The 71,183-nt window shown below is 35.6% G+C and overlaps 5 protein-coding genes and 2 pseudogenes across 6 annotated transcripts; 5 read left to right on the forward strand and 2 right to left on the reverse strand.

Annotated features, from left to right (window-relative positions):
• The first annotated feature begins 4,161 nt into the window (after positions 1-4,161).
• Positions 4,162-6,210, forward strand: LOC114714495 (short-chain dehydrogenase RED1-like). The gene is made up of 3 exons (XM_028899233.1): positions 4,162-4,642; positions 5,015-5,174; positions 5,716-6,210. The coding sequence occupies exons 1-3, from the start codon at positions 4,288-4,290 to the stop codon at positions 6,050-6,052; spliced, it is 852 nt and encodes a 283-aa protein (XP_028755066.1). The 5' UTR covers positions 4,162-4,287; the 3' UTR covers positions 6,053-6,210.
• A 932-nt stretch (positions 6,211-7,142) lies between these two features.
• On the reverse strand, positions 7,143-13,061 carry LOC114714561 (regulation of nuclear pre-mRNA domain-containing protein 1B-like; annotated as a pseudogene).
• Positions 13,062-14,297: 1,236 nt separating this feature from the next.
• LOC114714530 (apoptotic chromatin condensation inducer in the nucleus-like) lies at positions 14,298-18,994 on the reverse strand. 2 transcript variants are annotated; one of them, XM_028899274.1, is made up of 6 exons: positions 18,548-18,994; positions 16,958-17,749; positions 16,396-16,765; positions 15,723-15,917; positions 15,241-15,392; positions 14,298-15,125 (listed from the first exon to the last, which is right to left on the reverse strand). In XM_028899274.1, the coding sequence occupies exons 2-6, from the start codon at positions 17,717-17,719 to the stop codon at positions 14,664-14,666; spliced, it is 1,941 nt and encodes a 646-aa protein (XP_028755107.1). In that variant the 5' UTR covers positions 17,720-17,749; positions 18,548-18,994; the 3' UTR covers positions 14,298-14,663. The 2 variants fall into 2 exon arrangements, with proteins under 2 accessions (XP_028755107.1, XP_028755106.1); XM_028899273.1 differs by having other exon boundaries at positions 16,396-17,749.
• A 9,376-nt stretch (positions 18,995-28,370) lies between these two features.
• On the forward strand, positions 28,371-38,977 carry LOC114714536 (protein CELLULOSE SYNTHASE INTERACTIVE 1-like). The gene is made up of 8 exons (XM_028899279.1): positions 28,371-28,515; positions 29,172-29,331; positions 30,219-30,292; positions 30,576-33,630; positions 33,911-36,455; positions 36,968-37,422; positions 38,260-38,376; positions 38,493-38,977. The coding sequence occupies exons 2-8, from the start codon at positions 29,266-29,268 to the stop codon at positions 38,631-38,633; spliced, it is 6,453 nt and encodes a 2,150-aa protein (XP_028755112.1). The 5' UTR covers positions 28,371-28,515; positions 29,172-29,265; the 3' UTR covers positions 38,634-38,977.
• A 5,127-nt stretch (positions 38,978-44,104) lies between these two features.
• LOC114714535 (protein CELLULOSE SYNTHASE INTERACTIVE 1-like) lies at positions 44,105-54,595 on the forward strand (annotated as a pseudogene).
• A 1,809-nt stretch (positions 54,596-56,404) lies between these two features.
• On the forward strand, positions 56,405-61,195 carry LOC114714515 (aspartic proteinase-like protein 1). The gene is made up of 10 exons (XM_028899256.1): positions 56,405-56,931; positions 57,807-57,945; positions 58,758-58,999; positions 59,158-59,385; positions 59,486-59,624; positions 59,699-59,769; positions 59,895-59,994; positions 60,586-60,646; positions 60,746-60,817; positions 60,960-61,195. The coding sequence occupies exons 1-10, from the start codon at positions 56,630-56,632 to the stop codon at positions 61,193-61,195; spliced, it is 1,590 nt and encodes a 529-aa protein (XP_028755089.1). The 5' UTR covers positions 56,405-56,629.
• A 7,845-nt stretch (positions 61,196-69,040) lies between these two features.
• Positions 69,041-70,184, forward strand: LOC114714555 (heavy metal-associated isoprenylated plant protein 23-like). Its single transcript, XM_028899306.1, has 3 exons — positions 69,041-69,095; positions 69,303-69,452; positions 69,676-70,184. Exons 2-3 carry the CDS (start codon positions 69,305-69,307, stop codon positions 69,990-69,992), a joined length of 465 nt encoding a protein of 154 aa, XP_028755139.1. The 5' UTR covers positions 69,041-69,095; positions 69,303-69,304; the 3' UTR covers positions 69,993-70,184.
• The last annotated feature ends 999 nt before the right edge of the window (positions 70,185-71,183 follow it).

The following is a 71,183-nucleotide window of genomic DNA, read 5'->3' on the forward strand; positions in this document are numbered from 1 at the left end:
TCGTCTGCACTACAAGTTTGATATGAAACTGCCCAAGCCCGAGCAACCTCACGGTCTTTGCATCATCATAGTCTAGCAACATCACGGCGGCCGTCGGGAAATGGAAAAGCTCTGATATGCTGCCGTTCGAAATCCGTTGAGGACTTGCAGAAGAGCTCGCCATGCCTGCACTCACTGTATGTAACTGACTAGGGCTTAGATTATACTAATTACCATAACAAATAGAAAAATGAAACGAAAAGGCGATTACAAACAACAACAATGGATGATCAAAGAGTCTTGAAACAAAGCGTGAAATAATATAGAGAGAGGAAACCTGAAAGCTTACTACAGAATTGGGTTTGTGAGTTGGTGAGGGGATCGATGGGGAAGAAGGAAGGGAGAGAGAAGCGTTATATAAAAGAGCGAAGGAAGAAGGGGTTAAAGGAGGTTCATGATGAACCTGTTTTTGTATTTTATCACTTACCATAACAGTAACTGACTTTGCTTACTAATCTTTTTTTCCTTTGTTTTCAGAATATCGAGCCAAACTACTATTGTACGCATTAATTAAGGTTCATTGGATCGGAGGAGAATTCTGATTTCAAATTAACGGCACTTATTTTACTTTTTAAAACTTTAGACCAGATCATTGGTAAAAATATTTTTATTTTTTTAAATGAAAAAATACTTTCTAAAGAAGAAGGAGGAGATCATGTATGTAACTGCTGTTGGTTTTGAACTGGATAATATTCGTGAAGACAAGGGACAAGTTTCTCCGAGGTTCTTCGGCATGGGAACTACGTCCTGATATCAAACTGGTCGTCCGGTAGGATGGCTACTTGTCTGTTTGTTTTGAAAGTCATCAGATGGATACGGCTTATTGGCCAAAATATAATTAAACTAGTCAATGAGTTTTCATTTGGAACCATTTGCTCTTATCTATCTCGGTTATTTTCTCAGCTGTGGAGCTTGGGAAGTGAGATTTACTTTCTGTAGTTAGCTAAGATCCATTGTCCACCGTTGCAACCTATAAGAAGAATTTCTTTTTTTTAAAAAAAAAAAAATCGTAACAGCTCATCATATAAATTATAAACTTAATTATCAATTTGGAATTATAGAGAGAGAGATTCTTTGGAAGGCTTTTTACATGATGTAAATAGCTTATTTCTCTCTTTTTAGTTTTTACAGCATCTCCTTTATTGGCATGTGTTTACTATAAGCTACTCATAGTTTGTTGGTTTAGGAAATTGTGGCATTAGATGTGTGTGAATGAATTTGCATTTTAATGACATGAAAACTCTTTTATAGATTAGAGTTTTGGCCGATTTCACTTATAATTTTCTCAAGTTATTAGTGTTAACCACTTTAAAAAATTTTTAAAAAAAAATGCCCCTAGATTGTTGCTAGTATGCCATGTTACGTTGCAGCTTCTTGCATCACTCATATTCATTAACTGCTTGAAATTGTACATTAGTCATTAATTCGAAGGGTATTTTGTTTCAATTGATTTTTGTAACCTTTTTAATATTGGGTAAAAGTTAGTTTTACCCTGAAAATATTCCTGAAGGAATTATGGGCATCCTAAAAAAATTGCCAAGCAACCTAACACATACATTTTTGCAAAAACTAATACTACCTCTGGTCCTTAATCAATTTAAGTAAATTAAAAAATTAGTTAAATTAACTATTTATAATAAATAAGTGTTTCTTTCCTAAAATACCGTTGCTACTCATATGTATTAACTAGAATTATAATTTAATAAAATATTTATCATGTATAACTATTACAAGGACTATCATGAGAAAAGTAGATAAATATGAGAGATAAAATGAACTGATATCTTATCTTTAGAATGAAATTAAATGTCAAACTAATTTTTATATCAAGAATAAGAGGAGGTATAATTTTACTATTTTTAACCGTTGATGTTAACTAAAAATAATTTGTGCTCGCATGCACGGACATATTTATGTTTAGAAACAAATTCCTATGCCAGATTAAAATATTATCTTTAATGAATTCTGATCATGAAAGATTTAATTAATTAGCTTTATATTGATATTGCATTAATACATAGTAGTAAAACAATAATTACACATGAATTTAATTTTATTTTAGATAATACATTGATTGATTGCATTTAATTTGACAAGCCCTCTAGCACTAGCATTTAATTAATATTTCTCTAGTCCTAAAAATAAGTCTTATATTTAGGACTGAAAGACTATCATGAGATTTTTAATTAGTGATAAATGAGAGCAGATGAATAACTGATTTATACATGAATTAAATTTCAACATTAAATTGTGGAATAGTAAGTAAGCAGCTTAATATTGTTATGGTCTGCTGGACTAAAACAACACTAAAGCTAATTAGTTACTATTTCCAATCTTAAATATAAGATTTAGTTTATAACGTAACTAATACTACAAATTAAATCTTATATTTAAGACTAGAAATAATAAGTAAACCAAATAACATGAGTAGAGGACCATATAGTATACACATTAGTACTTGGCCCTGTATGAGATTTGGACCCAATAATCTACATTCAATCCTATCAAGAGATTTCAATAGATCTTTTCCACTAACTCACAAAAAAAAAAAATACAAGTTTTCATATTACTTCAAACTATAGGGTTAATTTCCTAGGCTCACTGAAAACTTGCTAGTCAGGTTTCAACACAAGTCTCTGTTTTTACTACTACTACTACTCTTTTTTGCTTTGCTTTTATGTATTTATATTAAATTATTAATTTTGATTTGGTGTTAAAGACCGTACATGAATTGCTAAATTCCTTAAATCTAGCTAGGTTTATTATCAAGTCACTTGTGGTTTTATGCTTAGTTAGTATTCCCTTTAGTCCTATTTATAAGCTTTAAATATAAAAAGTGATGTGGTCTATTTTATAAGTTTTAATTTAGATTTGTCTCAACATTTAATTTTTTTTTTAATTTTACCCTTAATTATTTATTCTCTCATTTGCCACACCCTGTCATCAGATTTTCTTTCATCCTTTTTCTTATTTATTATAATGACATATTTAAAAACAAAAGTATATTTTACCTAGTTATTGCTCTTAACTAATTTTATCTAATTTTTGTTATGTCCAAATTAGTTATTTCAAGTTTATAATAGAGAGCAGAGGGAGTAATTGCTTAACGTTTGACTATATTTGGAGCTTTAATTTGGTTTATTATTCCATTTAAGCTTTATATTTTTCTACGCAAAACATCAAAGATGTCGACATATGAGCGCGTACACACACACACACATATATATATCTATTATTAGTACGATATGTCAAGTTTGAAAAATTTTGCGTTGGCAAAAAAAAAAGAAAAGAAATATGCGAATATAATATAGATTCAACATATCTCTTCGGTCACTTCCTAAAGATAAAACAACCTTAATCTATTTTGATCTCATATTTATTATTATTATTTAAATTAATTTGCTTACCCTGTAAAATAATATAATATAATAAGGCGTTATGTAGGAGTATTTTAGAGAGTTATAATTTACTTATTTATTTAAATTTCTTAATTAATTCATATTATTTAAGTAAGTTTTATATTAAGGATTAAAAGAGTAGTAATGACGGCAATAATTCATACTGGTACTTAAGTTGTTAGGATTTTGCAGTCCAATGACACTAAACGTCTCCTTTAACTTTTTTTTTTTTTTGGGAAGTATAGGTTTGTGAATTTTTATAAAAGGTATATTAAGTTGTTTTAGTATTCTTTATTAGAGATAATTTTATTTAATATATTGTCATATTTTTTTTTTTGATACAATTATATTGTCAGATACTAATAAGACCCATTTGAGTCTTGTATCTAAAACCGGAGAGAGTACTAAGTGACGATTCGAACATCTAATTTTTGATGGTACATAAGTTTTTGGGGGGCCAAGGAAATGATATTATGGTAGGCTTTACAAGCTCGAGAAAACGGGCTTTCAGTTGGCCCAGACATATCAGCTTCAAAGAGTTAGTCCATGACACAAGGCCTGTTCTCGTCTAGGCCCATCCGGGATTAGCGCCATCTCTACTCTAAACCACGTGGCATTTGTTGGTACAACGACAGTCGACAGAGCAGACATCTTGTATCCTCTTTCGTTTCTTATCAATCAATAAATTTCAGGCCGTAATTGATTTTTAAAAAACAAAAAATTTCTTGCCACCAATAGAGCGCCAGGAATTGGATGATTAGCGATGAAGTGTGGGTCTGCAGAGTGCAATTTCTCCTTTTGTTGGTTTTCTGGTTAAAGGACGAACGTATCAGTTTAGAGCTCTAAAATCATGGAGAATTCTGAAGAATTGGGACTCCAAGAGCAACCGGTGGTTCTCATCACCGGCTGTTCTCAAGGAGGAATTGGACACGCGCTGGCACGCGCATTCGCCGCCAACAAGTGTACGGTGGTTGCCGCAAGCAGGTCACGGTCATCCATGGCCGACCTGGAGCAAGATCCCAGGTTCTTCTTGCAGGAGCTCGATGTTCAGTCAGATCAGAGCGTCCAACGAGCGGTGAAGAATGTTCTGGACAAGTATGGCCGTGTCGATGTTTTGGTGAATAATGCCGGAATTCAGTGCGTTGGTCCACTTGCCGAGGTTCCTCTCTCCGCCGTCCAGCAAACTTTCGATACCAATGTGTATGGTTCGTGTCAATTTCACGAGCTTTTTCTATTTCAATCGTCGTTTGGTTTTGTGGATCCGGAATTTCGATATTATATTATCATCGAGTTCACGGTGACAATGACAAATGAACTGACCAAATTCTATCATTTTCTTCCTTTAATCTGAATTAGGGATTTGACTTTGGTAATCGTTGTTAGTGTTTCTTTTTTTCTTTCTTTTTTTTTTTGGCGCGGGATAAGACAACTAAAGAAGGAAGCTATTATAAGATGAATCTTATGGTTTTCCGTGCGAACACCTCAATGTAATGCTGAAATAGGAGTATCAATTGGTTATTCTTACCCTTAATTTCATACAGTTACCAAGTTTTTGTATATTTTACGAACAAATGCAGGTTCATTGAGAATGGTTCAAGCTGTTGTTCCACACATGGCGAATAGGAAAAAGGGGAAGATCGTAAACGTTGGTAGTGTTGCTGCTATGGCCGCTGGACCATGGTCAGGCACTTACACTGCTTCCAAAGCTGCTCTTCATGCTTTGACTGATACTCTCAGGTTTGCATATGCTTCAAATCTGCAGTCTTAGCTTGCTCTGAGAATTGATCTTTCTTGCATAAAATTAGTGGCAAGAGAATTGGTGACAGAAAACAACCGTTCATGCAGTTATGTGCATGCTTTGAGTTGTTCATAAAGTTGTTCCTAGACTTCGTCAGGGTTCAAAGAAGCTGCAATCTTTGCTAAAACTTAGTATATGTTTGGTCGCATATCAGAAATAATCGATTCAATTGTGGAAGCAAGTAGTTAGAAAAACAATAGTTTTGATCGTCTCGAACGAAACATAACTAGAATATTTGTGATGGAAAATCATTGTTCATGTAGTCTTGTACACGCTTTAAGTCGTTAGGCTTCAAGGAAAATGCAAATTTATTCAAGAAAAGCTGTACTTTGTTGGATGGAATTTGAAGGACTATGATGTTATATCATCTGCTCACCCATTGAACTTTTTTCTTTGATCCACATATTAAATTGAATTGTTCCTTGACTTTTGTGTGTTTGGTATTTTATATTTGCCGTTGTTTATTCAAAACATGCACAGATTGGAACTGAGTCATTTTGGAATTGATGTTGTGAACGTTGTGCCCGGAGCTATCAAGTCAAATATTGGGAATTCTGCAGTAGCCAGCTACAACCGAATGCCTGAATGGAAGTTGTTTAAGCCATTTGAAGCAGCGATTCGAGAGAGAGCTCATTTTCCACAAAGATCCAAGTCCACCCCTACGGATGAGTTTGCTAAAAACACTGTGGCCACTATCCTCAAGAAGAACCCACCTGCATGGTTCTCTTCTGGTCACTACTCAACCATCATGGCTATTATGTACCATATGCCAATCTGTGTTAAGGATTTTCTTTTGAGGAAAGCAATGAATTGTTGAGCTTCATGTTGGTTTTGATGAGAAGAACATTACCCAAAAAAGAGACAAATTATGCAGAAAATAATTATATTGGATTGAGGATTAGAAAGGATAATATAGACTGCTTTAAATGGCATTGCCTTTCATTAATAATACAGGCCGCATTTGTACCTCTTAAACTCGATCAGCTCTAGTTTTTCATATTTAGAAAAATATCATCATTTTGAATTTTACGGTTTTTCTAGTCTTTAATTTTAGTTTTTTTTTAAGTAAATCATACGTGTCTTTTAAGCTGTTGGGAATCACATTACTTAATAATTTTGAAAAGTGGTTAATAAGAAATTTTGGAGCTTAAGGGAGTAGTTCTCCTTGCATTATTTTTTAATATTCTTTTCCACTTGTAAGATTTGAATTCTAATTTTGTTTTTAAAAAAGTCAAGTCTCATGATTTGATGTAACTCCCGTTTGGATGCATCTGTCGAATTACGTAATATTAAATTAATTACAAGTTATATTCATTTTTCTAATGTAATTAATAAAATTAACTGATGACAAGACATTAATTTTTTGGCCGTCATGCAACAGTAATTCAACTATTATACTTGTGTATTATTTTTTGGCCTGCACGTACCTGCATATTGTATTGTCTACAAATATATTACATTAAGATTATTCACCCCAACAATTGTAATTTTTCTGCCTTAACAAAACTTAGGATTTGTTTAGACTAAAGGTTTAACTTTTACTCCAATTATATTTTACAATATGAAATTGAAATAAAAATCAATTATTATAACGTGACTTGTATTTAGACATGTTCTTGTCCAAAAAAGTCAGTTTGAATGAACATTGAACTTTTATAACCCTTAGAAGCCTTTAAATACCACTTTAAGTCTAACTCGACTTTTAGAGGGGATTAATTAAAAAAAAAAAAGAAGTTCATCTGACTCTGAAATTAGCACGGGTACTACGAAGCCGCATCGTCAGCGTCCATCATGCAGGTTTTTCTCACCTGAAGATGACATGATATCCTTACCATTTAAGTTCCCCTTGAAACTGAAATTTTTTTATAAACATGTATATGATGAAATTTATACAAAATAAATATTTCAAACAAAATTGAAACTCATCCCAATCTTTTGATACAAAAATCCTTCTCTTGTTTTGTTTTTCCTAGTTTGGGAGACTAGCACTCTGGTTTTGTGAACCCTCCTCACTCGCCCAACCAAATTCATGTATTTAGAATCGTGTAATGGGTTAGCTCCTTTTTCGGTCTATCCCATAAAAGCTCAATCGCAGGTACGACCATTGGCATACATAAAATTCCAAAATCTCCAGAGATTGCTCTTAATTTAAACAAGGTCATTTTAATTAGTCTACCCACCGTAAGCCTCATAAAGAATGGTGGTGATTACCATAATATACCATTCCTGGCGGCTGGAGAGGCCGGAAACTAGGAGGCACTGGGGCTTGCTGCGACATTGTTATTGGTTGATGCTGGTTTACAGGCGCAGGTTGATGCTGGCTCATTTGCAGTGTCTGATGTGCTATAGGCATTACTGGCCCCACCATGTGTGGGGGAGGTGGGGGTGGGGGTGGTCTGGGTGCTAAGGGAGGGACGCTTCCATACCCATAACCAGGGATTACTGCTGTTGATTGCATATACTGCTGCGACGTGGGATTACCAAGTAAATGATATTGACCTTGTGATGCAGGGGCTTGATTTTGCATTGTTGGTTGGGCCACCATAACTGAAGTAAATGAATGACTAGGTGCAGGCACCATCTTCTGTGTAGACCTAAAAGCATTGGGATCTGACTCAGGTGTCGACTTATCAGGGTTTGAGGAGGACGCAGAAGAGAGACCAGCATTTTTTGCCTCTTCAGCTGCAAATGTTGAGAGAACAGAAGTCATGATCAATTGGGAAGAGGAAGAAGCCGCAAGCTTATCTGCAACCTCTCGGCAGCAATTGCTGCAGCCGACTTCTTATTTGGTGCTTCAGATTTCGTATTTGCATCGGTTGCCAAAGAAGATGCTTTCTGCACAAAGTTGTCATCGTCTAGTCGTTTCCTCATGTTGTTAGCCTCCTCAACTTGTGCTTCTGCTACCTTCATATTAGTTGAATTGTATCAGTGCACAGTGAACAATGTATATGTTAGCATCAATAGCAACAAAAGCATCTCAAATTGCAGTAGCAATGAAAGCAATATCAACAAGTTATAGATGGCATCAAATGCTATTAGAACAGAATAATTTCAAACTCGGATCCACAAAAGACTGATGTTTGTCAAGCATTCAGCCTCGTAGGTAAAACCCTACATGTACCATGGACATGTGCAGTTGTACTGCAGGCAAGGATCTCCACAATCAATATCAAAATGAAAGGCAAGCAATTATCTAGTTTTCTTTAGACAATCAAAATCTAATCAGCCGTGCTTATCAACTAACTCAAGATACAAAATCTATGGAGATAGGAACTCAATGTTCATAATTCTGAATACCACTGCATAATTATCTATAGCCAGCTGCCAATTCTATACAACAATGATTTCAGAGCATCTTCAACCAAAACTAAATTTTTTAATAATTTTACTATTTTCTGTTATCTTGATTATGAGACCTTCACCAAGGTAGCTCTTAAAATTCAACTACTGTTGGCCAGAAGAGGAATTTAGTGAAGCAATCAAATGGTGCCAAACCGAAATACATGTTCAATGCGTATCAAACCCAACAAGAGACTGATCAAAACAGGACAGCCTTCTGTAAGAAGGAATACTATGTTACGCACCTGCACTTGAGTACGAATATTCTCCAATTCAGATTCCTGAGACAAAAATCCACAAAGGATTGCAAGAAATTGACGTTTAGAGCTTGGTGCCAACCAGAAGCCAGGTGAGTGCGGATCACATAAAGGAGTTTAAGCAGAAGGACATGATAACAAACCTGCTCATGCAAAGCTTCTTTTAACTGCAATACAAGCGCTACTCTACTGGCTTCAACTAATTTAAGTTTTTCAATGCATTGTCTCAAGAGAGTTTCTTCCTCCTCTAGTCCCTTTGCCAAAGTTTTTCGCTTTGGATCGTTTGCTGATAAAGAAAGGAAGATTAGAATCATAAATTTCACAACGTTGATTTACCATAATACCCTCTGAACTTACCAACAGAGCATGCAATATCAACATCTTTCTCCATCTTTCTTACACGCTGAACGGTAGACTTGCATTTTTTCATCTCTGCATCTTCACTCATTTGTTCACTGAGCACCAAATGAAATGCAGAGACTATTTTTTCTGCTGCACCTCCAATGGACAATTTCTGGCTTCCCAAAAAAAAAAAGTGAGCTATGGAAAAATAATGGCAGTCGAATGACACAATAAAATATTTAAACAGATATAGAAACTGGAGGAAAAAGAAGTCAGAAAGGTCCAAAATCTAACCGTTCTAATGTAGCGAGAATCCCTTTTCATAATTCTTACAGAACGAGATCGCTTTTTGTTGAGTTCCAATGGTGGCGGTGCTTCTCCTCCAAGCATTACATCTTTAAGATTCCGTGCCCGAGATCCAAACACCCTCCTTTGCTCCCATATATCAACCTAAATGTTGAATGAGCATCCAAATTAACCAATCAAACAGCCTGACTCAGGATAATGGTGTTCAAATCACTTTGTCACCATTCATAAGACATATCTGAGGGTATAGCCCATGCATAAGTAAAAGTCCACAAACACTTTAGACTCAAATCTTCCACCCACACATTCCCTTTTGACTGGCTGTGACTGTCGTATGGGCTCAATAATTACTTCAAACCATGGAAAATAGACTTACCAATCTAGATACCACGTTCTTTCCATGATCATCACCTTTCTCAATAACATCTTTAAGTGCGGCAGGAAGAACCTTCCAAAACTCAGTCACAAATTCATTTCCTTTCCGCTTGCTGTTCTGCAAAATATCATTTGCAAGGTATAGAAGGGGCACCCTCTGAACCATCTCTGAATTGTGGAATTGTTTATTCCATGTTTCAACAACCAATTCTGCTTTACTCCGGTGAAATATACACAATGTGATAAAGCTAAACCAAAAAGTTAAGGATAACAAACTATGCAACATCAACAACCAATAAAAATGCACCTATTTGCATTTCAACAAGCAATTATAACAACAAAATTTGATGCTCAAAAGATCTTCAATCTATCAAGTAATTCAAGCACTATGGATAATACTTCCAGTCTCCATGAACTAGGACTGCACTAGCAAAACGCTCTCTTCCCATTGGACAATATTATTAAATCTGATCAACAGTGGAATCCATAGAAGGTATTAATTGTGTATATTAAAGAAAACAGAGAGCAATATACAAAAAGCACGTACAAGAATAAATGCCACTAGAAAGATGACAAAAAACTACTTTTTAAAAGGTCAAGGCGAGGGAAATATTCCATTGAACTTCACACTGAAACAATCCTACATGCTCATAGATGAATAGACATGATTATCCTAATCACACAAAACATTATGAAATTGTCATCAACTTATCAAAGCTCCTTTGAATATGGATCATTGATCATCACAAGTGTTATTTAAGTCTGCAATTTAGATAATATTATAAAAGTTTCTGCCACAAGTCTCTAACTAGAGCAACACCCATTATATTCGTTCATTTGTATTATATATGACACAAACGTATGGCTCCTACTATAGTGGCATTGCCATTTCTGTACAAGAATTCTTCTGGTGGTTTTATGCCTAATGTAAGTTCGTCTTTATTCTCTTGAAGATTTTTTTAAAAAATGACACCCAGAAATCACACCAAGGTATGATCCATCAGGTAGAAAGGAGATTAGGAGATCAGGTACACCCCAGATCATTGCTCCATTCCATTGAAAACTAAATTAGGCAGGCGTAGTCGTTAAGATTTACCTTGTGGCATTTTACTATGGAAACCATAACCCTTACCTTAGAATGGTTCTGGCAGCTTTTAATTGGAAGAGATCTTAGTCTAGAGGCTACTTAGTCAAGCATAACAAGCATCAAGTTGACAGGAAAAGCATTGACCATCATTACTACTAAAACTACTAAGGCTCCGTTGCGGAGTACGGACAAGTGGAATGAGGGAATGTTGCTCAACTGACCAAAAAAGAAGTGTAGCACTCTCGTTGTGACACCAACTTGTGGGTAAAAACAAATGAGTTTCAGAGAAGAACTAGCTGAATTAGCAATGAGAAGTGATACTTTTATAGCACAGAACAATTCATGGTAATGCAGAGTGATAATGGCAATTCCAACACTTCCTGCTCCGCCTCTCCCTCCAAAAATATGAAAAAATTCCTCGGCAGCTACCATGGCAGCATTGGCCATCACCTGCAGTCTTTTTCCGGCTTGCCACTCTATGCCATTGACGAAAATGATTTAAATCAAACTTGTTTACCAAAGTAATCTACCAGCATGACAGGACTACATCACACTTTTAGACTCATGATTGCAATTTTGAACTGCCAACCTAGCGTATTTATAAATTCCACGTGGTTGCGCAAACAATTTCAATATGTATAAGCAATTAATTAAACCACATAATACTCCCTCCGTTCCTTATTATAAGAGACATTTGATGCTTATGACATGTTCCTATATATAAGAGACACTTAAAAGTTGTCTCTACTTTTTTGTATTAATTTCCTATTTTACCCATATTTATTGTCTCCAATTCACACTCTCTCTCCCTCCCACTTCTCTTTCTTTCAATAATTTAATTGTTCTCTCTCATGCTCTCTCTCCTTATTAATGAGGGTATTTTTGGAAAAAAAGATTATATTTTTTACACATTGATTGTTCTTAACTAATTTTAACTGCTTTTTTGATCAACGTAATTCGGTTATTCGTCTCTTATAATAAGGAACGGAGGGAGTACTGAACAAGATAATAATTCCTACAAAACAACAAGATGTCCATACACAAGATCCATATGAATGCAATATGATTGAAGAAATGATATTTAAACTAACGCTGTCGACTCAATGGAGCTGAAATGGCAGAATGACATGGCTGTTCTGGTGGTTCCTGCTATAAGAGCCCCCCCCCCCCAACCCACAAAAAAAAAAAAAGGAACTTTTCCCCAAAAACAGCAAAAAGACAAAAGGATAGGCACCACAGCCTCTTTTACTGCTATGGTGACCATTAAGCGTGCCAGGATGCAAATTTGAACTGCCAACCTAGCGCAATTATAAATGTCACATGATTCTATTAACAATTTTTATACATATAGATAAACTAATTAACCCATAAGATATCCGAAACACCTCCAAATCCCAAGATTATATGAGCCAGATGGGCGAGTCGATTAACAGAACCATAAAAGCAGTTTATCAAAGAGGAGGAGGAAGAGAAAAGAAGATTATCAAGCACAAGGAACCCAATGAATGGATACTTTCAATACACTGCTGGGTGCTGTTAAGCCTCGACAGCTTGTCCGCAAGAATCTGTTCACTAAACACGCTATTCATCTCAACTCTAGAAGGCTCCCAATCTACCTGCCAGCCAGTCCCTGCCAGAAACAGTATAAGCCAAACCCTACGGAAACTAGCATAAATTATGGGAAAAGAGAAGAGAACAAATTCTGATTTTGGGACCCAACAACCCTAGAACAGAATTGAAACGAAGCCAAAAATTGCCAAGTTACTCGAAGCATACCTTAGTGAGCTTCCAAGACCAAGCCAAGAGAAACTTCGGCACAAAGCCAACGAATCTCAAAAACTGAGCAAATGCAGAGCATGGATGACTAATTGGGCAGAAATACAAAACTTCAACGATGCTAGAAAATTAGCGCGGATAGAAGCTACCACATTTTTGACAAATCACAGAAACTCTAAGACGAAACAGAGGGAAAAAGCTGTTCTGGTGAGTTCTAGTTGATTTAGACGAAAGGAGGTCGACTTCGGAAAACCCTACAGAAAAAATAATTAATTTACACGATAAAAATAGGATAGATGCGTCTCACAACGTAAAGAAGAGATTGACGGAGAACGAGCTCCCAGAGAAAAAGAGAAGGAACAAGAAGCCGAAGGAAGTGCGAGGTTTGAGTTTTCTCCCATTTGGCGCAAACTATGCAAGGTGTCTAAACGGCGCAGGATAGATGCATGCTTGCACAGTACCGACACTGCGCTACAGTCTACCAAGGAGTATTTTTCCCTTCCTTTCTTTCTCAAATAAAAATAGTTTGATGATTTATGGAAGAAAAATTGGAGACCAAATAAAAACAACACGTATTGAAAAAAAATGCAGTACCCCTGAGTATTTTGTAATACAGTCACTATTCTGAAATATTTTTCTTGTATGTCCAGTATTCTAAAATATTTTTTTCTCTTAGTGCTAAGGGCATCAAAAAAATACTTTTAGATACTAGATGCATGTAAAAAATATTTTAAAGTATTGGATGTATTAAAAAATACTTTAATATACTAGGTGCACTTAAAAAATTATTTCAAAATACTAGATATACTATAAAATACTTTTTGATGTTAAGTGCATCCAGAAAAATATTTTGGATGCTGAATACACCTTAACGGAAAAAAAACCTCTAAATCTCTGTTACTTGCTAATAAATATTTTATCTTGAAAACAAAGTAACTAAATACTCAGCATATCATTCAAAATTAATAAATACATTGTTCCTACCTGCACATGCTAGTTGAATGAGTTGTACTGAATTACACATGAAGTTATAAACAACATTGCTTGAGCAAGAAGACAGGAAGAGTAATTGTGGCCTAAGCGGATGCTAGAAACTATTCCGTGATCGGCTGATCGCTTGTAGTTCCAATTTTAGAATTTACTCAGTTTACAGTCTCTAAAACAAAGTGTGAAAAAGGTTTTGCAGAGAGGGGAGATTAGTTTAACATCTCTTCCATGATCCTTTTTCCCCCAAAGAGACTTCTCAAAATGAAATTAAGATTCAAATCTGAAGAGAGGGACCCAACTCCCCTCCTAAAATTTTTGTACCAAAAAGAAAATCTAAAGACAGAAAGGAGGAAAAGGAAACGCTGAAAGAGAATAATGAGGAAGGTTATGCTTGGACTTACCCTAACATATTTTAAATCATTTATAAGCAATTGATTGTATGACCAAATTTTTCATTGTGTGTGTGTGTGGGGGGGGGGGGGGGGGGCGTGTGTGTGATTATTCCAGATAACGAAAATCATTTTTGGTTTTTTTTCGAACGATGAGTTTGATTAATATTACAACATCCCATCAGTATTTCTTCCCTCCTCAGCTTGCATTCCCATTAATCATTTTGCTCCAAATAATAAAATGCTCCTTGAAGGACTAGACCACAACTAGCTAAATTTCAGTTCAGTTGATCGGTAAGAAAATTAAAAAACTAAAAGCATTCAGGCGGATGTTCAAACCAAATGAAAAATCTACGAGATCAACAAGCTCTTAGTTTGGCGGTTCTAACACTAGATCTATATAAGCCCAACAAACAGATCAACTGGGAAAACTCCAAACCCATCAAAAGCCAAATACATATTCGCATCGGCAAATCCCAATTCCCTCCCAAGATACACCTGCAGAGCTGCCAAGAAGCACCCAGCTATACTTCCATGCAATCATCAATAAAATCCAGGGGAGAACTCTTCCTACTGCTTAGTAACTTTACCATGAGCTTCAAGTTTTGCAGCAACTTGCTCTTCAGATAAAGGTAAATAGTATATGCGAGGTGTTGCCCTAGTCTTGCGAAAGAGATCATCCAGAGTAACAATGGGTGGGTCAACCTTTTCTGGAAGGGGTGGTGGGGATGGAAGCCGTTCTCTAGCTGCTGGTGGCGGTTTGGACAAAGGTGGTGGAGGTGGAAGAGTAGCTGGAACTGGCCGCTGCTCCTGGTGCCGACGAGGAGAAGGCTCTGGCTGTGAGGTAGGTGGGGTGGGAGGAACTACAGGAGCACTACTGACCGAGACAGCCTGAACAGGAGGAGCCTCTACCTTCATTTTCACTTCTTCAGGTTCAACAAATTCAGCAAGTAATTGGCGTCCACCATTAGGCGGCCATTGGAGGTTATACACAGCATTTCGAGTCTCAATGGCTTCGTCCACTGAAGAATACTGCATCAACAAGAAACCAACACAAATTACTCAACTGTATCATGAAGAAGCCATACAGTGGTAGAAGAAAAATGGAGGGATGAGAGGGTGAGAGAGAAGGAGAACAAAGTCATACAGTGACATAGCAATGGGTCTTGATCTGATCCATCCAAAAACTAACGACTTTCCCAGTCTTACCAAGAAGCTCATGCACAGCTTTGAGAGTAAAAGGACGAAGAAACCGATCAATTCTTAGGGAATTTGTCGGGGATCTCTCTGGCGGTGGAACTGCCAAAGATCAAAGCTAAGCTATTTAGAATAAGGAAGCATATTACACATAGGCATCACACGCAGCGCGGCACAAACAACATAATCAAGTAAGCAGAAAGGGGCATGATAATTAATAAGATAATAAGTGCTTATTCAACTTCGAGTAAAAATATTCAGGGAATGAGTTCAAGAAGCATCTAAGATCGGACAATAGTGCGCTTTGAAATGCATGCATCCAGAATCAAAATATGAAAGCATCCAGCTGAAATATAAAATTTGTTAATCCAAGCATCAAACAGAACAAGTCAATCACAATTTTCATATCGAACCAACAAATTGCCCACTAACCAATGCGCTCTCTCGGTGATTCATCAACTGCTGAAGAATTAGACATAGAGAAGCTGCGCTTCAAAGCAATTGGTTCATCCTTGGGAGTAGTAGCAGAAGTGAGACCACTGCTTTGTGGAGCTGGAGCTTTAGCAATTTCAGTGTTCCACCGCCGTACCCTTTTGGCAGGCTCATTGTTCCCAGGTAACGCATGATCTGTGACACGATTTCAAAATAATACTAAACTTTTTTGCTACTATGAAATAAATAAATAAGGAAGTTTCCTAGTCATTTATTTTAAATACCGGTAAAGGCAGTGTCTCAGCTGGCAAAATATATTCCACATATAGTAGACGAATTTCAGTATACACAACAAGAACAATAGTTTAATTGGGAGATGAGGAAGGAAATAAATTAGCGTTACTAGCCTCACAGAAACCTCCCAAAGCATATAGGGAAATCATATATGAATTTGGATGCTCAGAAGTAGAAAACTAAATTAGTTACATTATGAAATATGAGTTAAGTCCGAGGATTAATCTCCACATGGAATCAAATAGTATTAACTATTACTCCTCTCAATTAAACATAACACAAAATTAAAATATAAAGCAAAAAAGAGCACAAGAACAATGGTCAGAAGTTCAGTGCGGATGATAAATGTAACAATAAAGATCATGAGAGAAAAGCTTACCAGTAAATTTTCTTTTTTCAACAGAGACAGCAGGATGCATATCACTGTCTTGGTGGGTAAAATCTTTTCCTGCAGATACAACATCTCCTACATCTTTACTATCACTTTCCTCCTTCACAATAGGCACTTCACTATTCTCCATCTTGTTTCTAAGTTCCGCATCATGTAACTTAGAATCAAATTGCTTACTCTCTGGCAAATCCTCTTCCATGGAATCTTCACCAGAACTTCTGTCTAAGTTTAACTTTTCTAGATACCCAGCATCTTCAATGCCATTGGTCTTGTTTAAGTCTGAACTTGTAATATTATTGCTCCTCTCTTCAAGGGATGCCTTTTCCTTGGGTGGGTCTCCAACATCCATAGGATATGTCTCATCACAAACAGGGACAACATTGTTGGATGATGATTCCAACACCTCTGGCCTAACATTATCTTGTTCTAATTTAACATTATCAGCAATTATATTATCCTTTAGTTCATTCTTTTCATTAATTGACACAGAATCACTAGAAATAGAATCAGATTTTACTTGAGACCCTAAACTAGGGTTGACCTCAGATACCTGATTTTTTGGAGCAGGAGAGTGCACCATAAGATCCATGCTTTGGGGCTCTATGTCACACTCCGGTTGGGACTTCTGATCTTCAGATTCTAGCCGAACATTTGACTCCTCATTCTCCGTCTTGGCTGCTGAGTCCCCATTCTCCTTTTGTGTTTCAGTTCTGTAAGAATCCTGACAACTAGCTACTTCTTCTGTTAAAACACTCCCGCTGACAGTAATACCAGGCTCCACAGTAGAACTAGGAGTGACTTGCTCCTCATCCCCAATCTTAGATTCTCCACCATCAGGCAAGCCCTTAGGTGCAACTTCTTGATCCATGACTGGCACACTAACATTGGCATCAACTGGGGTGGAAACACCATCCAGTTTTTCATTATAATTGCAATCGATACCGACAACCTCAGTAATCTTTTCATTGTTTTCCCTTTCAATTGGTTCAGTTATACAAATATTTCCCCTTTCAGCAGTATCAATTGCTTTGTCACTTCCTGTTTCAATTGTATTAACTATTTTGGCAACTGTAGTCCCCGTCAGTGACTCTTCTGCCCCACCTACTGGCTGAGGATCAAGATCAGCTCCACTAGCATCATCCTTCTTAGAGGCCTCAGCAGCCACCCTGCGAAGGTCTTCATCCAAACGCCTGATCAAATCATCTTTCAAACCTTTTACAGGTAGTTTCCTTCTCTTCAGCTCCTCTTTCAGTTCTGTAACCTTCCACTGATCAATGGGTCGATTGTCAAGAACTGGATATCTTGATGACATTATATCCAAATACAACTCACCTTCAGTAACCTGTAGTCAGCAATGAAATGTTATGCACAATCAACTACAGGAAACACAACTATTCAATTTAAAAAATAAATAAATAAATAAATAAGCAGCAGATGATGGCATACATTAGTATAAACAAGAGAAAGAATCAAACGCTACAAGAATAAGGCTAAAAATAAGTAATTTCCTAAATAAAAGACATTGAAATTACCAGAAAAATATTACCACGAGCATGCAACAAAAACCAGAGAAATCAAATTCTCACACATCATAACAGAACCACAGGCATTCAATGATTCAAGCCATCCTTTCGAAATTGACTGCAACTTTGAACCTAACATCAGTGTGGGCAAGCCGGTACATTACAGAGCAACAATCCAACTAAAGACAGAATGTTTTACATGCACAATTCATTTGCCTTGACAGATTTTTTACAGCTTTCTTTATTCAGATCCACCCCAAGTCATAGCATGTATTACAAAGGAAAATATCCCTCAGCACACACTTCAAAATGTTTCCAAGATATTAACTAGATAAACTCAGAGTGGAAAAGTCAAGATAACACCGAGTAGAAAAAAGGTTTTTTTTGGGGGTGGGGGGGGAGCGGAGGGGATTTCACTAAACAATTATCACGCAGATGAAACTTCCACTGCCCACCGTGCAATATCAGGAAATGCACAACATTTAACAGGGATACGATTATTGTATCGCACAAACCAATTATTTCGGAGATATTGTTGAAACACCACACAGCATTTTATCTGACGAAGAATAAAAGAATTAGAAACCGGGATCCTGACAGGATTATTGAAACACTACAATGACAGTTTTGTTGCAAGCAAAGGCCACACTTTGCGTATGGGGGGAAAGAGCAGATATATGAGAAACCCTAATTTCACAACACAAAACCCATCATAAGAGGAGATGAAACAGAGACGTAAAAAGAAACCGGCGCAGATACACGCTGAGATTAGACTCCCCAAAATAAATGCTCTACTCCACCCCTAACTCGTTTCGTCGCCTGAAAACAGCCAAAAAGAAAATCTAAAACAGAGTAGCTACCGAAACATAAACAGAATTAAATGAACAGCCACAATGATTCGTCGAAAAACAGGAGCGAAGAAAATGAAAACAGCAAAAGATAGAGAAATCGGGCAATTATTCTCTTCGCTTATTGTTTCGGAAGGGAGCACTAAAAAAACTGGTTATCTAGGGTTCTTTCTTTCCCCGGAAATTTTCGCTCCGCTATCACGTACTCTGCCTAGAGTTTTTTGGGGAAAAAGAATGGCTTGAAAAGCGATAATGAAATTAAGATTTTGTCAAGCATAATGCCTAAAATACCCCTTAGCACACGTGGCAGCGGGATGATCTCGTTCTCAGGTTTTTTTTTGGGGGTGCGTCATTACTCGAGGCCCAAATTTGTTAGCCGGGGATGCATTAGTTCACCCCAAAAAACTGTTTTAAAAAATGCCCTCCAACGCCTTTATATTTTGATCCAGAAAAAAAACTTATACCTATATATTTCATTCTAAAAATATTAATAGAACAAAATTATAAGAGTTAATGTTGCCAAAAAAATAAAATTAAATAATTTAGTCAAAAGAGGAAAAATATATATAAATACCAAATTAAACATTGAGAGATACCTCCATTATGTTTTTCCCTTTTGATTCAGTTGTAAGAACTAAGATTTATGATTTTATAGAAAAAATCATATTGGAAATACCTATACATTTTTTTATTTTTAATTTGGTACTCATATATTTTTCTCAATTAAATCATTTATTGAGCAAAACTAGCTCTTGTAACTTTGTCCTATTAGCATTGGTAGTCTTTGTGCAATAATTAACAATATTAATAGAGTAAAATTAAATATTTAATTAAGAAAAAAAATACATAGGTACTAAATTAAAAATTAAGAAAAAAATATAGAGACCTTCAAAATGGTTTTTTCTTATAAAAAACATATAATTTTCACGTGAATAATGAGATGTTATGAAAATAAGAAAAGTAAATTTTTTGACCAAAAATAAGAATATTGTAGTAGAAATACGTAATTATTCTTATTCACTGAGAACATTCTGCAGCTTTTTATTTATAGAGCTCTAACCTTTATTAAATTTACATAAAATAAACAGAAAAATTAGTTTGCATCTGTGCATAATATGTAACCTATGAGTTGAGAAGTAAAAATTCCAAAAATTCTTTCATTGGAGAGTTTATGGAGTGTAAAATATGAAAGGTTGAGAGTTGGGAGAGTTTATAGATATCCGCGTAAGCTAGTATTTAAAACATTATTTCTTAAATATTCATAAATAAATATTGTGCCTCATTAAAAATTTGTTATATTGTTACTGTGGAGGGAAAAGTACATAATATGTGTTGAAGTTGTCTCGCTAAAAACCATAACTAGAAAAACCCCCATGAAATAAAATTTTGATTGAGAGAAAAAAAGCACAGCACAATTTTATTTATCTTTGGTGATAATATCACATGATGTTTTGTCATTTATACAAAAATTTTTAAGTATATTCTTCTAACATATCTTCTGAATATATTGAATTATCAATATACACAAGTAACAACAAAAAATTATTTAAGAAATCAGCAAAATATGTCTTGCATCTAAATATTCAGTTTGTTCTAAATAATATGATCTCATATAATAGTTTCATAACTATCACAATAAATCTCGATTTCATTATCCATTTGTGTACTTGTAGGAACTTAATTTTGCTAATCAGCCTATATATAACATGCAACATCAAGAAAATATATAAATATAGTTATAGAATAAATACATGAGGTTTCTGATCTATTAAATTGAATGCATTTTTGTAGACAAAATCATCATGAGTTCATGATTTTAAAACTATTGAAGCATTCAATTGTTCGATCTAAATGTCAAGTAAAATGTGAAATTGTTCATTTCTTATCTCTTCCGAATCAATTATACATATTCAGATAATTTTAATCCACATAACATTTATATATTAAATGATTCTCTTTTATATGTTTCTAGCATCTTAGATCATCCAAGAATTTAATTCTCATTTAAATTTTACTATTTTATGAGCCGCATGCATGGACTGTAACAGTATCACATATTTTTTCATATACTGTCATACCAATGATATATGCAAAAATTATTGCATCCATCGTAAAATAATATGTCTCATCGTCAGATTTTCGTGAATTTTGTATCTTCACATAATTGTTGATATATTCCAATAATAATTTTGCACAACTCCTCACTCCTCAAGGTAAAAGCTGAATCAAGCTCAATATCATGAAAGGGATGAAGCGAAGTTCCTACCTATAGGAACTCGGACGACAAAACAAAGAACTGGTATGCTTGGATAACAAGATGAGCGTGGAAACAAAAGATGATCTAAACAATAATCGCATTTGAGGAACTTTAGATGGGGACACAAAATAGAGACATGAATGGCCCATGAAGTAGGCTCCTCCCATATCTTTGCGTAAAGTGCCAAATTTTGTTCCGCGTGCCAAAGATGTCCTGTGCAAAACAATACTCCAAAATAAAAGCCTTGTCCCATCTTAATACTAGAAGCCTCTGATAAAGGAGCAATCGCTAGAATTTCCCTACATCAAATCAAGGTTAAATCTCATTTTAAGTCCTTAGTATAAAGCTTGTAAATCCTATAATGTGGCAATTTTTTTTTCCAAAAAAAAAAAGGAAACGTCATTTTAAGTCATCTTGTAAGCCATGAAGGAGCAATCGCTATATATTGCTATGAAATTCCCTCATCCTACCTTTGGATAGGAAAAATTAGAGAAGAAAGAATACTAGGAGGAAAAATTTTCAAAAATAGTTTTTTTTTTAAAAACCTTTTTTAAAGTTTTTGTTCCTAATATTCTCTCCTCTCGTTTTTCCCCCCCCCCCCTTCACATCTCCTTCCATCCAAACACAGCTCAAGAGAATTTTGGGCGTCATCTATTGTAAATATATTAAATCCTTAAGTTTTAGCTTATGGGTTTGGTTAACTAATCTAACAAACCTGATCCTATTCACCATACTATTCCATAATGAGCCGAAATTGGTATACTAGATTGGGCTAAGAAAAACAAGATGTTGTTTGATCAACCCAGCCCAAATATATTGAGTCGTATTTTTTAATTTTCTTATAAATAATAATTAATTCTACAGTATTATTGCTATTATATATATTTGTATGTCACATGGTATCTTGGGTTTACTATTATTAATATCAGCAGATAACATGAGTTGGGCCTGTAATTCAATCCATCAACCCCCTAAAAAATGATGAGATAGGGTTCATTAAAAGCCAATACACTATTAACAAGGGTTGAGTCTAATGGAAGGGGTTAGTTTCCCACAACGTGATGAACTAAGGTTCGAATCCTCGTTGGGAGAAATGCTCACATTTAGTGCTTGACATGCCTCGAATATGATTGCTTCCAATTGAAGGATACCTATACTTTAACATAAAAAAAAAAAAAGCCAACACACTATCAGATGAGACTTTTCAATTAAACCTACAACCCGTCGTAGATTAGTCTACCAAACCATAACCTAACCGGCATCTATTTATTTTATTAATTATTATAGTTATATTATTATATTTTATATCCTATTTGAAATTAAAAAAATCCTATATCATTTATTTGATGTTTTCAATATAAAGTGTTTGAAGAAAAAAAACAAAAAATTCATTATATTTTATTTATATTGTATAAAATATTTAAAAACAATTTTTTTACAAAAAAAAAATAATGATGAGATGCACAAGCCAACCTGTCGACTCCTTATAGAGGGTTATAAGAGGCTAAAAATCATATCATTGTCACTCAGGCCTTTCTAATTCGTATTGTTTAATTCTAACTCTTCACGCGTTAACTCGCAACCTGTGGGGCGGCTCATATTACCACTTATGGGATTTCAGTCCTTTAATTTTATTTAAAATATTATATTAATTTATTATCTTAATATATTATGCAAAAAAATAATATATAACTATTGAGTATCCATAATTATAGGGGAAAATGTTACTGTTGGTCCTATATTATTTTTCAAACATGCATTTGGGACGACGGCAATTTTCTATTAATAAATCTACTTTATTTTTTTAATCCTTTAATTTTTAATTTAATATTTTGATCGCATTGGCCAGCTCAAGTCAAACAACAAATCACTATCCCACTCATGAACACGCTATGTTTGTTTGGAACTTTATAACCTCGAATTTAATGCCATTTTCGGATGGAAAAAATGAGAAGAAAATAAAAAAAAAATGGAAATGCTATAAAGAAAAACTCCTCAAAATAGTAAAAAAAAAAAACCATTTGTAAGAGTTTTCCCTCATAATATTTTTTCTTCTTCAAATTTTTCCCATCTAAGGTAATAAGCCTAATGCACAAAGATTTGTCACCACACCATATTTGTTTGAAATTATTTTTTTGCTTTCACATCCGATATCCTAGGACAGGCCATCTTTAAAATAATACTCCTCCGGTCCTAATTATAAGACCCAATTGACTTATTTGAGGAGATTAAGGAAGTAAGTTAAGTTGGTTATTTATAATAAATAAGTGTTGTTATTCCTAAAATATCCTTGCTAATTAAGTATATTGGCTAAAACTATTATTATTAGAAGGATTATCTTGGAAAAAAATGCATAAATATAAAAGAAAAAATGGATTGGGTCTTATAATTAGGATCAAATAAAAAGTCAAATTGGGTCTTATAATAAGGACAGGAGGAGTAGCTGGTCAAGAGATTTAATGCTTCTCATGTTCAAGGAAGGATTGAACTCCCAATCTTATTTAAGAAAGAATGAGTCCCTTACCGCTCAATCACACGGTGAAATTATTATCAGCGCATTCAAGTAAATTTGTAAACCGCAATTGAAACCTCTTAATACGCATGTGGCCGCCCATGTCAGGGTGAGAGCATCACGTGGTTTATCCGGAAATGGGACAAAGACATACTTGACATTTCTCCTGTTTGTTGGGAATTAAAAAAAATCTACTACTGATATTTAATATAAGAGTTAGTTGACTAATTTAAATAGATTAAAAAAATTTATTAAGTTAGTTATTTGTAATAATTATACCTTGTTTTTCCTACAATACCTTTCCTTATTTATCATGTGTATTAGTCATAATTACTATTTGATAGAATCTTCAATATGTACAACTACTACAAGGACTACTTTAAAAAAATGAATATATTAGAAATATAATGAATTGAGGTCTTATAATTAAGACCAAATTAATACTCAAACTAACTCTTATATTAAGGATCGGAGATAATACTACGTTAAGCGGGTGCAACTCTTTTTCAATTGGATAAAAATACGTTTAAAAATTTTATTGGCTGCAATACTTAGATTTAAGCGGGTGCAATTGTTTATCAATTATATGTGTCATAACAGCAAATGCTTGCTGGTCTAATAATAATAACAATAATAATAATGAGTGAACGAATCATTTAGTTTGCTTGTCTCAAGGCTAATGCCACCAACAAAATCCTGTTATTAGGATATGACAATTAATTTTATTGTGGTTGCCATAGAACAACATCAATTATTACTATTCATCTTTAATATAAGAGCTAATGTGACTTTTAATTTGATCTTAAATATAAAACCTTAATCCACTTTATTTCTCATATTTATCTATTTCTTTAAAAGCTAGTCATTATAATAGTTGTATATGTTGAAGGTTTTTTCAAATGGTAAAGTTTTATCAAATGATAATTCTAGCTAATACAGATGATTAGCAATGATATATTAGGAAAAGTAACAAATATTTATTATAAATAACTAACTTAATAAATTTTATTAATTTATTTAAAATAATCAACTAGTTTTTATATTAAGAATCGGAAGTAATATATGACTTGGTTTGCGTATTTTTATTTTATTTAATACTTTATTTCAATCCATGTAGCCAGGGGGATTTCCTTGGTTAGTTGCATACGTACTTTTAGCCAACTTATTGTCTCTTTGGAGTTTAATTGTTGTTGAATGTTGTCATGATATTCTTTAAATTTGAAACTACCATAAATAAATAGACTCTAACATGACATCAATCGTGAAATTAAATATTACGTTTGACGCAATGATATAAATAACAAACAAACTAAAATAATTCTTATTTTGTTTGACCAGCAAAATAATTCTTATTTATTGTATGATGTTTGAAGCAAGACATGGATTATGATTTATTTGTAGCCCACTTTATTATAAACTTTATACATGATGATTGTTCGATGACATTTATACATTAATTTGATTTGATTCGGTTGCTTTATTTTTTGATAGTGATATTTTTGGGCCAATTTTGATAGTGATGTTTAGCGTTCACATTTTTTCTTAAAAAAAAAACAAGTAAGTCATTGGCCAAACAAATCAGCCTTAGAAAACTCATGTCTTTTTTTTTTTAAATTTATTTTGGCTTTGAAGTAATCCAAAGTATTTTTATTTTATATAATTAAATACACACGCCTATAAATAATACTACCTCAGATCCTATTTATAAGACCTCGTTTGTAAACTATAAATGAGTTCTTATAATTAGAACGGATAGTATTAGACTTAAGCTTAAGACCTTATTTGAACATGATGGGTGTGGCTCCAGTTGAAAGCTTCACTATACTACTAAGTAAGGTGTTGAGTCAAATGAGATGACAAGTTTAACAAGATTTTCTGTATTTAATCCGAAAGTTCATGGCATGAGTTTATAAGGGAAAATGGCAAATAAAGAAGGTAAAAAATATAATATTCTAAATTAGGCACCTAAAAGTTGAAAATGACAGAGAAGAAAATGGTACGTTGTCTAATATTTTGCAAATGTAGTCAAATGACTAAAATATTTTTTTATTAAAAAGTTTATTAACAAGTTCTGAATTCATAACGACAAGTGTTAAATAGTAAATAACAAGAAATATATTGACAATGACAAGTTACTTATTAATAAGTTTTGAACTAGCAATAACAAATATTGAATAGTCAATTACAAAAAATATACTGGTAATAACAAGTTTGATATTTTTTTTCCAGATTTGATACAAGAATATTTTAGTTATTTAACTATGTTTGTAAAATGCCAAATTGGACTCTAATTCCTCCGGTTATTTTTAACTTTCAGGTGCTGGAATTGGAAAACCTTTTCTAGAATTTTCTCAATCTATTTCTACTTATATATTGCGTTTTCCCAAAGGAAATTATGGGCGTATTTTGCAAAAAATAGCCGTAGCCTAACTTTTGTAGATTCTATAATTGATCGATTTTTTTTTTGTGATAAAAAATTTTAGAAAAAAAGTTGTGCTTACTCACGGTCTAAGAACCAGGGTCCCGCTGTTTATGAGCTGATGTCTTAACTTTGAAAATGCCGCCTCCAATGCCGTAACGTGTCTCGGGGTTGTCCTTGCCCTCCTAACGAGCATGTCCAGCCTCTTTACCCATTAACTTCGTGGACGAGGGGTTAATTAATGAGTTAATATAACAAAAGAAGTTACTTCTTTTCTTTTAATAGGAGGATACTTCTATGCATAGTAAAAAAAAAATACTTATTTCTTTAATCTTATTTATAAATCACTTTTAACATGTTTTGTATAGACTAAAAAAATTTTAAATTTCATTAACTCTTATTTAAAATTTAACAACTTTTCAATTTTATTCCCTATTTAATATACATTGTACTTTATGTAAATAAAGTCAATACAATAATCATTAAAGGTTACAATTGTACATCAATATAAAAAATTTCTCTTAATATCTATAAATAAGATAAAAAATGTCTTCTTTCTTTATTCTATAAAAATAGAACTAGACAAGTAAACATACTAATAGCTATCATTCCTTTGTTTTTTTTTTCAATCATAGAACCATTGTTTTATTTACAAAAAGTGGATCGACTTTTTTTGTTAAGCCCAAGAATCTTTTGTTATATAAATTTCTCTTTAATTTACTACTTCCTTTGATAATAAATATAAAATTAGTTAAAGTGTTTATTTTAATCCTAAATATGAAATCTCAACCTCTATAAATTTCTCTTTAATTTTCAATCTACCTCTTTTTTTTAACCAAATTTTTAATCTATCTCAATTTATTACAGGGTGTTTGGATATCCCAATAATTACTTTTTAGAAGTAGAGCGGGAAAAATGGGCCGAGCCCGTTTAGGCCCTGAAATTATGAGGGCCGGGCTTGATATTTTTCTCTTAAAATAAAAAATAAGTCCTGGAGGGCTGGCCTTGAAGGGCCGAGGGCTTAAAAGGGCCAGCCCTGGAGAGCCACAGGCCGGCCCTTTTAAGCTCTTTTATAATTTTTTATTTTTTAAATTTTTTTATATAATATTAATGTTATTAATTTTTTACATTGTTAATAATATTTCAAATATTTAGTTATTATTATCATTTTAAAATTAAATTTAGTTTTAGACAATAATTTATCCAATTAAATTTTTAAAAAATGGGTTAATTTGGACTTTAATAATGATTTGATTTATATTATATGCGTTAATATTTTTAAATATATATTTGATAATAGAATATTTTTATACTTATATAACTTGTGATTCTATAATTTGAATTAGAAATTCATGAGTTTCAATAACAATATTTATTACATTAAAATAAAATAATAGTTAGATTGCAGAATTTAAAAATAAAATTCTTATAAAAAAGAAAAACTTGATATTTTTGTTACGAAAGAAAAGCATACTTATGAAGAAAAGTAATTAATTATAGTGATAATGAAGTTTTAAAAGATTAATGATAATATTTATTTATTGCACAATTACATTATAGATAAAACTTTTAGATGTTGTTATCTTGTTAATGAATGTTTTAGATGTTCTTAGATGTTGATGAATATTTATATATGATGATATTTTATATTTGTGACTTAATTTTATTTATATTTTTGTCTTTTATTAATAATTTCATTGGTTTATTTTTATATTTTTATAAAAAATATGATAAATATAAAAAATAGTATTTTTTCTTAAACAGGCCAAAAGCCCGCGGGCCGGCCCTGGCCCTGTAGCTTAAAGGCCAAGCCTAGCAAATTGGAGTATTTTTAAAATTTCAGCCTTGGAGGGTCGGCCCTTTTAAGCCCGCCAGTCCTGAAGGGCCAGTCCTGGAGGGCTGGACCGGCCCTGATTCCTAGTTCTATTTAGAAGCAATTTTTTATAAATCGAGGCAAATTTATTCACATATTTATTTCATATACTGCAAAAACACTTCTGAAACTATAGTTTTGATCTTACCCAAATACTCCTGGTGTGTACTCAAAATGATATTCATCCTTAGGTAATTATTAACGTATATCATAGAAAAATCAACATATATTTATTATAAATAAAAATTTCATAAAATATTTTGGCCAAAAATTTACATTTTTGACTTTTCACCCACGATAAAACTGTTTGTTAAAAGTTCTTTTCGCCTTTGATAGCGTAAGCTTTACCCCGAGCCGAAGCTGAGCTGCTTAGCTTGGAGCTTCAACTTGTCGTCGTTGTCGGTGGCTCTGTGGAGTGCCGGCTACAACTGGGAAAGCGCCCAAAGTTTCCTTTCGTCTCCTCACTGAGACTCTACTCTCATGAAAATGAAAAAGTAACAATTAAATACAAAATATACCAAAAAAAAGTAAGAAAATCTAAGCTCGGTATTTCTCCCACCGAACATCCTAATTCCTGATCCTCGTCATCTCTCTCTTCCTTTATCTTCTGCTTCTTCGTGTTCCCTTCTCTCGCACGAAACCATCAGATGCATTATAGCACTTCCTCACTCTGAAGGTCTTGTTCCTTCTATCTTCTCATTAGTTTCTTTTAGCTGCTTGCATTGATTAAAATTAATGAATTCTGCGAGTTCCATGCATTTATGTAGCTGATTCGTGCATTCCTGGCATGAATTCGATAGTGTTTTCATCTTCCATTGACTTGACAGAATGGGGTTCTGACTTTGATTTTTCGGTAATTGATCTACTGTATTTTCTCCAAAATTCGTTGACACTGCAATTTCTCCGAAGATTCCATTTTTGGACGATGTGGTTGCATTTCGCTCTATTTGTCTGCTGAGGAAACCCGAAAGCGAGATGCAAACTTATATTCTTCAATTTCGTCGCCAATGAAGGGTCAATTCACAGGATAATTTGGGCTGCTCATGGTGATGATAAGATAAATAATTTTGGAATATTCGTGGAATGCTGCAGTAATTTATCTGTTTTTTTTTTTTTTTGCCCCCTTCCTCGTTGGCTAGGTCGATCATCAGCATCTGGATGATTCGACGTGTTTCCGTTAGCTCCATATTCTTTTAAATTGTGATAGTATTGGCACATAATGGTGCTGTTGCATTAGAAATATTTTCCCTCAGCTATCTTTGAGATTTATAGCTGTCTTTGATCTTTAGTCGTTGAAGTTATTGCTGACTCTAGTTTATTATTATTTGGCAGGAGGCTTTGATGTTCTGGCTGTCTCTCCAGTCTAGATCTGGAGAGGAGCTGGTTGCTGAATCGATCTACTTGGGTGCTTTGAAGTGAACTGAAAATGACGACTACACTTGCTTGGAGAATTGGTTCCAATAATGGCAGCAGCCTAGCTGTTAGTGAGATGGTACATTTTCAAATGATAATCTTATGCAATTATAACCAGCCAATTGGGTAAAATGATGGTTAGATTTGTATTAAAGTGTTATATTCCGGAAATGATTTTCAATTGGCGCTAGAATGTTCTTGGCTGAGCCTATATACGCTCTCCTCCTGCGCTATTCCCTACAGTTTCTAGAATGTTCAATTTGGCACATGCAATTTTCTGCTGTCTGTTTCATCTCTTTATCACTAAAAACATTTTTGACTAGCTTCAGAGTTAAGACATGTACAAGTTAAAAATCTGATGATATTCACATAGATACACTCATCTTGTTATTAAAATCTGATGCGGGCAAAACTAGAAAAAAGAAAAAGAAATAGTTATTAAATAATCTCTCTGTGTCTTTCAATGTGGTGACCAGGCGTTATAACTTTATTCATTGGTTAGTTAATATTTTTGCTCTATAGAGGAAAGTATAGCTGTCCAGAGTACAGTTCTTTTCTGACAATACATTATGTCTGCACAATATTATATTCCTTTCCAGGTATCCCTCTGTTTGGCTCAACAGTTGCAATGGTTCAGTTGGAATTAAATATTTCAGTAATTTGATTGCTACATTTTATTGAGCAGGAATATAATCAAGATGTGGTATATTGTGATTGGAACTCAGTTTTTCCTTGTCCACAGAACTTAGTTTTCCTGAACTTCTTGTTTTTAAGAAGCAAGTGTAGAGTACACACAGGAATGAACAATTGAAAAATTGAAAGGCAAAAGTGCTGCTTTTAGAATGATTTATATCTATGAAGTATCAAATTTGATAGTCCTTTGTTGGTGTTACTTTGGTTCTTTTTCTGATTTGGGCATGCCATTTATCATTCCTCAGTCTTCACTATTGATTTTGTTGATTTCAGGAAAGAAATGGCGAGGGGAACATTCCAGATTCAGAGCCCCTAACTCCACATTCTGTTTCGAAGATGGGATTGAGGTTAGTTAAATTATAATAATATTGCCTATAAATTTTGCAGCACAGGAATAATTTACTACCTGGAATGATTATAGACACAAAATCCTCATCTGGTACTCATGTCATGTGATGTCTGAAACGGGGGCCTTCTTGAGAATTTGGTGTATTTGTTATCCTAATTAAGAATTTCTTTCCCCTGAATTGATTTTCTAAATTTAATGGTGATGGAAATTTGAAATTTGAGTAGGAAGTCTCATACTTCAGCTATCCAACTTCAGTTTCTTACCTTCTTTACTGCTTGCAGAGAACGCAGCAGCAGCATGGAGGATCCAGATGGGACATTAGCAAGTGTTGCCCAATGCATAGAGCAGCTGCGACAGAGCTCATCCTCTGCACAAGAGAAGGAGTACTCCTTGAGGCAGTTATTGGAGCTTATTGACATGCGTGAAAATGCATTCAGTGCTGTTGGATCTCATTCTCAGGCAGTACCAGTGCTTGTTTCTCTTCTCCGATCTGGTTCAGTGAGTGTGAAGATTCAGGCAGCAACTGTTTTGGGCTCCCTCTGTAAAGAAAATGAGCTTAGAGTGAAAGTGTTGCTTGGAGGATGCATTCCCCCATTGCTTGGGCTGCTTAAATCCAGTTCAGCTGAAGGTCAAGTTGCTGCTGCAAAGACTATTTATGCCGTCTCTCAAGGCGGCTCAAAAGACCATGTGGGATCAAAAATTTTTTCAACTGAAGGAGTGGTACCTGTGCTGTGGGAGCAGCTTCGGAAAGGGCTGAAGACTGGAAATGTAGTTGATGGTTTGTTAACTGGAGCCTTGAAAAACCTGTCCGGTAATACTGAGGGATTCTGGAGTACAACTATAAAAGCTGGTGGAGTAGACATACTAATGAAGTTATTGACTTCAGGGCATCCTAGCACTTTAGCTAATGTGTGCTTCTTACTTGCCAGTATGATGATGGAGGATGCATCTGTTTGTTCAAAGGTGTTGACTTCAGAGGCGACAAAACAACTCCTAAAATTATTAGGCCCTGGTAATGATGCCGCTATTAGAGCTGAAGCAGCTGGTGCTCTGAAAGCTTTGTCTTCTCAGTGCAAAGAAGCAAGGCGTGAGATAGCTAGTTCTAATGGAATTCCTGCTTTGATCAATGCTACCATAGCTCCTTCAAAGGAGTTCATGCAGGGTGAGCATGCGCAAGCACTGCAGGAAAATGCTATGTGTGCTCTAGCTAACATCTCTGGTGGTTTGTCTTATGTAATCTCCAGCCTTGGTCAAAGCCTTGAATCATGCACTTCAGCTACTCAAATTGCTGATACATTGGGGGCTTTAGCTTCAGCTCTTATGATATATGATAGCAATGCCGAAGCTACAAGAACATCGGATCCCTTGGTAGTTGAGCAAACATTACTCAAGCAATTCAAACCTCAATCGCCTTTTCTTGTGAAGGAACGAACAATTGAAGCTCTGGCTAGTTTGTATGGAAATCCTGTACTTTCAGTTAAGCTTGCAAATTCAGATGCAAAACATTTGCTAGTCGGATTAATAACTATGGCTGCCAATGAAGTGCAAGATGACCTCATAAGAGCACTCCTTACATTGTGCAACAATGAAGGCAGTCTTTGGCATGCCCTTCAGGGCCGTGAAGGAGTTCAGCTGTTGATATCTCTTCTAGGGCTTTCATCAGAACAGCAGCAAGAGTGTGCAGTTACTCTGCTATGTCTTCTATCTTATGAAAATGATGAAAGTAAATGGGCAATCACTGCTGCTGGTGGTATACCTCCATTAGTTCAAATTTTGGAGACAGGATCCACAAAAGCAAAAGAAGACTCAGCAAAAATCCTTACAAACCTGTGCAATCACAGTGAAGATATACGTGCTTGTGTGGAGAGTGCTAATGCTGTTCCTGCATTGTTGTGGCTATTGAAGAATGGTAGTCCAAATGGGAAGGAGATAGCAGCAAAAACCTTAAATCACTTAATTCATAAATCTGATACTACCACAATCAGTCAGCTTACGGCATTATTGACTAGTGATCTACCGGAATCCAAGGTCTATGTTTTGGATGCTTTGAGAAGTATGCTGTCAGTTGCTCCTCTCAGCGACATTCAACGAGAAGGTAGTGCTGCAAGTGATGCAATAGATACAATGATAAAATTAATGAGCTCTACCAAAGAAGAAACTCAGGCTAAGTCAGCATCAGCTCTAGCAGGCATCTTTGAAATGAGGAAAGATGTGCGTGAAAGCAGCATTGCTGTTAAAACTCTTTTGTCGGCTGTGAAGTTGCTTAATGTTGAATCCGAAAGTATTCTAATAGAGTCATCAAGGTGCCTTGCGGCAATATTTCTTTCCATAAAAGAGAATAGAGACGTAGCTGCTGTTGCTAGAGATGCATTACATCCCTTGGTTACCCTCGCAAATTCTTCTGATTTGGATGTTGCAGAGGTGGCAACATGTGCGGTTGCTAATCTTATTTTAGACAGTGAGATTTCAGAGAAAGCTGTTGCTGAAGAAGTTATCATGCCAGCAACCAGGGTATTACGTGAAGGCACAATTTCTGGAAAAACCCATGCAGCCGCAGCAATTGCTCGACTCATACACTCTCATCAAGTTGATTCTTCTATAATTGAATGTGTGAATCATGCTGGGACTGTGCTTGCTTTGGTTTCCTTCCTGGATTCTGCTATTAATGCATCAGTTTCCACTTCTGAGGCTATAGAAGCACTTGCTGTTCTGTCCAGGTTGGAACAAAAGAGCACGCATATTAAACCGGCATGGGCTGTATTGGCTGAATTCCCTGAAAGCATAAGCCCAATAGTGCTGTCTATTGCTGATTCATTGCCAATGTTTCAGGATAAAGCTATTGAGATATTGTCCCAGTTATGCAGGGATCAGCCTATTGTACTTGGAAACAACATTGTTGCGGCCTCTGGATGCTTGTCTTCATTAGCCAAAAGGGTAATTGGTACCAAAAATGTGATGGTCAAAATTGGAGGAGCTGCACTTCTTATTTGTGCTGCCCAAGCGAACCATCAGAGACTGGTGGAGGAACTCAACCAATCAGGCTTGTGTGTTGATCTTGTTCAATCTCTAGTTAATATACTTTCCTCTGCTCTGCCTCTGTCAAACCAGAGTGAAGAAAACAAGGAATTCATTAGCATTATCATACATAGAAAAGAAGATGCCAATGGTGGTAAATCCAGCACAGGCAATGCGATTGTATCTGATGCCAACTTAGCTATATGGTTACTGTCTATTTTTGCTTGTCATGATGAAACATGTAAAATTGCAATGATGGAGGCTGGAGCAATTGACATTCTCACTGAAAAAATCTCAGACTGTTACCCACAATATACCCAGGTATTAAAGCACCTTACATCCATTTTGTATTTTGAGAGTCATACTGAAATATGGCATGGATTGGCTTCTGTTTGAAATAGACATTTGCATAATTGCACAAAAAAGCAACCTTAGTTGTCAAACATTGTTTATAAGTAGATGTTTACCTGTCCCATCTCTTGGAACACGTACAAATGCTATAGCTAGATGGTTAAAAAATTCGTTGTGTGATTATTGGTTCTCTCTCGATATATTATATATATATATATATTAATATTTGTCCTTTTTGGTGTCCTGGCAGATTGATTATAAAGAAGATAGTAGCATGTGGATTTGTGCATTGTTGTTGGCTGTATTATTTCAAGATAGAGATATCATCAGAGCACATGCTACCATGAAATCTGTACCAGCTGTTGCCAGTTTATTGAAGTCGGAGGAATTATCTAACAGATATTTTGCAGCACAAGCAATAGCTAGCCTAGTCTGTAATGGAAGTCGAGGGACACTACTCTCTGTTGCGAACTCAGGGGCTGCAAGTGGGTTAATCTCCTTACTTGGCTGTGCTGACACTGATATACAAGACCTTCTTGATTTGTCAGAGGAGTTCTCCCTGGTTCATTATCCTGATCAAGTTGCTCTTGAGAGGTTGTTCAGAGTTGATGACATTAGGGTCGGTGCCACTTCGCGGAAGGCAATACCCGCCCTTGTTGATCTGCTCAAACCAATTCCAGATCGCCCGGGAGCACCTTTTTTAGCTCTTGGACTTCTAACTCAGCTCGCCAGAGATTGCCCGTCTAATAAGATTGTGATGGTGGAATCTGGGGCCTTGGAGGCGCTTACAAAGTATCTTTCACTGGGTCCCCAGGATGCCACCGAAGAAGCTGCTACTGATCTTTTGGGAATTCTGTTTGACAGTGCTGAGATACGCAGACACGAGGCAGCATTTGGTGCTGTTACCCAACTTGTAGCTGTGTTACGTTTAGGTGGAAGGGGTGCAAGGTACAGTGCTTCCAGAGCCTTGGAGAATTTGTTCTCTGCTGATCAGATTAGGAATGCAGAGACTGCTCGACAAGCTGTTCAACCCTTGGTGGAGATTCTTAACACTGGTTTAGAGAAGGAGCAGCATGCTGCAATTGCTACATTGGTTAGGCTCCTAAGCGAAAATCCATCGAGAGCGCTAGCTGTTGCTGATGTTGAAATGAATGCAGTGGATGTGCTTTGCAGGATCCTTTCATCAAATTGTTCGTTGGACCTCAAAGGGGATGCTGCTGAGCTATGTTGTGTTCTGTTTGGAAATACTCGGATCAGGTCCTCAGTGGCTGCTGCACGCTGTGTTGAACCTCTGGTTTCTCTCCTCGTAAGCGAGTTTAGCCCTGCCCAGCATTCAGTTGTCCGTGCACTGGATAGGCTTGTTGATGATGAGCAATTGGCTGAACTGGTTGCTGCTCACGGTGCAATTATTCCTCTTGTTGGTCTTCTCTATGGTAGGAATTATTTGCTCCATGAGGCCATTTCTAGAGCTCTGGTTAAGCTAGGGAAAGACAGACCCGCTTGTAAAATGGAAATGGTCAAAGGTGGAGTTATTGAAAGCGTACTTGACATTCTTCATGAAGCACCTGATTATCTGTGTGCAGCATTTGCTGAATTGCTGCGTATACTGACCAACAATGCTAGCATAGCTAAAGGGCAGTCGGCTTCTAAAGTGGTTGAGCCCCTATTTTTGTTGCTGACGAGACAAGAATTTGGGCCTGATGGACAGCACAGTGTATTGCAGGTTTTGGTGAATATCTTGGAACATCCACAATGTCGTGCTGACTATACACTGACATCCCACCAAGCTATTGAACCACTTATCCCTCTGCTTGATTCTCCAATACCAGCAGTGCAACAGTTGGCTGCTGAGCTTCTCTCACATCTTCTTTTGGAAGAACAGCTTCAGAAGGATCCAGCTACACAGCAGGTAATTGGTCCTCTTATTCGAGTTCTTGGTTCTGGTATCCACATATTGCAGCAGAGGGCTGTGAAGGCCCTTGTTAGTATTGCACTGATATGGCCAAATGAAATTGCAAGAGAAGGCGGTGTTGTTGAACTTTCGAAAGTGATACTGCATGCTGATCCTTCACTTCCCCATGCTTTATGGGAGTCTGCTGCTTCTGTTTTGTCAAGCATTCTGCAATTCAGTTCTGAATTCTACCTGGAAGTGCCTATTGCCGTGTTGGTAAGGTTGCTCCGTGCTGGCTCAGAGAGCACTGTTATTGGCGCATTAAATGCTCTTCTAGTGTTAGAAAGCGATGATGGAACTAGTGCAGAAGCAATGGCTGAAAGTGGTGCCATAGAGGCTCTCTTAGAGCTTCTAAGATCTCATCAGTGCGAGGAAACTGCTGCTAGACTAGTGGAAGTATTGTTAAACAACGTCAAGATTAGAGAAACAAAAGCTACCAGATCAGCCATCGTACCGTTATCACAGTACCTCTTGGATCCACAAACCCAAGGACAGCAGGCAAGGTTACTGGCAACTCTGGCTCTTGGTGATCTATTTCAGAATGAGAGTCTTGCTCGAACAAGTGATGCAGTTTCAGCATGCCGTGCTTTGGTGAATGTGCTTGAAGATCAACCAACAGAAGAAATGAAAGTTGTAGCTATATGTGCTCTTCAGAACCTCGTGATGCATAGTCGATCAAATAAAAGAGCAGTTGCTGAGGCTGGTGGTGTACAGGTTGTATTGGATCTGATAGGTTCAAGTGATCCAGAAACATCAGTTCAGGCAGCAATGTTCATTAAACTTCTCTTCTCTAATCATACAATTCAAGAGTATGCTTCAAGTGAAACGGTCAGAGCAATAACTGGTGGGTTTTTCTTTGCTTCTTGTGCAGTATTTGCTGCTTGCTGACTGATCTTTACAGTTATTTTATTCTGAACAACTGAAGAAATGCATATCGTCATTTTTACTCATGAAAAAAATCATAATTTTTACAATAGATTTGGGAACTCTCGGCACTCATATCATCTGTTAATTGAGCAATGAGGTAATTGGTGTTTGAATTACTTTTATAAGGCAAGGACATATCTTGATTTTCAACTAATACGATAGCATAGATTGACAATGTTGCAGTGAGTTTATTGAATAATGTTATTCTGATGTGGCTGACAAAGTACAAAATTAACTTAAAATCCTGGATTATATGAAATAATGTACTATTTTTAAACAGACCCAGTTAGTGGGTAGTGGTGTTTGCAGTTCAAGACCTCAAATTTCTTTGCCTTGCATAGAGGCACACTCTGATTCCTGGGTCTGTAGTGTGCACGCCCTTGTGCATGTGTTAAATTGATTATTGATGTTTTTATGGCGATGATGCAGCTGCTATCGAAAAGGATTTATGGGCTACAGGAAATGTTAATGATGAGTATCTGAGAGCCTTGAATGCTCTTTTTAGCAACTTCCCACGGCTGAGAGCAACTGAGCCAGCGACACTTAGCATTCCCCATCTGGTTACATCATTAAAGACAGGCTCTGAGGCTACTCAGGAAGCTGCATTGGATTCACTTTTTCTCCTCAGGCAAGCTTGGTCAGCATGTCCTGCAGAAGTCTCGAGAGCTCAGTCAATAGCAGCTGCAGATGCTATTCCTTTGCTACAGTACTTAATCCAGTCTGGTCCTCCTCGGTTTCAAGAGAAGGCTGAGTTCTTATTGCAGTGTTTGCCTGGCACATTAGTTGTGATCATAAAACGTGGTAACAACATGAAGCAGTCAGTTGGAAACCCAAGTGTTTACTGTAAGCTTACACTTGGCAACACCCCTCCAAGGCAAACGGCGGTAAGACTTGCTTATCTCCAACTGCAGTCTTTTTATTTTTCCTCTTTCCTTTTTGGTCGATCTTTGTCCCAGAAAAAATGAAGGGGGTCGGAGGTGGGAGAGAAGAGGTTAAAACGAGCCTTGTTTCTCTTTATGTGCACTAGGATTTGATGACAACGGTGTCACTAGACTAGATTTAGATCCGAGTAATGCACTAGGATTTGTTGAGCTGGTTAGTCATTGGAGAGTTTATATTCTTTGATACTTCTAAAGGAAATCATGCCAAATCAAATTTTCTCAATTAAATGATATGCACTCTTGGGTTTGCTGCCTAGAAAAAATTCCAGTTGACCTCCACCTGTATGCCACAGTTCTGCAGCCATTCCAGTTAAGCAGATCAATTAAGGATTTGGTGAAAACTAGTCCCATAACTGCGTTTCTATGTAAAATTTCTCATTATTATGATTATTATAAATCCTGGGCAATTGAGCTTCTAGTTTGATTCATAATAGCGTTTTATATGGAAGCGGCTATGTGCTAGAGGAGATTATTTGGCTGATGATCAGATTTGAAGTGGATAGTTCGCTATCCATATTGTTTTTTTTCTTTTTCCTTTTTTGGGTCGTGCTTTGTATTGAAATAATTTGAATTAAGTTGTGATTTGCTTCTTTTCGGATGTGGAAGTATCCCTCCTCTCTATAACCGCTTCAAGTCTAGGCTATGTTGCATTTATGGACAAGTGTGATCTGTCCCCAAATTATGATTGTATGATATTAAGCCAAGGACGTTTTGTTTTTTGCTTACTACATTAAGTTATCTGGGGACAACCATGAGCCTTTTTGTATTTACTCTGATCAGGTGGTCTCAACTGGCCCTAATCCGGAGTGGGATGAGAGTTTTTCATGGTCCTTTGAGAGCCCTCCAAAAGGCCAGAAGCTTCACATTTCTTGCAAAAATAAGAGCAAAGTGGGAAAGGTTAGTAGGGGAAAACATAGATTACAGGATGAAAAAGGTTGCATTAGTCTCCTTAGGTTTTCTTGTTTGTTCCTTCTCCACTGTCATTTGACATTTTTGTTGCAATCCGATGACAGAGTTCATTCGGGAAAGTGACAATCCAAATTGATCGTGTGGTAATGCTTGGATCTGTTGCCGGAGAATACACTCTCCTGCCTCAAAGTAAAAGTGGTCCCCCAAGGAATTTAGAGATAGAATTCCAGTGGTCTAACAAATGATTCCACTCAGAGTGCATTTTCAAGCTTCAGATTCGGTCATCATAGAAAATGCCTGGAGAGAAATTTTTGTGTTATTCGTCATGTTAATGTACATAGCATCATTTGTTTTATATTCGGCCTACACTACCATACTAGTATTCTTTTGTAATCTGATCTTTCAATTTCCTAGTATTCTTTTATTTTTGGCCTCATCTGTATGCAAAGGGCAACTCTTTCGAGTTTCTTGTGTAATTCCTGCGTCGTGTCAATTTGACCTTGCAAGAAGGGCAATGGGTTATTTATGATTTTGGGTTGAAGACATTTTTTCCTCCACAAGGTATCAAATATCATTGGAGTTTTTCGTATGCTGACCATCGCTGGAATCATACAGCTATCATTCTTTTTATAAAGAATATGGGTTTTTTTTTTCCATTGGAAAGGTGGTACGTGCGAGATGAAAGATAAGCCTGCAGCCTGACTTGTACTTAATCTGGTCAGGCTTGGCCTCTTCAAAAATAAGAACCTGCTCAAGCCTTTTGAAAAGCCAGGTCAGGCTTAAGTTTTTTAAGAAGCCTATTAAATTTATTAGATTGGGTTGAGCCTGTTAAAATTTTATAATGTGATGTACTTACTATTATCTCTGGTTTTAATTATAAGACCCAGTTGACTAATTTGAAGAGATTAAAAAAGTAAGTTGAGTTAGTTATTTGTCCTAAATTGGTGTTGTCTTTCCTAAAATATCTTTACTAATCAAGTATATTGACTAGAACTATCATTGTTAGAAGGGTTACTTTGGAAAAAAATGTATAAATATGAGAGACAAAGTGGATTGGGGTCTCATATTTAGGATCAAAATAAAGGTCAAACAAGGTCTTATATTAAGAACCAGAGGTAGTAAATAAGTAATAGGAGTAGAAACACGTTAAGTCATGCTTCGTTTTTAATAAGCTAGGGTTGTCTTATAACAATAGGTTTGAGTTTGGTTTATGACTTGTCATAGGTTTTTTTTTTTCAACCTGAGTTTGGTTTGAAATCAGTTAAAAAATTTGTATTTTAAAAAAAATTCACTGGTGCCACAACAAAAAAAAAATCTGTTCACCCCATATAAAAAAGAAGGCTTTTTATAACTATTCTTATTAATATTAATAAGTTTTCAACAGTATAATTTACTCTAAAACTTCATATAAATTTACATATTTCAAGATACAGTTAAAATAATACAAAAGTTACTGAATTAAAATTGTAACAGCAGTTGACATGAAAAACTTATGATTCTCACAATTGAATTGAAAATAAAATCAACGATACCAACAAGTGTTGATCCAAGTGGAAGGGGTTTAGGTGTTTTAAGCATCATGTTCTAGGTTCGATTCTGGAAGCGATGTATATGAAGAAAACCATTGTTAGGAGAGGTCCTCGTTACGGCAGCGGGCCCTTAACAATACCCTGACCGTTTGGGTGGAAAGATACTTGGGCAATTAAAAAAAAAAGAAAATTAGCCATGAAATAATTAATATTGGCAAAATCTTTGGTATATCTCATGAATTTTTTTTATTTCTTATCTGTTAAATATATATTTTGTGTTTTTGCTTTATGAAAGGAGATAGACCTAGAAAGGTAATAAATACAATTGGAAGGGATGTTTCAAGAAGGCTTGGGCTTTTTTTTTATTTTTAAACAAGTTAGGCCACATGCCCTTGACATGCTCTTTGGCTTATTTTTTATCCCTAACAAGTGATCTTTTTTTTTAAAAAAAAAACAAACTAAAAGGTAGGTATTAGTATTATGAACTTATAAGTGAGATCAAACACGCAAATTTTATTTGCAAAGAAGCTTTTTTGTCATTAAACTATAAGATCATTAATAATATTAGACATTTTAATGAAAATAATGGTCATAATAATGAGATTCAGGGTTAGCCCATTGTTTCAAAAATTTAAAATTAGATGATGATGGGATAAAAAATATTGGATTAATCTTGAAAAACTCTAAATTAGCTTAGCAATTTGACATTAATGTTCTTGATTTAGTTTCGTAACTGAAAATGGTAAAAGAAAAGAGAAATCATTACTACTACCTCTGGTCCTTAATATAAGATCTTGTTTGACTTTTATTTTGGTTACAAATATAAGACCCCAATCCACTTTGTCTCTCATATTTATTTATTTTTTTCCAAAATAGTCCTTCTAACAATGGTAGTTATAGCCAATACACTTGATTAGCAAGAATATTTTAGGAAAGACAACACCTATTTGGAACAAATAACCAACTTAACTTACTTTCTTAATCTCCTCAAATTAGTCAATTAGCTTTTATAATTAAGACTAGAGGTAGTACAATAGAAATACAAAACTATATTATAACTCACTCATAATGTTAGATTTTTGTTGTTGTTAACATATCATATGTGCATTGTTCATAGAATATTATTGACATGACTTGTTACGATGGCTATTGTCTAAATAATTTTTTTAATAAAAATTGTTTAAATTCAATATGATATTAACTATGTTACAAAATACATTGAACAAATTAAGCATTTTTTTTATTATGTAGAGTGAGTGACCTGTCAAAATTATTTCACATAAACGTTTGACAAATAATTTCTTAACTCACCCAAAAGAATCATAAAAGAATGGATGAATTATATCATATCATGCCCATTGAATAATATAAAGCTCAAAAATCCCAGACTCTACATACAAATATTCTTTGCCATGAAAAATAGTTTCTGAGTCTAAATCACAAGGGTTGCAATATCAACTTCCATGAGTCAATCTTCTTAGCCATAAGACCAAACAAAAGGAGAAAGAAGAGAGAGCTAGCCAATACGACTGAGATCACATGCTTCCTTATTCAACTGCATCCATGCACTCGAAGAACAATTAGAAGGTCAAGAAATAGCAGCTGGTAATAAAGGTATAGGGTCTCAATCATCGTTGTCATAACAGCAAATGCTTGCTGGTGCAACTAATAATAATAATAATAATGCATAAATAATTAAATCATAAATAATTAAATGTTTGTCTTCATGCTACCACCACATCTTGCAGCCAATTAACATAAAGCTGATTAAATTAATCAGCATAATAATAATAATAATAATAATCATATCATAATCATAATAATACAAGGCCACGTTGTTAGCATAACATATTTTATTGGTGCGTTATCACTGTCGCTAAATGAGAGTTAATTGTATATTCGCCTTAGGCAATTAAGCATTTACAGTTGATGATGTTGTTGTCTCTTCTTCTTCTTATTACTCCCTCCGTTCCTTATTATAAGAGACAAATAACTAAATTACGTTGATCAAAAAAACAGTTAAAATTAGTTGAGGACAATTAATGTGTAAAAAGTATAATATTTTTTCCAACAATACCCCTATTAATAAGGAGAGAGAGTATGAGAGAGAACAATTAAATTATTAAAAGAAAGAGAAGTGGGAGGGAGAGAAAGTATGAGTAGGAGACAAAATAAATAGGGGTAAAATAGGAAATCAATACAAAAAACTAGAGACAACTTTTAAGTGTCTCTTATATATGGGAACATGCCATAAGCATCAAATGTCTCTTATAATAAGGAACGGAGGGAGTATTATTTATGCTTTTCTGGCTTCACATGCTTCAATCGTCACAACTCGTCACTCTGGAGGTTACTTATTGTTAATTACTACCTCCGGTCCTAAATATAAGAGTTAGTTGACTAATTTGAGTAGATTAAGAGAATAAGTTAAGTTAGTTATTTATAATAAATAGGTGTTATCTATTCAAAAATATCATTGCTAATCAAGTTTATCGGTTAGAACTATCATTATTAGAAGGAGAGTCTTGAAAAAAATAGATAAATATGAGAGATAAAGTGGATTGGAGTCTTATACTTAGGACCAAAATAAAAGTCTAACAAAGTCTTATATTAAGGATTGGAGGTAGTATTGTGTTGTACTCACCCCATTCCTACATATTACTTATCTTTTGCAATAAATTAGTACCACCTCCGGTTTTAAGTATAAGATGTAATTTGTAATGTATAAACTAGATTTTCTATGTATTAGTTGTTTTAGTATAAGAACAGTACTATGTTATGAGTTCACGTAGTTTCAATGGGCTTTCTTATTTAATATGACAGTCTCGTAAACTTTCTTTTTTCTTTTTTCAAAACGGCAAGCATCAAGCTTGAGAAACTGCTGCCGGGGAACGTCTGCTTTTGAATGAGGTGCCTAATTTAACTATTTCTCTTTTATTTCAACGAAATAGTTAAAAATATCTTGTAAGTACCACTAGGAGGTTGGATCCAGTAAAAGATACTAGTTCTTTTAAGTTTTGAATTCTGATTGAAAGAAATATATATTTAGAATCCTATAATGTCTCGAATCAAATTATTTCAAATGAAAAAAACAGAGTGTCATGGCTGGAATCTTTCCTGGTACTAATTTAAAACTACCGTAAGTGTACTTTTAAATTAATTTTGTATTCAAATTCACACCCACTGCATTGAAAATTACAAGGTTTTAAATCTTTTTTTTTTTGTGTGGATAAGATAAGCTTTAAATCTTTTTAATGGAATGTTTTCAATGATAAGAAATTCAATTTTTTTCAGTGAGTATTATTTTAAATCCAAATGTAATAAATGATCTTTTTTTATTTTTTGCATATGAACTTGGTATCTTTCAAGGAATTACAAATAAGACTATTACAGATTGAGTAATGCCAGGATCCCAAATGGACGGCGATTCTACCGCCTATGCTACGCTACTGTATTCTCAATGGATCTAACCCATAATTTTTAGTTAAACTGAGACAACTCCTACCACTTGGGGGTGTTTGGGTAAAAACAAAATCATAATTTCAGAAGTGCTTTTACAGAATACGAAGCAAATATGTGAAGGAGTTTATCTCGATTTACAGAAAAGTGATTCTGAGTGTTTCCAAACACCCCTTTACTATAACTTTGTGCGAGTCATAAAAACTTTCACCCCGTTAATAGCATATTAGTAATGTGCCAGTAAGTATGTAGTTTCACTTCATATAACTTAAAAAAAAAAAAGAGGTTTAATGAGAAATAATTAATTTTTTATTTCAAATTATAAAAACTAGCATTTTAATTGAATTTTCTTACATATTGACATCGTTGTTTTTTAAGATTTAAAATTAAAATTATGAATTTTTTTGGGGCAACTAGAATTATATAAATTGACGCGTTTGATTTGGAATATGATATAAAAGAAAAAAAAGAAAAATTCCAAAAGTTGCATTATTGATTCTCCGTATTAGCTGTTGAGCTTGGAGCTTCCACTTATCCTCGCTGTCGGTGTTTTGTGAAGTGTGAACTGTGAAGTGACGGCGACAACTGTGAAAGCGCCCATTTCCTTCTGTGTTCATGAAAATGAGAACGTAACAGTCAAATAAAAAAAAAAAATTAACGTTACAAATAATAGCAAGTTAAATTGGAGCTCACTATTTCTCCTACCGAACCTCCAAATCTGCTGCTACTTTCTCTTTCTTTATTCTTCTGCTTTTTCGTGCTCCCTTCTCTTGCACGAAACCGTCAGATGCATCACAGCGCTTTCTCATTTTTCTGCCTCTAAAGGTTTGTTATTGCTCAGTGCTCACTCCTCCTGTGTGTATCTTTGAGCTGCTTGCATTGATTGAAATTAACTGATTCTGTGAGTTTTATGCATGAGTCTTATTGATTCGTGCATTCCTGGCATGAATTCGATAGTGTTTCCATCTTCCATTGACTAGACAGAATGTGTTTCTGACTTTGATTCTTCGGTAATTGATCTATTATCTTTTCTTAAAAACTCGTTGATTTTTACTGCAATTCGTTTTAGGATTCGTTTTTGGGATGATTTAGGTGAATTACATTGTATTTGCTTACCGAGATGCATGCTTATATTCTTCAATGTCGTCACAAGTGAGAGTCTCAATTTAGAGGCTGATTTGTATTGCTTATGCATGATGAAAAGATGAACCATTTCGGGATGGGATGCTTGTGTAATGGTGCAGTAATTTATCTCTTCCTTTCGGTTTTCTTCTCCTTGGCTTGGTCGATCGTCGGCATTTGGATGATTCGAAGTGTTTCCGTTAGCTCCATGTCCTTTTTAATCCTGGAAGTATTTCCACAGGATTGGGCTGTTGCATTGGAAATTTTTGTTCACTTATTTGCGATTCCTAGCTGGCTTTGATCTTTAGTCCCGCTTCGTTGAAGTTGCTTCTAACTCATGCTTGTTATTATTCAGCGGGAGGCTTTGATGTTCTGTCTGTCTCTCCAGTCTAGATCTGGAGAGGAGCAGCGTGCTGGATCGATTTACTTGGGGTGTGTTGAACTGAACTGAATATGGCGGCTACTCTTCCTTGGAGGTTTGGTTCCAACAATGGCGACAGCCTTGCTGCTAATGATATGGTACTTTACAAATCGATCTTAATTTTTCATGCATGTGTTAGTATTCCAGCATGAAAAATAACCCTGTGCAATCATGAAACTCAATTAGGTAGAGTGATCGAGATCTGTATTAGCATGCAGTATTCCGGAAATCATTTTCACTTGGCGTTTCTTAAATCATGAAAAGTGATGTAAAATTCAAGTTGCTTAGCCGAGCTTTATATGCTCTCTTCTTGCACTGTTAGGTTCTAGAATGTTTCATTTGGCACCACAGTGCAATTTTCTGCTATCTGTTAAGAACACGTTTGACTATGTTCACATTTGAGGGTCAAGACATGGTCAAGTTAAGGAGTATTCAAACTCAGTTGGCAGATGTTATATCAACTGCTCAGTGCATCTTTCATGCTCTATGCTCTGTGGTCCGTGCTCCGTGCTGCTGTAATAGATATGCTCATCATGATATTAAAAGTCTGAAGCAGCCAAAGCTACTGAGTTATGATTTTTTATCTTCATTGGTTAGTTAAATTGTGTGATAGTTGTCCAGAGTCCACTTCTTTGATGACCCAGTATATTATATTGGTACCATTGGGTGGACTGAAATTAAAGCAGACTCTTTCTTTTAGTAATTTGGATTTTACATTTTCTTGAGGAGGAATATAATCAAGTTGTGATGTATTATGATTGAAATTCAATTTTTCATTTTTCCTTTTTCCTTTTCAATATAACTTAGCTTTCCCGAGCTTCTTGCTTTTTAAAGGCAGGTAGGTATAAAGCAACCACTGGGCATGCCATTTATCATTCTTCAGTCCTCACCGTTGATATGTTGATTGCAGGAAAGAAACGGTGAGGGGAACATTCCAGATTCAGAGCCCCCAACTCCGCATTCCGTTTTGAAGATGGGATTGAGGTCAGTTAAATCATAATATTCCCTGGAAACTTTGCAATAGATTCAGGTCTTTTTTTTTTTCCGGGCAATAGAGTAATTGTTGACAAATATTTTCTTTTCTGGTTCAAAATATAAGAATACAAAGGAGATGTATTTTCATAAAAAATCTCGTGTCATGTGATATCTAAAGGAGGGGCTTCTTTGAGAATTTGGTACATTTGTTATCTGAGTTAAGAATTTCTTTCCCCTGAATTAATTCTCTAAATTTAATGGCATTGGAAATTTAAAATTTGAGTATAGAATCTCATACTTCAGCTATCCAGCTTAAGTTTCTTACATCCTTCACTGTCTGCAGAGATCGGAGCAGCAGCATGGAGGATCCAGATGGGACATTAGCAAGTGTTGCCCAATGTATAGAGCAGCTGCGACAGAACTCATTCTCTGCACAAGAGAAGGAGTACTCCTTGAGGCAGTTATTGGAGCTTATTGACATGCGTGAAAATGCTTTCAGTGCTGTTGGATCTCATTCTCAGGCAGTACCCGTGCTTGTTTCTCTTCTCCGATCTGGTTCAGTGAGTGTGAAGATTCAGGCAGCAACTGTTTTGGGCTCCCTCTGTAAAGAAAATGAGCTGAGAGTGAAAGTTTTGCTTGGAGGATGCATTCCCCCATTGCTTGGGCTACTTAAATCCAGTTCAGCTGAAGGTCAAGTTGCTGCTGCAAAGACTATTTATGCCGTCTCTCAAGGCGGCTCAAAAGACCATGTCGGATCAAAAATTTTTTCAACTGAAGGAGTAGTACCTGTGCTGTGGGAGCAGCTTCAGAAGGGGCTGAAGACTGGAAATGTAGTTGATGGTTTATTGACTGGAGCCTTGAAAAATCTGTCCGGTAATACTGAGGGATTCTGGAATGCAACAATACAAGCTGGAGGAGTGGACATACTAATGAAGTTATTGACTACGGGGCATCCTAGCACTTTAGCAAATGTGTGCTTCTTACTTGCCAGTATGATGATGGAGGATGCATCTGTTTGCTCAAAAGTGTTGACTTCAGAGGCGACAAAGCAACTCCTGAAATTATTAGGCCCTGGTAATGATGCCGCTATCAGAGCTGAAGCAGCTGGTGCTCTGAAATCTTTGTCTTCTCAGTGCAAAGAAGCAAGGCGTGAGATAGCTAATTCAAATGGAATTCCTGCTTTGATCAATGCTACCATAGCTCCTTCAAAAGAGTTCATGCAGGGTGAGCATGCTCAAGCACTGCAGGAAAATGCTATGTGCGCTCTAGCTAACATCTCTGGTGGTTTGTCTTATGTCATCTCCAGCCTTGGTCAAAGCCTTGAATCATGCACCTCGGCTACTCAAATTGCTGATACATTGGGGGCTTTAGCTTCAGCTCTTATGATATATGATAGCACGGCCGAAGCTACAAGAACATCAGATCCTTTGGTAGTTGAGCAAACATTACTTAAGCAATTCAAACCTCAATCACCTTTTCTTGTGAAGGAGCGAACAATTGAAGCCCTGGCTAGTTTGTATGGAAATCCCGTACTTTCAGTTAAGCTTGCAAATTCAGATGCAAAACATTTGCTAGTCGGATTAATAACTATGGCTGTTAATGAAGCGCAAGATGACCTCATAAGAGCCCTCCTTACGTTGTGCAACAATGAAGGCAGTCTTTGGCATGCCCTTCAGGGCCGTGAAGGAGTTCAGCTGTTGATATCTCTTCTAGGGCTTTCATCTGAACAGCAGCAAGAGTGTGCAGTTGCTCTGCTATGCCTTCTATCTAATGAAAATGATGAAAGTAAATGGGCCATAACTGCTGCTGGTGGTATACCTCCATTAGTTCAAATTTTGGAGACAGGATCCACAAAAGCGAAAGAAGACTCGGCAAAAATCCTTACAAACCTGTGCAACCACAGTGAAGATATACGTGCTTGTGTGGAGAGTGCTAATGCTGTTCCTGCGTTGTTGTGGCTATTGAAAAATGGTAGCCCTAATGGGAAGGAAATAGCAGCGAAAACCCTGAATCACTTAATTCACAAATCTGATACTACAACAATCAGTCAACTTACAGCATTATTGACAAGTGATCTACCTGAATCTAAGGTGTATGTTTTGGATGCTTTGAGAAGTATGCTGTCAGTTGCCCCTCTTAATGACATTCAACGAGAAGGTAGTGCTGCAAGTGATGCAATTGATACAATGATAAAATTATTGAGCTCCACCAAAGAAGAAACTCAGGCTAAGTCTGCATCAGCTCTAGCAGGCATCTTTGAAATGAGGAAAGATGTGCGTGAAAGCAGCATTGCTGTAAAATCTCTTTTATCAGCCATGAAGTTGCTTAATGCTGAATCTGAAAGTATCCTAATAGAGTCATCAAGGTGCCTTGCAGCAATATATCTTTCCATCAAAGAGAACAGGGATGTAGCTGCTATTGCTAAAGATACATTACTCTCCTTAGTCACATTAGCAAATTCCTCTGATTTGGATGTTGCAGAGTTGGCGACATGGGCAGTGGCTAATCTTATTTTGGATAATGAGATTTTAGAGAAAGCTGTTGCTGAAGATGTTATCCTCCCGGCTACCAGGATATTACGTGAAGGCACAATTTCTGGAAAAACCCATGCTGCAGCAGCAATTGCTCGGCTCATACACTCTCGTCAAGTTGATTGTTCCATAACTGAATGTGTGAATCATGCTGGGACAGTTCTTGCTTTGGTTTCCTTCCTGGATTCTGCTATTAATGGATCAGTTTCCACATCTGAGGCTATAGAAGCACTTGCTGTTCTGTCCAGGTTGGAACAGAAGAGTGCACATGTTAAACCAGCATGGGCTGTATTGGCTGAATTCCCTGAAAGCATAAACCCAATAGTGCTGTCTATTGCTGATTCAACACCAGTGTTTCAGGATAAAGCTATTGAGATATTATCCCTGTTATGCAGGGATCAACCTGTTGTTCTTGGAAACGATGTTGTGGCTGCCTCTGGATGCTTGTGTTCATTGGCTAAAAGGGTGATTGGATCAAAAATGTGAAGGTCAAAATTGGAGGATCTGCCCTTCTTATTTGTGCTGCCAAAGTAAATCAGCACAGACTGGTGGAGGAACTCAACCAATCAGACTTGTGCGTTGGTCTTGTTCAATCTCTAGTTAATATGCTTTCTTCAGTTCTGCCCTTGTCAAACCAGGGTGAAGAAAACAAGGAATCCATTGGCATTATGATACATAGAAAAGAAGATGGCAATGGTGGTAAAACCAACACGGCCACTGCCATTGTATCTGATGCCAACTTAGCTGTATGGTTATTATCTATTCTTGCTTGTCATGATGAAAAATGTAAAATTGCATTAATGGAGGCTGGAGCAATTGATATTCTCACTGAGAAAATCTCGGACTGTTACTCACAATATACCCAGGTATTGAAGCACCCTACATCAACTTATTTTTTAGTCAATCAGAAAGGAACATGATATGCATTGGGTTCTGGTTGGTGTCGACATTTGCATATTTGATTTAAAAGGATTCTTTGTTCTTAAACATTGTTTCAAGTAGTTTCGCATCTCTTGAGCATGTGCAAATGTTATTGTTAGATGGATAAAAAATGATGTGGGACTATTGGTTCACATTTATATATTAACCTTTGTTCTTTTTGGTGTTCTTGCAGATTGATTATAAAGAAGATAGTAGCATGTGGATTTGTGCATTGTTGTTGGCTGTATTATTTCAAGATAGAGATATCATCAGAGCACATGCTACCATGAAATCTGTTCCAGCTGTTGCCAGTTTATTGAAGTCGGAGGAATTAGCTAACAGATATTTTGCAGCACAATCAATAGCTAGCCTAGTCTGTAATGGAAGTCGAGGGACACTACTCTCTGTTGCAAACTCGGGGGCTGCAAGTGGGTTAATCTCCTTACTTGGCTGTGCCGACACTGATATACAAGACCTTCTGGACTTGTCAGAGGAGTTCTCCCTGGTTCGTCATCCTGATCAAGTTGCTCTTGAGAGGTTGTTCAGAGTTGATGACATTAGGGCCGGTGCCACTTCGCGGAAGGCAATACCCGCCCTTGTTGATCTGCTCAAACCAATTCCAGATCGCCCGGGAGCACCTTTTTTAGCTCTTGGACTTCTAACCCAGCTCGCCAGAGATTGCCCGTCTAATAAGATTGTGATGGTGGAATCTGGGGCCTTGGAGGCGCTTACAAAGTATCTTTCACTGGGTCCCCAGGATGCCACTGAAGAAGCTGCTACTGATCTTTTGGGAATTCTGTTTGACAGTGCTGAGATACGCAGACACGAGGCAGCATTTGGTGCTGTTACCCAACTTGTAGCTGTGTTACGTTTAGGAGGAAGAGGTGCAAGGTACAGTGCTTCCAGAGCCTTGGAGAATTTGTTCTCTGCTGATCAGATTAGGAATGCAGAGACTGCTCGACAAGCTGTTCAACCCTTGGTGGAGATTCTTAACACTGGTTTAGAGAAGGAGCAGCATGCTGCAATTGCTACATTGGTTAGGCTCCTAAGTGAAAATCCATCGAGAGCGCTAGCTGTTGCTGATGTTGAAATGAATGCAGTGGATGTGCTTTGCAGGATCCTTTCATCAAATTGTTCGTTGGACCTCAAAGGGGATGCTGCTGAACTATGTTGTGTTCTGTTTGGAAATACTCGGATCAGGTCCTCAGTGGCTGCTGCACGCTGTGTTGAACCTCTGGTTTCTCTCCTCGTAAGCGAGTTTAGCCCTGCCCAGCATTCAGTTGTCCGTGCACTGGATAGGCTCGTTGATGACGAGCAATTGGCTGAACTGGTTGCTGCTCACGGTGCAATTATTCCTCTTGTTGGTCTTCTCTATGGGAGGAATTATTTGCTCCATGAGGCCATTTCTAGAGCTCTGGTTAAGCTAGGGAAAGACAGACCTGCTTGTAAAATGGAAATGGTCAAAGCTGGAGTTATTGAAAGCGTACTTGACATTCTTCATGAAGCACCTGATTATCTGTGTGCAGCATTTGCTGAATTGCTGCGTATACTGACCAACAATGCTAGCATAGCTAAAGGGCAGTCGGCTTCTAAAGTGGTCGAGCCCCTATTTTTGTTGCTGACGAGACAAGAATTTGGACCTGATGGACAGCACAGTGCATTGCAGGTTTTGGTGAATATCTTGGAACATCCACAATGTCGTGCTGACTATACACTGACATCCCACCAAGCTATTGAACCACTTATCCCCCTGCTCGATTCTCCAATACCAGCAGTGCAACAGTTGGCTGCTGAGCTTCTCTCACATCTGCTTTTGGAAGAACAGCTTCAGAAGGATCCAGCTACACAGCAGGTAATTGGTCCTCTTATTCGAGTTCTTGGTTCTGGTATCCACATATTGCAGCAGAGGGCTGTGAAGGCCCTTGTCAGTATTGCACTGATATGGCCAAATGAAATTGCAAGAGAAGGCGGTGTTGTTGAACTTTCGAAAGTGATACTGCATGCTGATCTTTCACTTCCCCATGCTTTATGGGAGTCTGCTGCTTCTGTTTTGTCAAGCATTCTGCAATTCAGTTCTGAATTCTACCTGGAAGTGCCTATTGCCGTGTTGGTAAGGTTGCTCCGTGCTGGCTCAGAGAGCACTGTTATTGGCGCATTAAATGCTCTTCTAGTGTTAGAAAGCGATGATGGAACTAGTGCAGAAGCAATGGCTGAAAGTGGTGCCATAGAGGCTCTCTTAGAGCTTCTAAGATCTCATCAGTGCGAGGAAACTGCTGCTAGACTAGTGGAAGTATTGTTAAACAACGTCAAGATTAGAGAAACAAAAGCTACCAGATCAGCCATCGTACCGTTATCACAGTACCTCTTGGATCCACAAACCCAAGGACAGCAGGCAAGGTTACTGGCAACTCTGGCTCTTGGTGATCTATTTCAGAATGAGAGTCTTGCTCGAACAAGTGATGCAGTTTCAGCATGCCGTGCTTTGGTGAATGTGCTTGAAGATCAACCAACAGAAGAAATGAAAGTTGTAGCTTTATGCGCTCTTCAGAACCTTGTAGTGCATAGTCGATCAAATAAAAGAGCAGTTGCTGAGGCTGGTGGTGTACAGGTTGTACTGGATCTGATAGGTTCAAGTGATCCTGAAACTTCTGTTCAGGCTGCAATGTTCATTAAACTTCTCTTCTCCAATCATACTGTTCAAGAGTATGCTTCAAGTGAAACGGTCAGAGCAATAACTGGTGAGTTTTTCTTTGCTTGTTGTGCAGGACACTGCTTGGCTAACTGATCTTCACAGGTCATTTTTATTCTTAACATCTGAGGAATTGCATATTATCATTTTTCTGGCATTAAAAAAGGACTTACTGTTTACTTTTGGTTTGGCATCTTTTGGCATGGTCTTTGTTCTTGCCTTAGTTAATTGAGCAGATATCATCATAATTAGTTCTTGTATTACTCTTATAACGCAGGGAGATAACTTGATTTTCAACTAAATTTTCAATAAAATGGGATATAGTCTATCAAAGAACATAACCGTTGGAGAAGCTGATGAATCATTATAAAAAATAGCAGAGCAAATCTTTCATTGTTACTGACTGCCTCACTGGTGATTGAACAGGTCCCCCCTCCATTTTTTTTTTTTTTGAAATTTATGAAATAAACACATATTACAGAAGTCGTGGTTTGTGTGAATCAATTATTGTTGCCTTGGGACAGCTTGATTCTTCTCTTGCAGTATGTATTTTTGTTGCATAGATGGATCACATCGCTGTGATTATATTAATTATTGTTATGTTACATATCTATCCAATTGTATTCTAATCTAATATATGCTAAATTTTGTGGGAGGCCATTTAAGTCGGTTACTATTCATAAGGTCACACGTTAGCTTCATTTTGGGCACCATGCCCCTTTTTTATTTATTTGAAATCTGAAATTTCTCTCTCCTCTTTCTTATTTTCATATAAACCCCTCTTTTTTAATTTGATTGTGTCTATTTTTATATCTTGGGCACTTAAAAGCCAAATATATATAAAGTATCGTTTTTAGTCTGACCCCGATGCTCAGTAATAGTGTAATCAGTTCAAGACCTTAAACTGCTTTGTCATGCATACAGGCACACCCTCGTGTGTGCGCGTGCAGGTGCACCCGCATGTGCATGCGAAATTGGTTGTTGATGTTTTTTATGGTGATGCAGCTGCTATTGAAAAGGATTTATGGGCTACTGGAAGCGTGAATGATGAGTATTTGAGAGCCTTGAATGCTCTTTTTAGCAACTTCCCCCGTCTGAGAGCTACTGAACCGGCAACCCTTAGCATTCCCCATCTGGTTACATCATTAAAGACGGGCTCAGAGGCCACTCAAGAAGCTGCCTTGGATGCACTTTTTCTCCTCAGACAAGCTTGGTCAGCATGCCCAGCAGAAGTCTCAAGATCTCAGTCAATAGCAGCTGCAGATGCTATTCCTTTACTACAGTACTTAATCCAGTCTGGTCCTCCTCGGTTTCAAGAGAAGGCTGAATTCTTATTGCAGTGTTTGCCTGGCACATTAGTTGTTATCATAAAGCGTGGTAACAACATGAAGCAGTCAGTGGGAAACCCAAGTGTTTACTGTAAGCTTACACTTGGCAACACTCCTCCAAGGCAAACCACGGTAAAATGTTTTATGACTTCATGCTAAGTAAACTGCAATCTTGTGATTTTTCCCCATTTTCCTTTTTTGTGTTCCATCTCCGCCCCCACCCACCGTCATCCTCTCCGCCCCCCCGCCCAAAAAGAAGAAGAAGAAGAAAAAGAAAAAAAAAGCAAAAAGAGAGAAAGAAGGAGGGATTTTTTTTTTTTGAGGGAGGGGTTTATCCATGAGAGAAGAGGTTAAATGGTGACCTTGTTGTGTCTCTGTGTGCTAGGACCTGGCCATATGGGTTTCACTGGGCTAGATTCAGACCCTTGTAGATGATCAGTTTGTTGTGCAAAAATTTATTCTGCGAATGTTGCGTGTTGAATTTGTTTGTGGAACTATTATTCTTGGTGCATTAAAACTATTATTTTCCTGCTTATAATGGAACTCCTGTACTCAATTTGATCAGGTGGTCTCAACTGGCCCCAATCCGGAGTGGGATGAGAGCTTTTCATGGTCCTTTGAGAGCCCTCCAAAAGGCCAGAAGCTTCACATTTCTTGCAAAAACAAGAGCAAAGTAGGAAAGGTAAGTTGGGAAAATCACAGATTACAGGATAAAAAAGGTGTATTAGTCTTCTTAGGTTTTCTTGTTTCTTCCTTCTCCACTGTTATTTGACATTTTTGTTGTAATCCGATGACAGAGTTCATTTGGGAAGGTGACAATCCAAATTGATCGTGTGGTAATGCTTGGATCTGTTGCCGGAGAATACACCCTCCTGCCGCAAAGTAAAAGTGGTCCTCCAAGGAATTTAGAGATAGAATTCCAGTGGTCTAACAAGTGATAGCCCATTATTGAGTTCATTTTCAAGCTTCAGAAATATCCCATTATAGAAAATTGCTTGGTGCGAAATTTTTGATCTGTTATTTATCATGTTGATGTATATAGCAGCAACTGTTTTATTTTTGGTCTATAGTTCCACGTCTTAGCAGATTCTTGTGCTGGTATTCTTTTGTAATTTGATCCTTAAAATTCCTAGCATATACACTGGGGACGCAAAGATCAACCCTATTTCAAGTTGTATAATTCTGGTGTGTCGTCAAAATAAAGGAAAGATAATCGGCTTGTTACTTGTTTTTGTTTTGGAGTAGACTTCTTCCCTTTTTCTTCCTCTATCACGAGGCTACTGTACGGTGGCGGAGTTTGTCACATGGTGGTGTTTATAGCGGGAAAATCATAGAGCCGACTTTTTTTTGTTTTGTTGCCATCAATCATAGAGCCAATTTGTTTTATCATTATTTTTGGAAAGAAAATTCATATAAGACAAAAGTAGTTTGTTAGTATCTCTTTAAGCCTTGTTTAAGGGTCCGTTTGGATCAGTGATTGGAAAAGTAGCTTATTGAAAAAGTAGCTTATAGAGAAGTGAAATTGGATAAAAGCTAAATTGGATAAGCTGAATTGTGTTTGGATTAGAGTTCAGAAAAGCTAGATTGCAAAAGTGAGATTAGTAAAAGGTTGTTTGGATTATGATTGAGTAAAAGTAAGTTTTGTTGTAAAATGACCAAAATAGATATGAGTTTTAATAAATAATGAAACATGATTAAAAAAATAATTTCACCTAATACAATGAAATTAAAATAATTTAATATGAAGAAGTCATAAAAAATATTTTAAATATAAAGTGAAACATGAAAAAATAAAAGTATATTTTTAGGAGCATATTTAAAAATAAAAATATATTTCTAACTTATTCATTACTTTCAACTAATTTTAACTGATTTTTTATTATCTACAAATTAGTTATTTGAGGCTTATAATAAGAACCAAAAGAGATAATAAATTTCTTAACTTTTTCTCTCTCCATATTTCAAAAGTCATAAGCCATAAGCTATAAGTCATAAGCTGTTAATTTTAGCTTATAGCTTATTGTAGCTTTTCAGACAAAAGCCCGATTGCAGAAAAGCTGATCCAAACAAACCCAATTGTGTCAATCGAGCTTATAGAGCTTATAAACTACTTATAAGCTCAAAATAAGTGATGCCAAACAAGCACTAAGCATCATGTATCTGATTATGTGTAGATTACTTCCACCAGGGATGACAAGAAGAAAAGGTGGAATATATGCATTATAATATGAAAATAATCGTTTGATTTAATACTGTATTATATATCTCATTATACTCTCTCTAGTCCTTATTACAAATTATTATTATTTATGTAAATAACTTTTCACTAATTCTTTGAAATTTGTTATAAGGGTAGATTTGAAAAATTTTATACTTTTTAGCACATTTAATTATATAACTATCATTTTTTTAGTATGTGTGAATAAGCTTGTTGACTCCTTATACTAGGAACAAGAGGGGGTATTAAAATGTAAAAAGAAAAAAAAGAATTATAATAAGGTCTTAAAAAATAATTATTAAAAAGTCTCAATACAACTTAAATAGTTTGACAAGTTTCAGAGTAAAAATGAAAGTTTTTTAAATTTTTTTGTAATTATTTTTATTCTTCAGAGTTTCATTGTAGTTTTTCTGAATAAAAAACAATATTTATTCCTAAAAAAAAGTAAAAAATGATATATTTATGTTAGCTTATAAATGAATAAATCGGGCCCCACACGTCAATTAATTAACCCCACCACCAATGGAAACCCGTTGTTTTGTCTGACACGTAAAGATAAGAGTGGGGGCCACGCGCGTGGCTTCTCCTCGCGGCATAGTCCCAATCACAATCATTAACCTTTCAAATTCATAAATGCTAACAATAACAACAACAATAATAATAATAAAATTTCCTCCCCGAAATTACTTTCGCTTTACTTTTCATTTACTAAATAATTAATTAATTCCATTTTTAGATTTTCTTTTTAAATCACAATCTGTTCACAGTGAACCCCATTCTGTCCTAGCGTCTACTAGTACTCCCCCCTGATAATGATAATGATACCATTACCAAACCAACACCGAAAGCTTTACTTATAATGTGTCTCTTCCCTACCCTGTTCCTCCTTCTTCCCCCGTAAATCTTCCGACCAATATTCCATTGCTCTCTCTAAGCTCTACCTCGTGACTTCGATTCAGTAGTGTATCTCAGGAAGACTTGGAAGGCCGATCGAGGCATCGGAGTTGTCTCAGATCGAGGCCTGCGAGGCTCTTCCTGATCCCTCCCCATGGCCCCTCAGTGGCTGTTGGTCTGGGTAATGGCGTCCTTTCTCCATGGGAATGCAATGCCGATCACATTTTCTGCCAGGCTGATTCATCGTTTCTCTGAAGAAATGAAGGCGCTCCAGGTTTCGAGTGTTGGCGGTCGTAATGTGGCCGGTGGCTGGCCGGAGAAGAGGAGTATGGAATATTATGAGATGCTTGTTACCGGCGACTTTCTCAGGCACAAGATGAAGCTTCGAGCACCGCATCAGTTACTTTTCCCCTCTCATGGCAGCAAAACGATGTCGCTTGGAAACGACTTTGGCTGGTGAGCTTCTTGTTTTTCTCTGGTATAAAGTGTTGTATTCGTGTCTTTCTCCTCTTAATTAAAAAAAAAAATCGAAATTGTTTGTTGATGTCCAATCGTTGACAGAACTAATGAACTAAGCTTTCAGTTAGTATATTCAGAAAGAAAACTGAAAATGTTTTCTGTTTGCGAAAAACGACAGAAGATTTGACTCTCAGATCAAAACTGAGAAATACAAGGGAAGTATATCTAACTCTTTTAATCATGGAAATAATTCTCTTGTCCCCAAAAAAATGGAAATTATTCGGTCTTTTTTGTGGCCGAGTGGAAATTCTTCGGTTTGAGTAGATCGTTTTGTTCCTGTTATCTTTTTTAAAATAAAAAATTTCGCCCAAAAGTTTACCTCCGTGTTCATGAATACTTCAAGTGGAAAATATTAATTTTTCAACAAAAGTTGCTGAATAGTAGTGTTTATTTCTTTAGGAGCCGGAACCTGTTAGGTATGGCACTGTCTTTTGTATTGACGAAGATTTAGACAGAAGCATTCAAGATTTTTTATGAGAGAAAAAGTACAATAAACTCTTTTTTTTCTTTTTTTAATGAATGTCTCAGATATTATCTAAAGACAATTTTTTTTCCTGTAGTCATACTATCGCTATGCACTGAGGAAAGATATCTAACAGAGAGTTAATAATCTAGGAAGCTGAATAAATGTAAATCTTGTAATATTTTTATTGATTCTTTTTGTCTCCACATGTTTCATCTTTGTCTAAAGCCACCTTCTATTTGCTCATTGCTTATTTAATGTACCTATTCTTTTTAGAAAAATGATTTGGCATATAGCATAATTTTCTTTTGTTTGCAAGGTTCTCAAGTTTCCTTGTGCCATTTCTTAGGTTACATTACACATGGATTGATATAGGGACGCCAAGTACTTCATTCCTTGTAGCTCTGGATGCTGGGAGTGATCTACTTTGGGTTCCATGTGATTGCATACAGTGTGCTCCTCTATCTGCAAGTAACTATGCCAATCTGGTAGGCAAATCATTTCATGTTTTAATCCTCCACTCTTTGACTAGAAGAAATCATCTTAATGTATCATCATTGTTTTCTTTCTTTCCTTTTGCATGGGAATTTTTGGTCCCTTTAATTGTTCTTGAGGTGCTCTTGTTTGAGATTGTGATGCCGATTTTTATTTTGTGTGGGTGGATGTCTTTCTTTGTTTTCCTCAAAATCCCCTGAAAATTTTCATTGCTCCATTATTTCAGTATGACTGCTACACATCTTTCCCCAGTGATATTCAAACCAAATGTTTCAACTGCCAAGTGATTATTTACCGATTTAATGGCCTGATTCAATCAGTTGGTCTAAAGTAAATATTTGAGAAATCTCTGATTGCAAAGAACTACAAACAAGACAATGCATAGTATTCACTTTCTTATTTCTGATAGCATAGAACTTTTTACCACAACTCTGTAAGTTAGGAAAACTGAACACTGAAGTCCCACAAGAATTCTGTATCATATAAATTTGAAGCTCATACATGAGACTCAAGCGCAGCTAGTTGAATGTTTTATCTTGTGATACTGGTGTAAGATTCCAGCCTTTGAAAAAATGTCTCTCTAGCGGTTTGATAGTCTACTGTGCAACAAAGTTGCATGCCTTGATCGAGCCAGTCTTCATGTTGAATCCATAGTAACCTGGGACTGGGAGAATGTTTCCTTAATCTCTGCATATTTTTCAATGGAATTGTGAAGTCAAAGCTAAGTCTTGGTAACAGGTTTAGCACTTATTTCCAATAATTGATTGGCAGGTGCTCCCTCATATATGGGGCATGTATTATGCAGGATAAAGACCTGAATGAGTATAGTCCATCTCGATCAACATCTAGCAAGAATCTATCTTGCAGCCATCAGTTATGTGAGATGGGTTCTGACTGTAAAAGTTCCAGGCAGCTGTGTCCTTACACTGTCAATTACGTCTCAGAGAATACATCAAGTTCCGGATTGTTGGTAGAGGACATATTGCATCTTGCGTCAAGTGGTGATGGTGAATCCAACTCAACAGTTCAGGCTTCTGTCATTATAGGGTGTGGCTGACGGATCTATTGCCTCTCACTAGAATGCTTTCTTGATGAATTATTCTTATTATTATTGTCTCTCAGTAGAGTGCTTTCTTGATGAATTATTCTTATAATTATAGAGGGATACGGAACTTGTTTTTTACTCAACATCTATATTAATGCAGGTGTGGTATGAAGCAAAGTGGTGGTTATTTAGATGGGGTTGCTCCAGATGGTCTTATGGGTTTGGGAACAGGGGAAATTTCAGTTCCAAGCTTGCTTGCCAAATCAGGATTAATCCATAATTCTTTCTCAATGTGCTTTGACGATGATGATTCTGGTAGAATATTCTTTGGAGACCAGGGATCAGCCATCCAACAGTCTACTCCGTTCTTGCCATTGGACGGAATATAGTATGGAACTCTTTACTGTAACTGAATTTACAATCATTCACAACATTCAAACTATTTACAAAATACCATCTTGTTATTTGTTATTGATTACTTGTCCCAGTCCAACATATGTCATTGGAGTGGAGGCATGTTGTGTCAAGGATTCATATCTTAAGATGACAAGCTTCAAAGCACAGGTTGACAGCGGAACATCATTTACATTTCTTCCGGGCCATGTGTATGATGCAATTACTGAGGAGGTAACTATATTTTGTGAACTTTCCATGACGGTAAATTTCTTGTCAGCCATTTGATATGATTTCCTTTATGGCAGTTTGACCACCAAGTGAATGCTTCGAGATCTACCTTTGAAGGATCCCCTTGGGACTATTGCTATGCTTCTAGGTAAATTTGATTACTAGTTTTGTTTTTCTTTCTCCCCCCTCTTATCTGTCTAGCATGTGATATATCCTTGTACACTACCGTTTTAATGCCTTCATGATTGTGTCTTTTTTTTTTTTTTGGTACAGTTCACCTGAGTTGCCCAAGGTTCCCTCCCTCACATTTACGTTCCAACAGAATAGCAGCTTTGTGATCCATAATCCCGTATTTGTATTTTATGACGATCAGGTTGGTAGGAACTAAATTTCCATCACTTGATCCTTTTTCTGGCATAGAGTTTTTGCCAGAAAAATAACTGATATTCTGGTTCTGGCCAGTTTAATTTGTTCTCACCCATCAGTTTGTGTTTTTAGGCCCTCACTAACTTAGGCTCTTATAATCATATGGCCACATAGTATTTAATCTGGCTAGTCTTTTTCCTTCACTTTGCAGTTATTGTCACTCCTCCATTTAGACTTGACTTCTAAAATTATTCGCATACATGATAGATTTGGCGATATGTTGATGTGTGTGTCTATGTCAATGCCTATGCTTCCTAGAGCAGGAGTACGTAATTTCTAGCAGAACTGAGCTTGAGCAATTTTAGCTGTCTTTTCTACAAAGCACAAATTTCTTTCTAAATACATTGGTGCTGCATAAGTGCAACCAACTAGGTAAATTTCAATGTTTTCGGCAATAGTGATTAATAAGAAGGGAAATGTAAGAAATGATGAACATTTCTCCTATATCTTTTTATTCTTTTTCATTTTTTGCTTAGTATAATAATACGTCTCCTATAATTGGTGTAACTGAATACAAAGACTGGCCCTTTTGGTGCAGGGAGTTATTGGATTTTGTTTAGCCATACAGCCAACGGATGGAGATATGGGAACAATTGGACGTAAGACTGGATATTTTCTTCAGCAGTCTGCTATTTCCCTCTGCTTGCCTTGACTCTGAAAATCCATCTTTGATCTTTAAACTAATGATCATTTTGCAGAGAACTTCATGACAGGCTACAGGCTGGTATTTGATAGGGAAAACATGAAGCTGTCCTGGTCGCAGTCAAGTTGTGAGTTTATCATGCTTTTCTGTGAATTTTATACACTACCACATATGAGCATACTCGCATGTTGTGTGCATAAAAAACCTAACCACCATAAATAGGCAATGAAGCTATGAATCACTGATTTCCTTCTACATGCATTTTGCAGGTGAGGATCTTGCTGGTAAGAACATGCCCCCGTCTCCAAATAAGACACCACCAAAACCCTTGCCGACAAATGAGCAGCAGAGAACCAATGGGCACGCAGTCGCTCCAGCTGTTGCTGGAAGAGCTCCCCACAAACCATCAACTGCTTCATCTTTGATGATGTCATGCCAACGACAACATTGGCACATTTGCTTGTTTCTTCTTCTTCAACTTGTAGTGGCCTCTTCAAGGCTTTAAAGTTATCCTGTTACGGCCGCATGCATTTTATATTGTCTAGGTAGTGTTACATGTATATCCATTTTGTCCCCACTTTTTGGCCCCTAGTTCTGTAAGTATCTTAGATGTTTTTATCATCTGATGCTGCTATTTTTACCCTACCAGGCATTAGATTGATCGCAGCTAGCGAAGGATCATATTTTTTAATTTCCTCCCTTGATGAGGATGAGGCTGTATAATTTTATTTGTTTGGTTTGATCCTTCTTCTGTCTTCTTGAGACCTTATTGATCCAGGAACTCCATTGTGTGGCTTGTGCACATTGCGTAACAGCGCCCTCTGCGCCCCAAAAGTAACGTATGACGGTTTAAAGTTAAAGTGAATTTGTTGGCGATTTCTGTACTTTGTAAATGATAAACGAAGCTGTCATTTTTTTTCCAAATTTTATTTGAAATTTAAATGTCGGTCATGTATTTCGTACATAAAATCTGGGGTGATTGCGATTTATAAAGGTTTAAGCTCCAATATTGTTTAGAGAGAGCTTATGGTGAAAGTTTGTTTCATCAAGTGTTGAAAAAAGTAGTAGTAAAATTGTCCTAACTGTTAAAAAACTAATGACTATTAAAAAACTTTCGGATATGAAAACTTATAGCCTAACCCATTAATATATGATATAATTTCACAAGAAATTGATATCGCGCATATAGAAGATGGATTCAGATGAGACAATGTGATGAAACAAGATGCAAGCTTTAACCGAATACTGATTCAGACAGGCAAGTGTTTCAAATGCTCCTGAGTGAATTGCACGACTTGATGTAACAACTGACAACGTAGATGCGTTTCATGACGAAAACATCAAATATAGCGGACATCATAAAATCTTAATTGAGTAGAACTGGTCGTAGGAAAGGCCAATGGCATGAGGGCTTATAGTGAAATAAAAGATTGCGTCACATGATATTGTCTCACCTAATCCTCTTCATATGGGCGACAGCTGAAGCTGACTTTTCTGTTTTTTTTTTTTTTTTTTTTCCATTTTCACTTTAGAGCAAAAGACTCCTTAATAAAGCTACTTCACAAAATAAAATCATTTTTTTGAGACACGACTTGAATGTGTTGATCAATGCCATAACCCGAAGGCAAGAACACGTTGTGGGGCGTGAGTGCTGAATCTTTTTGCAAGCTTTTTAAGTAACTTTTCACTCCAAATCGAATTTGGGTTTGGTGTGGGGAAGAAAGAAAAAACAAGGTAAACAAACAAAGGGCTAACAAAAAATTTTGGGTTTAGTGGATGGAATTAGTGTCTTGACATGGTGAATTAAGGTTTGGATTTCTGCTGGGAGAAGCATCCATATTTAGTACCTGATAGTACCTCAAATAGAACTGCCTCTAATAGAAGGATACATATGCGTAGTTAAAAAGGGAAAAAAGAACAAAGGGCTTGTTTGAAATGATGATAGAATCCTTCCAAAGTAGTTTTTAAACTGAGAATTTACGGAATATGAAGTGAATATGTGAGATTAATTTTATCTCAAATTGTATGAATAAGTGCTTTTAAGATCCCATGATTCACAAAAGCACAAAGATGCCAAATATTGGATTGGGGAAAGAGAGCGTATTAGGGTTTAGTTTTCACTTTCCCCGCTCATTTCCGAACGAAAGTTTTCTTCCCCCCCGCCCGCCGCCCGCCGCCCCCCGCTATGAACAAAAAGAATCAGGCATGCATATCTTAAAGAAAAAGAGAAGGCATGAAAAAGATGATTACTCAATGCCTTTTTTAACCATGACCTTCAAGGAAAACAAACATGGATCCTTGTGTCCACTTGATATTTCCAAACTCAGCAACTCACAATATCCTGCTTTCCCAACCACCCCCCAAAAAGGAAAAATTAATACTCCTCCGGTCCTTAATATAAGACCCATTTAACTAATTTGATTAGATTAAGGAAGTTAGGTAAGTTAGTTAATTATAAAAAAAATGACACATTTTTCCTAAAACACCAAATCATCTTTCTTAATACCATCTCTCCTTCTTCTACTTGATTATGGTTGAGAGAGTATCCATAGGGGTAATTTAGAGAAAAATGATAAATATGAGAAAAGGGTCTTATATTTAGGACCAAAACTAACACAAAAATTAGGTCCTATATTAAGGACCGGAGGAGTAATTAGCAATTAATACCTTATCTTAACACATATATCTAATCTTTTGATACCCTTTTTAATAAAATCTATTTCTCAATATGTGTTGGTTCTAGTAGGGAAAAAAAATTAAAACTACTCAAATATAAGGTATTGAGTTTAAATTTGTGATTTTTTTTTTTAAAGATGAGTCTCTGTTTTAACATGTCAATGACAACTTTTACTTTCGGGTCGGATCTTCTATTAACCCTCTTAAGTTAGATTGGACGTTGAACCATGTATTACGTACCAAAGAAACCCAAAGAAAAATCCAAGCTTAAAACAATATTATATCCTTTATTAATCAGACTCTACTAAACCCTTACATCCAAGGAGATGGTAAGTTAAAAAAAAAAAAAAGGTGAAAAATGACCATTAGGATTATGAGCAAATCTAGCAAGCCAATTAGCATATACTTACTGACTGGCCCAACAATAAATCTAAGAACCCAACAATAAATCTATCTAAGATTATTGGTCCCTCCACACACACACACACACACACACACACATATTTGTTTATTATATTGGTACCAATGACTTAGGGCTTTCGTGCCACTTGGTTACATCACTGTCTCTGTAATCCAACTTCACATCGTTAATGGAATAGCTTTCCTATTTCCTCTCTCTCTCTCTCTCTCTCTATATATATATATATATTCATTATATTGTGATGCATGCTTCTCACCCACTTCTTTTGTTCTGTCTATTCGTTATGCTCTTTTTTTTTAAAAAAAAAAAAAACCTTTTGGCCCTGTCTTTTCAAAAGCGACTGTAATGCATAAGAAAAATAATGGTTTATGCGGGTTCACTTGAACTATTTTAATGGCTTCATTTTTTTATTTTTACTTGTGAAATATCTCTGAAATGGAGGTTGGTGGATTGACGGTAACTACTTTGGGTGATAAAGTATAATGGATATGATCAAGAACGGTAAGTATTAATAAAGAAAATCCATTTGTCGTCTCTAACAGCTTCTTTATTAAGAAACACTAAAACCATGGTCGCAGAGAAACAGAACATTGATTCTACTCTTCGAAATTCAGAAGATGTTTGGATAGAAATAAAATCATGAGTTTAAAAGTACTTTTACAGTATACAAATTAAATATATAGAGGAATTTGTCTTAATTTGTGAAAAAGTGTTTCTAAAAAGTACTTTTGGGATTATCCAAATACCTCCTCAGTTTCTTGAGTAAAAAGAAATGTGGTTTTGATGCTAAAAATAATTAATTACCCTCGATTTTAAATGTAAGACTTCATTTGTAGATTATAAATAAGTCTTATATTTAGGACCACAGGTAGTAATTAAGATTATTTTCATGACTATAAATGAGCTTTTATATTTAGAACCAGAAGTACTAATTAAGATTATTTCTATGTCATTTTTTTATCTGGATAAAGACACAACCACTCATCACCTCAGCTCTGAACACTTGGAATATAGAATTCATCATCTCCTTTATGAGAAAATATGTGGGGTGCTTTTTGAGTCATAAGCTTTTATCATTTCTCGTATACCATAATCTAATATACGAATTGCAATTGAGGGGGAAAAAAGGGAGTAGGATGATAGAAAATAAAACAGTAGACTATGATGAAAATCGCCATAGATAGATTTTGTTAACAATAAGGTCATATAAATTACTACTTCCGATTCTAATTATAAAATCTCATTTATAGAGTACAAACGAGATCTTATAATTAGAACCGGATATAATAATTGTCTAATTGAGAAGTTGGAATCAGGATTGAGAAGTCATGAATTAAGATTCCTAATCTTTGAAAAAAGATTATTATCATGGGAGAGATATTTGTTTTCATGATTATGATGAACCAAATATGATTATTGGAATAAAATTGTAAAAAATATGCTTATACTAGAATAAATATAATGATCGTTATGGGAAATGTCATTTCTAAAGTCCCAAGAGTTAAAACAAACAAAAACATATAGATGAGACTTGGGATCATTGATTTTTGGCATGACAAAGATAGTGCTTATCTCTTTAATAGCAACTGTACATATAGCTCTGTTAAAGTATTACTTTTTTTTGGGGCCAACTGAAAGCATTATCTTTTAATACCTCCAGTCTTTTATATGAAAGTTAGTTTGACATTCAACTTGATCTTAAATATAAAATTTTAATTCATTTTGTCTCTCATTTTTGTCTATTTTTCTTAAAGTAATTCTTGTCATAGTTGCACATATTAAAAGTTTCATCAAATAGTAGTTTTAGCTAATACATATAATTAGCAAGGATTTCTATAAAAGACAATATCTATTTATCATAAATAATTAACTTAATTAATTTTTTTAATCTCCCTAAATTAGTCATTTAGGTCTTATATTAAGAACTACAGGTAGTATCTCATTTATGGTGTATGGCCAATTAATATTTTTTAAAGCAATTATGAGAATAATTTTGTTTCATGCTATGTCCCTATCTAAGTGTCCCTGGGAGGACGTTTTGCCTCAAGGCTTAAGCAACATGTTTATATTTTAACATGTGATTGTGGGATTCCCACTTTCATAAAATTTAAAGTGAGTATGGTTTATAAATAATACTACTTCTGGTCCTAATTATAAGAGCTAGTTGACTGATTTAAGGAGATTAAAGAAAAAAGTTAAGTTAGTTATTTGTAATAAATATGTGTTGTCTTTCCTAAAATATCATTGCTAATCAAATGTATTGGCTATAACTACTGTTGCTAGAAAGAGTATCTTGAAAAAAAATAAATATGAGAGACAAAGTGAATTGTGGTCTTATATTTAAAACCAAAATAAAAGTTAAATAATGTCTTATATTAAGCATCGGAGGTAGTACTCTCTCTAATGCTTTATATAAGAGTCATACATTACCTCTTGTCCTTAATATAAGACCTTATTTGACTTTTATTTTGGCTCTAAATATAAGACTCCAATCTACTTTGTTTATCATATTTATGTATTTTTTTCCCAAAGTAATCTTTTTAATAATGATAGTTCTAGCCAATACACTTGATTAGTAAGGATATTTTAGGAAAGACTATATCTATTTGTTACAAATAACTAACTTAACTTTTTTTTTAATCCCCTCAAATTAGTCAACTAGCTCTTATAATTAAGACTGGAAGTAGTATTAACTAGCTTTCATAGATTGAAAAAAATCAAAGAAATTAGTTAATTAAAACATAATGTGATATAATAACATATTACATATCAATTGGGAGAGCCATCATCAAACGAACCTGATAATGCCCGAATGTGAACTAATGATATAACCATATAATCAACTTAAATAAAAGTATTTATTCAAAAAAACAAAAAATGCATAAATATAAGAGACAAAATGGATTGGGTCTTATAATTAGGACCAAATAAAAAGTCAAATTGGGTCTTATAATAAGGACCGGAGGAGTATTAACTTATACTTGTTGCATTATTGAAATAATTTTTAAATTTACAATTGAGATGGAAGGAGTATATGGATAGTACAGTAGCAAGTGATGTGAATAGCATAAAATTGTTCAAATCAACTTGTTTTGATTTAAACGTTTCAATCAGTTATAATCAACTTGGATGAATTATTTTTATTTTTAAAATATTTTTTCTCTTCTAATGAAAAAAAAAAGGTGATAGCTATTTTTTTTTGGATTTCTCCTCCGGTATCCCAGGGAAATAGGCGTCTTTCAGCCGTGACAACGTCCCCAGACTAATCCGGATCGAGGGCTTGTAAGGAACCTTTCGGTCGGCGCCCTCTGGCCCCTCAGGGTGCTGCATTCCCACAGCTCGAACTCGAGACCTGTGGTTAAGCTAGGACAGTCCCAGCCAGCTGACCTAACCCCTCGAGGTTAAAAGGTGATAGCTATTTAATTGAAGTAACTGTCGTTTTACATTGCCTCGATACCTTAAAGTGCAAGTTGCATATTTACAACTCAAAAGAAACTTAAATTTGGTGAAAGAGTAGTTAGCCCCTACGTGAGTTTATAAACAATTTACTCGATTACTTACTCTTAAGATAAGAAATCTGTGTTCTTATCCCCTACAACAAATATTCATATATTTCCCAAAATAAATAAGTATTATTATTTATAATGTATGAATGGTAAAAATTAGTGTATATATAGTTCATAATAATATTTGATTATTTTATTATCATACTAAAAATGAAAACCAATCTTTCTGGTTTAAAAAAAATGAAAACCAATGTATGCAATATAAATAGAATTCATTTCGTTGCATTTTATTGCATACATTGGATTTTAGAAATTTAATTAGAGTGAAAAAAAATGGTGCAAATAAAAAGGTTTTAAAATGGTGCAAAAACACCATGACTATTAAGTAAACTAATATTGATAGTTTAACAAATAGTTCCCACACACGTTACATAGTGTTATATTATTTTCTTAATTGAAATGCTTTCTAAACTGATCAATATTGGTTCGCTTAATAACCATGACATTTTTACTCTATTTTGACTCTTCATATGTACCTTTACATTCAAACAATTTTTAGGAAAAATCATAAAAAAATCATAAAATTAAAAAAATTATAAATTGGGACCCACAATAATAATAGTATGGGTTTTGGCAACAATAATATCGGTTTTGAGAACAATTTTTATGAATCATCTTCTGTATGTAATTTTTCTAATTTTATGGTCTCTTTTTGCAATTTTTCCTAACTTTTATTACCTCCAGTAGTTATTGAGAAATTTTTTATGGATAGATTTACGCCTAAACCATTTAAAAATATCGTGGATGGAGCTAGTTGGCAGAGCAAGACATATTCCTAGAAGCTAACCGACCAGGTCCCGCTCTGACACTTTTACCCTTCTCTTTTACTTTGTTTAAACTTTAACCCCAAGCTCCTCGGCCACGTTCCACCTCCATCAGTCTATCACTTTATTCTTTTGCTTATTCTTTCTATTATTAAGCTCTCTTTCCCAGAGTGTTGCATTTTTTAGTTATAACATCCTAATTATTTTGAAGAACTGATAAAATGTTAATCTGGTTTTGCATAAAAGATGTCCGTAGCTTTCTATTTTTTTTTTCCTTTATTATATGTAGATATATCACTATATCATATTTGTTACGTATGGTAGAATAAAAAACAACCTGTATATATTCACATTATCTATTTTACCTCTTCTACTCTCATAATTTATTATTACCTCCGGTCCTAAATATGAGAACTAGTTGACTAATTGAATAGATTAAGAAATAAGTTAAGTTAGTCATTTATAATAAATATTTGTTGTTTTTTTTTAAAATATTCTTATTAATCAAGTTTATTGGTTAGAACTACTATTATTAGAATGATTATCTTGAAAAAAAAGGATAAATATGAGAGACAATGGATTGAAACCTTATATTTATGATCAAAATAGAAGTCAAACGAGATTTTATATTAAAGACCGGAGGTAGTAATAGGTTGATTTATATATAAACACTTAGATGATATTCAATTATAGAGGCCAAACCTTTACATAATTGGGTTTATTTTTATCAGAATTAATTGAAGACTAATTAACTGGCAAAAGTAGGGTTGCAGGGGACTTTTTCATGCAGGTGACTGTGGGGGCCCCGACCTTTCCACTGTTTGAATCTGAAGAAAAGCCCTCTCTATAAGAAGACCGGTGTCATGTGATGTTCTTAAAGATAAAGATCTGAGAAACCAACTTCAAAAAAAAAGGTCTTCACATATCGCACACAGAGAGCAACATACCTTTACATCATCTTTTATTGATTATTCCCAGGTAAGGAAGGAATCCCATTTCCTCCCAGCAAGTTCCTTGTTTCTTCTTCTTCTTCTGTACTTCCTTTTCCTTTCTCCTTTTCAATATATAAATAAATAAATAATAAATGAACTCCCATACATCTCAACGTTCCCGTGACATAACCTTTCCTCCATTTGTTTTCTGATATATTCACACACTGTCCCTTTTCTTCTGTAAAACTCACAGAAATGGGAGTTGGAAGCACCACTCTGGATTATTACAGCAGCTACAACAAGAAGATGAAGAAGAAGCCATTTCAGACCGTGGAACTCAAGGTCAGAATGGACTGTGATGGCTGTGAACTTAAGGTCAAGAAAGCCCTCTCTTCATTAAGTGGTAACGTACAGAGACTTTCCTCTCTTCATAATTACTTGTGGGTTTAAGGTCAGTAAAACATGCCAATGACCTTGTTGTCGACTGACATGAATGCTTCTGTATAAGTAAGAGGTTGCAGGCTCAATCCCGCCTGTATTTTCAGGCCATTAATGTCTAAAAAAGAAGAGTGAAACAGATATATGTGAATGAATGTGAGTGTTAATTGATTGGTTGATGAATGTAGGCGTGAAATCGGTGGAGATAAACAGGAAGTTGCAGAAAGTGACAGTGACAGGGTATGTGGAAGCAAGCAAGGTGTTGAAGAAGGCGAAATCGACAGGGAAGAGAGCAGAGATATGGCCTTATGTGCCTTATAACTTAGTGGCTCATCCTTATGCGGCTCCGGCTTATGATAAGAGGGCTCCTCCTGGTTTTGTCAGAAACGTTGAGGCCTCTTCTTCTTCTTCTTCCTCCTCCGTTGGAGCCCTTGTAACAAGATATGAAGACCCTTACATCACCTTCTTCAGTGATGACAACCCTAATGCTTGCTCTCTTATGTAAATTTTCAATCCTCAAGCTTTTTCTTCCTTCTTTTTTTTTTGGGTGTGGTTTTGTTGGGGAGATTTAATTTTAAATAATGTAATCTTGGTTTGGCTTTTAATTCTCCCTCCAACGGTCTTCTTCTGTACCTGTGGTTTTGCAGCAAATAGTTTCTGGTTTTAAGAAATGATATGAAAATTAGACCTTGCACAAGAGATCTCCCTCCATCCAATGCTAAATATAAAAACTAATTGGGGTATTTGCTCTGGTATCAAATATATCAATCCACTTAGTTTTCCCAAATTTATTAATTTTTTTAATAAATTATTCTTATTGATTGTATAAATAAAATAGGTTTCTATTAACAAGGTAATGATTAAAGGGATACATTAGAAAGTTTAGTGACCAGCATTAAAATCTCTTCAAAAAGTTTACGGTATGAAGGGATTAGTCACTGTTACATACTATAGATATCCTGGGTTCAATTAAAAAAAAAAAGAGAGTATATTAAAAAAATTAATATATTTTTTATTACAAATAACTAATTTAAATAATTTTTTTAATATTTAAAAATTAATTATCGGACTACAGTACTAGAGGGAGTATTAGGGTTCACAACTTGCTTGCCAGGGGTAGCGGTTAAAATTATTGAGATTGGCTTGCCAAAGTTAAGAAACGAGGGAGAGGAAGTATGAAGGATCACGAGTGATATAGAAGGGAAGCATATCCTTTTCTCAAAGAGAACGTGAACCAGCTGGAATTCCTTTATTCATTTATTTATTTTTGTTTTGATGTTGCCTTTTTTGGTACCACATCCTAAGAAAGTGTAAAGGCCTATTCTATATGTGTTAGCCTCCGACAACATGCAGGGTTCCACACAGTTAATCACGTTAATATATTATCACTCATTAATTAATTAATAAGATTCACTTGTTTCTTTTGACTGCCCATATCAATCAGATCACTTTTTTTCTTTAGCATTATGTAAAATTTACAAGACGAGTTCAACTGCTTATGATTTATAAATATACATATCTCTATAATTTTTATATCACACACACATGTATATATCGTTGGCAAAAAATGTCATAAATATATATATATATATATATATAGATATTGATATATTGATCCCAGTTGACCGGTTTCTTCCTCGTGTTCCTTAGGTACTGTTTGGTACAAGAAAAATGAAGGAGAGGGGACAGGGAAAAA

This window comes from Neltuma alba, unplaced genomic scaffold (assembly GCF_004799145.2).
Source record: "Neltuma alba isolate B1F8T4 unplaced genomic scaffold, ASM479914v2 tig00011509_pilon, whole genome shotgun sequence".
Taxonomy (NCBI): domain Eukaryota; kingdom Viridiplantae; phylum Streptophyta; class Magnoliopsida; order Fabales; family Fabaceae; genus Neltuma; species Neltuma alba.

Excerpts from the sequence above, each read along its gene's own strand:
- LOC114714495 (XM_028899233.1), top strand. The coding sequence starts at position 4,288 with ATGGAGAATTCTGAAGAATTGGGACTCCAAGAGCAACCGGTGGTTCTC. Across the intron at positions 4,643-5,014 it reads TTTCGATACCAATGTGTATG|GTTCATTGAGAATGGTTCAA; the intron begins GTTCGTGTCAAT and ends GAACAAATGCAG. Across the intron at positions 5,175-5,715 it reads GCTTTGACTGATACTCTCAG|ATTGGAACTGAGTCATTTTG; the intron begins GTTTGCATATGC and ends AAACATGCACAG.
- LOC114714530 (XM_028899273.1), bottom strand. The coding sequence starts at position 17,719 with ATGTCATCAAGATATCCAGTTCTTGACAATCGACCCATTGATCAGTGG. Across the intron at positions 15,918-16,395 it reads TGAAAAAAGAAAATTTACTG|ATCATGCGTTACCTGGGAAC; the intron begins GTAAGCTTTTCT and ends ATCGTGTCACAG. Across the intron at positions 15,126-15,240 it reads AGACCCATTGCTATGTCACT|TATTCTTCAGTGGACGAAGC; the intron begins GTATGACTTTGT and ends TTGTTGATGCAG.
- LOC114714536 (XM_028899279.1), top strand. The coding sequence starts at position 29,266 with ATGACGACTACACTTGCTTGGAGAATTGGTTCCAATAATGGCAGCAGC. Across the intron at positions 33,631-33,910 it reads GTTACCCACAATATACCCAG|ATTGATTATAAAGAAGATAG; the intron begins GTATTAAAGCAC and ends GTGTCCTGGCAG. Across the intron at positions 37,423-38,259 it reads CCCCTCCAAGGCAAACGGCG|GTGGTCTCAACTGGCCCTAA; the intron begins GTAAGACTTGCT and ends TACTCTGATCAG.
- LOC114714515 (XM_028899256.1), top strand. The coding sequence starts at position 56,630 with ATGGCCCCTCAGTGGCTGTTGGTCTGGGTAATGGCGTCCTTTCTCCAT. Across the intron at positions 59,000-59,157 it reads CAGGCTTCTGTCATTATAGG|GTGTGGTATGAAGCAAAGTG; the intron begins GTGTGGCTGACG and ends ATATTAATGCAG. Across the intron at positions 59,625-59,698 it reads ATGATGCAATTACTGAGGAG|TTTGACCACCAAGTGAATGC; the intron begins GTAACTATATTT and ends CCTTTATGGCAG.
- LOC114714555 (XM_028899306.1), top strand. The coding sequence starts at position 69,305 with ATGGGAGTTGGAAGCACCACTCTGGATTATTACAGCAGCTACAACAAG. Across the intron at positions 69,453-69,675 it reads AGCCCTCTCTTCATTAAGTG|GCGTGAAATCGGTGGAGATA; the intron begins GTAACGTACAGA and ends TGATGAATGTAG.